Source organism: Pelecanus crispus, chromosome 13 (assembly GCF_030463565.1).
Source record: "Pelecanus crispus isolate bPelCri1 chromosome 13, bPelCri1.pri, whole genome shotgun sequence".
Lineage (NCBI taxonomy): Eukaryota > Metazoa > Chordata > Aves > Pelecaniformes > Pelecanidae > Pelecanus > Pelecanus crispus.
In genome coordinates, this window is record NC_134655.1 from 4,475,068 (window position 1) to 4,545,118 (window position 70,051).

A 70,051-nucleotide genomic window follows, 5' to 3' on the forward strand; every position below is an offset into this window, starting at 1 on the left:
TCAGAAGAGCTCACAAATTTTGCATTCCAAGCAAGCAGCCTGCACTGAGTGAGACACCTGAGTTTATTTAAATGCCTCTGCAGTCTTAATTGACCAGAGGCAGTCACTGGTGGCAAATAGCAGCTGGTTTATACTTGTTTAGAATGCCCTGAAGCACATGACTATAGATAGGAAATGTGGTAGTTCAAAAACAACAAAAAAAGCTGCTACTTTCACATAACTGAGACATTTTTCCAGTAGCTACAATATTCTAAAGCAATAAAAAAAAAGAAACAGGAAGGATTCTTTAAAAAAAAGTAAAGCAAAGCAGATAATGCTAAATAACATTTGCAAAATTTGGCTAAAATCATTCTATTGTAATACTAAACATTCCTTCTAAACAGGACTGAATCCAGCCTACGGCATTTTGCCAAATTCTGAAGTAAATAAATACACCATGATACAGGTGCCAGTAACTATGGGGAGGAAGAGCCACTATGTAGCACTCTTCATTCAGCTATTGATAGGGGATGAAGTATATTGATAAGGCCATGCTTTAACATCCAGCACTGCATCTTAGCACCTCCCCGCACCATCCTCTATTTCATCACGGAATGCTCAATCTGCTGAAATAAATAGCAAGAACTCCTGAACTCCCTTCAGCAGCGAACTAGGTGGTCTTCCACAGACAGATTCAGCCCTTCACCACCAACACATTCTTTCTTTAGTCCCCACTCCACAAATACTGAAGCGACGTATGCCCAGCTTTACTGAGGCCGCAGCGAGACTACTCAGTGAAATTCATTATGGACTTAGACATTTGCAGGCTCAACCACTGACAGTTAATTCTGTATGCTGGCAGTTCTTCTTATCAGGTGCTTAGCCTTCTCAAGTTGAATTCTGATTAAAAACACAAGTAGCTGTTATAGTCTGTATAACTAAGACTAGCTATACATGTTTGATGGATAGTTTAGGTATATGTCATGACAGTATAGTATATTTATTATGTATATATATACACGCAGCAAGGCATGGAAGAAAGCCAGAAACCAGTTTGTAAATTAGGATGTGGGACAATATATTTCTGCTTGAAGTGTGTTTTTTTTTTTTAATCATACAGAGTAAAAATATTTGAAGTAGCCAGTTGTTCCCTCTCCAATGAAAATTTTTCTTTTTTAAGGAAGAAAAAAAAAAAAGTCAACCACTTCTCATTCTTACTTTTCCTTCTTGAGGTATAAATGACTGTACCTTAACTTCAGAATATACCTTCACGTGATCCAGCTGGAGGAGGTATGATGGTTTTGTTTTATCTTACAAGTCACAGCTTTGACAACACAATGAATCTATAAATTGCAAAAAACTTTGTACAACAAAATTCCTGCAGCCCTGAAACACAACAGTCTGCGTAACAGACTCACAATTAACTATCTGGAGGAACACACGCAAGATTTCCTGTCTTTCTGCCCAACAGTTTCTCCTCTAGCCTTGGAAAATTCGAACAGGTACACAGAGTTTACTATTGATCGTTCTGCATATCTACATCCTGTTCTCCACAAGCCATGTTGACAGGAAGATTTAGCCATACTAGTAAACTGAACACTTTCTTTTTCAGTAGAGGCCTGCACTGATTTGACGTTCCTTTTTCTATTTGTATTTTAAAATCAGTATACAGAATGTATTAGAGCTGTAGAGAGAGAACAGTTTCATTTTGTTTCTTCACTAACCAATCTACTGGGTGAGGATCAGTGTAGAACACAGAGGAGGAATGTTTCAAAAGCTAGTAAGTAAAAAAAGAAAACTGATGTTTACATTGAACTTTGTATCTCCACTCCCTCGCCAGTCTAAGTTAAGTGAAAAAAACATTTTGTTCAAAGTCGGGTCAGAACAGTGAATGAAATACCTTATCATAGCTTACACATAACGTGGTCTTTTGAAATTATTTCAACGTGGTATTTTTCCACTCACTCAAATAAAAGCATCTCCAAAGCATCAAGATCTGATGGGACTCAGCCATATAGATATTCATCCACAGCAGCTCAAAAATTAAGTAGTCAATTTGAAAGAAAAAAAAAAAAAAGAAAAGATTTTTGAATGAGTTATTGTTCCCCAACATTTTCAACCAGCTAAAAGAAAATACAGTAGAACCTGTTTCGCACTTACGACTGGGAGATTAGGTGTACATCGTTTCGCTGTGACCATTTTGCAACATTCAAGTGCTAAGAGTTAAGCCAGGATGACGCACTTCAACGTGTGTTCTGTTCACATCAGTGGAGTGTTGTAATTCAGCTTTATTTCCTATCCTACGATATAAGTGTATTTATATTTAATGAAAAATAAGTCAAAACGAGGTAGCGCTGCCACTCTCTTCGCTGGAATGTGGACAGATCCTGGCCTAATTTTAGCAGTGGCTTAGCAAGATTCTACTGTAATCTACACAAAATGTATAAAACACAAACCTTTCCCAGAATAAGGCCACTAATTTTGCCATTGGCAATAGGCAGTGAGAAACAGCAGTTAAAAAAAACCTCACTTGATTATAGAGGTGTTTCTGAGGCAAAAAACTGTGGGGAGAAGTATAAACACATTGTCCTCTCATCCTTCCTCTTTGTTTTCCAGTATAGGGATCTCTGCTTCCCGTACGTACTACTCCATGGGGAGAAATTTCAGTCTATTTTCTTAGCTGGGAGTCTAAGCAAGTCCACGCTACATTTAAAGATGGGGACAGCACTGTAAAACAGGAGGATTACAAGCTTCCCGTGAGTCATGGTCATAACAGTCTGGTGTCCAGATGCCCAGATTCGATACCAGGGCCCATAAAAAGGATCTGAGACGGCTGGGCACAACATGTTGTTCAAATTCACTTCTGTAACCTGAGAAAGTGACAACAAATTTATAAATTAACAATATTTTTGTGTTGCACTGATTCAGACACCTAAAATGGTAATTTTGAAATTACCATAGTAATCAAAAATGTTTAGGTGACAATCCTTTGTTCGACACAAGCATTCCTTTCCGAAGGAAAGCAGATCCATATTCAGTTGTGCATTTAATAGATGGATTTATGCAGGTACGTAACCAATGCATGAAATATTTTACCGATACTGGTGAGATACGAGATACAAATGCCCATCAGAACATGCAATTAGAAATTTGCATGCAAGTAGTCTTAGCCGTATATATCTGGATGCTTTGAAAAACTAGTCAGTGTTTTTACTTTGACTGTACTTGCAAACTATCCATTTATTAACCTGTATTTACTTACCAATCCCAGAATCTGCAAGATGCTAAAATGATACACAAACATAAACCCCGTGGATAAAAGAGCCCACCAGAAATTGCGGAGTGGTTCTGGAGTGTAGATACCTTGAAAAGAAAGGAATACATTAGTGTTCAGCTGAATTGCTGTGTCCATCAAACACTTGTGAATAATCCTCTCTCTTCTCCTCTGTGGGTGTTGGGGCATCTGGCTTTAGCTGATAACCTACTCAATACCACTGTAGTAATTAATATTTGAGAGCCTTATTTCTTACCTGGAGCACCCCAATCAGTCTCTTCCCTCCTTCTGGTCCAGCAGTAATATGTACAATATGGCACCTCATTCAGCTTGCCTACTTCTCACTAACACCGGCGATTTTTACCTCATTCTTCCTTCTACCACAGAAGTACTAAATGATTTTAAAATATAGGAACGGTATACAACAAATCTTCAAAAATCAGGTTATTTATACTAAAACACCTGCTTCTTACGGGGGCTCCGACTTCAGCATGCACAGAACTAACCTAGGTAGTGGCAGTTCCTGCACAGCACTGTATCAGAGCACAGCCTAATTGCCGTTTCCTAATTTTATGGTTGTTTAACAACTATTAAAAAGTAACTTGCACCAATAATGCCTAGGAACAGTAAAGCTGTATAAAGTAGTCAATCCACGAATGACAGGCTGTGCTTTGAAATGCAAACTGCTGCGGAGATATTGTCAGATATACACTACAAACAATTTCATAATATCACAGATACTGCAAAATATTTTTTTCCTTCAAATGAAGTAACAAGTATCACATTATTCCTGGGTTCACCTCTCTCTCTCCTCCTGAAACTAGGTTTTGTCAGTTTACTGACAAAATACAATGTCACATGATCTGGAATGTACCAAGGAAATCAGATCTAATAAAAGTACCCTTAGATGCAAGACTATTTTTGGAATTAAATATTCAAACATCATATGGTGAGAACAAAAAAAGTTTACAGAGTTCTCAAGACTCTTACTAGCAGACATGAAAATTTCAATGTAAGGTATGGGGGAAAAAAATACTATTTTCCTTATGACTTTAACAACTTAACCTAGGGACGCAAAAGAAAAAGATGCACAATGTCATGTTGCTCAGCTGCTGTAAGAAGTTGTAGAGTTTCAGGTGATTATAAAAATACACTGGCATTTTTTAATCTGCCTTTGTCTGCTCTCTGATCCATTAGATATTATTAAATATTGGAATGTGTATCCAGTTCTCAAAGGATAGCTTACAGCACAGAGTGCAATATTCACATCAGCCTTTGCTAGCTAGCACATTCAGTAATTACCAGGAAGGTTCAACAGACTTCAGCAAATACTGTACGAGGCTACTGGGAACTCCAATAACTCCACATGCGTAGCTAGCTATGACAGAACTCACCAGGCTAAAGCTGGTACGAGTATGGTATCGTATGCAGATAAAGGCAAATAACTGCTGTGACTTGCTTTACCACACCACCACATGATGGTGCATCCTGTCTCAGGTTTAAAATCCCTAGAGGTCTGCTTTCTCAATCCCTGTTGCCCTTTTACAATTCTTTCCTGCATAATTTTCTTCCGTAGTTTGTACCCATCATGCCAGTTCAGCTTGATTTTGCAGTAGCTACCTGAAATAATCTAAATTAAATATCATTTTGTGAGTGTTACAAGTTCAAAATCACCTACGCTTTATTGACTGAAGCTGTACATCTATTCCTTGTCCACTCGAAACAGCATAGCTTCTCTGCTGCCAGTCAGAGAGTAAGGAGGCGACTGTATGCCTGAATGACAGCAGCGCGTACGCACCCCGTATATCGCTCTCTGACTTCAGTAAGCAACAATATTAGTGTAATTACCCAAGACACAACTGCACACCAGCTTTTAGTAAGCGAGCTGTGACTCGGTGCTACCATGGTAAATATGAGCAGAGGAGCTACTTTGAAAGCATAAGGCAGCTTATAAATTTCCTATCCAGCGGGCAGGTGAAGGTCAGAAGAAGTGTCTGAACTATAAGCAAAATCCAAAGGTAAAAGTGAACTCTACATGAATAGCTTTAAGTGGAGTGCTCCATAGCTCAAAGGAAAAAAAAAAAAAAAAAAAAAAAAAAATCACAACAGCCTAATTCTTCAAACGTACTTAGCAAGCATGATCTAAGAGCTGGTATCCTATTTAGAAAACCTTGAATATGATTTTCCATTACAGAGAGCAAGAGAAGAAGCAACTAGCCTTGGTGTCAGAGTTCAGGAGACCGTGGCTCTGGTTTTGGCTGCACCACCTTTAAGTGACCTGGTCAAGCTATACAGAAACCCTTTGTGCTCCCTCCTCAGACGTAGGGTAAAGAAAACATCATTTGACTTGCAAAGTTTTTTTTGTATTGTCTTTGCAGTTTTAGGTGCATGTTTAACCTAGATGCAAAACACAAAATAAAATTTAAATAAGGTATCTAAAACAGCTCCCAGGAACTGGCAGAGCAGTGCTATACCAAATTTGGTTTCACGTGAAATCGCGTGGTTGGCAGTTGCCTGTGTTACTTCAGAAGTATTCTACAAAGCCTGAGAACAGATGGTAGTAGTCTAAAGAGGTAAATACTCAGAAAAAGCTACAATCCAGAGACCTTGAGATTTGGGGGAGTTACAGTGCAGGTAGCGTATAAACACTAAAATAGACACGTGAACCCAGCTATGAAACAGGACTGGAGGGAGAAAGCAGTCATTTAAAGACTAAAGAAATTGCACAAGATGACAAAACAGATCAGTGGCATAATTTGGCTTTGAACCCAAGCTGCTCATGCCCAGCTTCAATCTAGTCAGGGAATCATGTTTCAGAAGTCACTTAGGAGAGCTGTTCAGGTTCCTCCAGCAAAGAATTTCACACTGCTACATCCTCTCTCTGTTGCAAAACTTCAAAAAATACCTTAGCAACTCAAAAGATACATTAGCAACTCTCACCCTCCACAGACTTTTGATCTCACTCTGTAATAGAAAAATTCCTCCTTGCTAGACTTCGGAATCCTGAAAATAATAGTGTGATTTTCAGCGGTATCATTATTTGGACATCAAGGGACAAAAAGGAAACAATGACCTCCACACGGAAACATTTCAGAGGGCTCTGGATTCCCAAGTGTGCTTTGGGACACTAATTTTAAATTCATACCTGGGATATTTTCTGTACATTTCTCATTAGATAAATAATCACTATAGATTTTATTACTCTATGGTCCTGCTATTCAACAGATGACTGTTTAACGGAGCAGTGTGGTCTATTTTCTGTAGCACACAGCCTGTTAACAGAAACACACAAACAGGAAAATTGAGACCCAGCTGAGTGGTTGGTTGAATGGCCTGTGCTGGCTTTGGCAAAAGCTATTTCTTGTTACGTAGGAAATCGGTTTCAATAGGTAGCAGTGAGTTTCACTCTCTATTCACTACAGATCGCAGGCGATTCTTGTACATTAAGCACTTTCAAAAATTCAATCCAACTACCAGTCTGGCACTAATCTCATTCTCAAAAATGCTCACACCCCAGACAGTTGAGACCATCCCCAATCAGGGTCATCCAAGTAGGCTGTATATTTGCTCTTGTGTTGAAATAGCACGGCAGTGGATATTTCAGTTTAAATTAAACTTCATTATTTCAATAGCATTGATAGTAAGGATTTCATATAGATTGAAGGGTTTGGGGTTCATCATCTGCTTCTGCAACACAAATTTGTTGACCTTGAACATGCCAAGTGGTTAATTTTGCCATCTAGGAGATGGAAGCATGGCTTTAAAAAATCTGAAGATCAACAAAGAGACTCAATTTCTTTTATACTGCTTCCCCCCAATGTCTTGTGCTAGTTCTAGTATTATTACGAACTCTTATCTTTATTTAAAGTTCTCAAAACATAGGCTTGTAAAAATGTGAATGCAACTTAACAGAAAGTAATATTCCCTTTGTATTTCTGTGAAAACATAATGCAGGAGAAAATTACTCCTCTGTTTGAATTGGAGAATTAGAACCTAAATATAGTACGTTTTTTTAATTTAGTAGGGTGTTAAAATAATCTCTTTTCCCTAATTAATGTCTTGCTTTCATTCCCACTACATTTGATAGAGCCTTAACTAGTTTTCCAGCCCAGCACACTCTCCTTCAATAGTCTCACAATTACAGGTAGACCTGCTTAATCCAAAGCTCAGAGCAACTATTACAATTCCTTCATTTTCAAGCTTATAAAGTGTGAAGGCAAATTTATTTCCATTTTATTTCCCTTGATCAAAGGGTTAGTTCTAGTAGTGCAGCCTATTGAGCTAGCCTAGAGACCAAACTTCCTTTCCAGGGGAAAACAGGAAAACTGTTCTCAAGAGGATGAGCCTAAGACCCACTGTTTCCCCTACAGCTGCTCTGAATCTATGTGTAGATTTCAAAACAGTACCTTATGCCAGGAGATTTCTGTTTCCCTGAATGCCAGCTACTGTCATCGGAATCAGCTCAGACAGGGCTCTTTTATTACCTGCTCCTCTCAGGAACCATTTTTTACATTCCATAAAGAAGCAGCAGCAGTTCTTCCTCTTCCTTCATGTAGCAGTAGTTCTTCCATATACTGGTACATACCCTTCTAAACTTCTCTATCTCCTACAGAGAGGGAGAAGTCTAACAGACCTTGGGCCCACTCAGAGAACGCCACATTAACTTCCTTACTTAGTGGTTCATAACAGAATCATAGAATTGTTTAGGCTGGAAAAGACCTTTAAGATCATCCAGTCCAACCATTAACCTAACACTGCCAAGTCCACCACTAAACCAATTAAGGGTAGAGTAGTAATTTCATGTTTCCTGGCTTGGTGGCTGGATTATTTTTTAATGAAAGTAAAAACTAGGAATCATTGAGGTTGGAAAGGATCTCTAAGATCATCAGTCCAACCATCAACCCAACACCACCATGCCCACTGAACCATGTCCCAAAGTGCCACGTCTACCCGTTTTTTGAACACTTCCAGGAACGGCGACTCCATAGTTTCAAAGGAACTGTAACTGCCCAGTGCATAAAGCTCAGAGGGTCACACCAGAGCCATGTCCCCTCCTCTTCCTCTCCAGCTCTCTTAAATCATCAAACAAGATTATCCTGAAACTATCAAGCTACAAGAGAGACTGCAGCATGAGCCTGCAAGCCAGAACAACAGCACACGCCTCCAGCTACCCAACACTGCCACAGTACCAGCACAGCTGGCATTTATGTCCAATACATGGGGTTCGGGAGGTAGAGAACAGCGGGAATAGGAACATGGAAGCTGCCAGCAGGAGAGTAGGAGAATAATACACAAGAGTTGACAGCTCTCCAAGTAATTAGGAGTTTCAGTGAAAGAGCTGTGCCGCATGTTAGCAAGTTATTTCAATGAGGATGGAGATAAACTAGATTTATGACTACCTAACTATATTCAAATATATAGTGATTTTTTTCCTGGATTACTACTAAGGTATGTAATAAAGCCTGCTTTACAACTACAGTTAAAAGATAAGGAAAGATATTGCTAAATACAGGTAAGCGTCAAAGTGGGGAAGTGGCTGAGAAAGGGTACAACAGCTAGAAGTGTCTTTAAATATGGTAATTCCCCACTCTTGCCGCAACTCGTAAGAGCCAATGGAAAGCACACGTTTAGATCCCCAATTGCTTTAATTGCGCTTTCCTAGTTTACAGCCACAGGAAAACTGATCCTTTCATCTGTACTTGGTATCTGTGTTCTACATCTTACAACTTAGCCCAGCTTCTCATTAGGTAAGAAACACTGCACTGCCCTTAAGCACGCTGGCTATACAGAGCTGCTTCTGTCCATCTTCCAAAGTGCGACAGAGACATGCTGCATGAAAGGGGAAAAAAAGGAAAAAAAAAAAAAAAACCAAACCACCAAAAACCCACACACCAAACCCCAAACAAACCATCAACTTCTGCTGACTTTCTGACAATGCCCCAGAACTTCATCACTTCTGATGCCACTTTTGAAGACGCTTAGATCAAAAAAGGGCTTTATGACTTGAGTCAGAGAGAGAGTTTCTTTATTGCTTATAAAAATAGAGCGTGTGCCTTATAAGCTGAAAATTCTGACTCTACTCCCAGCAAACAGCTCACCTACTTAATTATTTAGGGTGTCTATGTCTATCCACTTGTGCACAGCTGTACAACAGTGAATCAGCTCTAAAAATACATGGGGCCAGACCACAGGACTGTCCAGAATTTGCAAGGCCATTACTGTCAGTTCTGGCTCCAAAAGATTCCACCACCACCACCCCCCAAAAAAAATACAACCAAATCAATTTACTCTCTCCACAGTGTGGACAACCTGCATTTGAATTGTGAATTTTGAGAATGTGCATTTGCAGAGTGGTTGCTGGAGACTACCTCCCCCTGCAGACTAAAGCGTCAGAACCACACAACCATTCAGTGACACCAACATAGAGGCGTCTCATTAAACATACATGATATCCTGGAACTTCGGGTACAGCTGTCCATACATCAGATTGCTCCTTAAAGTGACAAATCCTAAAAACAAAACCCTCAACACCAACATCATTTTCTACTTCATTAAGTTATTAAGTCAACTAAATAATGCTGGGGATCTCAAAACACAAGAAAGATTATCTCCTGAACTCCACTGTTAGGGAGCTGCTATAAATTAACCTGTATTTCAAACTGTTGTGGAATGATATCATTTGCTCACAGAGCTCGGGAAATAACAATTCCACTTTGATTAAATTTCAATATGATTTGAAGCTCTGAAATAAGGTGCGCATCTAATCTTGTCAAATCCATCCAAAAATCTGACCAAACTAGCTTAAGGACCGAGACAGTCAAGAACTGTGAGTCTCTAAGGCTGATGCAGCGCAAACTAGATTTTTTTTTTCCATTATGTTGAGAGTATATAATTAGAAAAAACTAAGTTGTCCTGAACACCACTGAAGGCTCTAATACCTTGATCTTAGAAGGTCAGGTTAACGCACTGTTGAAAGAGTTGTGGCAGTTTGAGACATTACACTTCCTCAGCTGCCATCTCCCTAAGCCTTCTATCAGCAATCTGTATCCCAGTAGCATAAAGTATAATCATCTGAGCATACTCATACGCTTCAGAAGACCAGCTTAGCTGTAGACGAAAATGGTTTGAGTTTTTCAATGAAGGGGTTGGTTCCATGGTCTAAATCTGCACTGCTGTGGTTCCCGTCTTCTTCATTCCACCTTGACAATTTATTCTTTGCACCTCCCTTTTGCCCATCCTAGCACTCAGGTGATGCAACACTAAATCCATCCAGAAGCTACAAAAGCATTCATACTTTTTGAGACAGGGAAGCAAGGGTCTCACCTCCTAAGGACAAGAGAAAACAGTGACCTACAGGTCTGGTTCATATATCCAGCTATTTCAGGAATGCTGCATCCTGCCCAGATGCATACTGTAATTTCTGGAAGGGTTCACAGGTGATACAAGGTGAGATTCATTCAGCAAAAAAGTTGCCCACAGCAGACACACTTAATTAAGAACTGCCTTGAGTTCGGAATCTTCTGTGCTGGCCTGTTACATCTGCACTACATCTATTTTGCATGAGAACTTACTGCAGCCAAGAAAGATCTGAGCCACACTGCAGAAGCATTTATTTTGTCTAGCCTGACATGCATGTGTATGTATACATGCATATGTGCACTTGGAAAGAAAATATGTTAGAAAGGGAAGTATGGAAATTTATATTCACTCAGTAGAGAGGAGGGAGAGGGAAGAGAGAGAGAGGTCTTAATCCCCAAGAGGGAATGCATCCTTGAGCTTCAGTGAGTTCACTGCGCAGTGCCTGAGTTCTGAACACCCCTCTCATCAGTTTGATCCTAAGCATAGTAAAGCCCCCACACTTACATGGAGGGAGGCATGAAGGTGGTGCTGCCAGTGCAACATGACCTGTCTTCACCACTGTAGTGAATAGCAAGGAGGGAAAGAAAATAAATTATCACAGCCCTTGCTTACTGTCACCCAGTTTCCTTTCAAAAAGGAACCACTTCAACAGGTAATTGAATGTGTGTGCGTGACTGGTACGATACTTGATTAGCATGTCAACAAACTTGGACGTGCAGCTCTGTATAGAATGAGCCTCAAATCAACTCTGCTTCAGGTGTTCTGCTCAACCTTCCTTTGAGAAGTGTTAATATTACGATTGAAATCCTATTAAGGCCATCAGTAATACTGGAAAATTCCCAATAAAACTGAAGTTGCACATTTTTCCATATACAATCTATTCCTTTTAATTTTCCCAATTTTACTACCCTTCAATTACTTCTCCCAATCATAATCCATAGATTCACTGATGGAAATTTCTATTTAAAATACAAAAATAAAGCTGCATGCTGATCAACACCAGCGATGAAAAAGCAATTTTCACAAGATATAGTTAGGATAAAGGGTTTGATCTACTCAGAAAGTACTTTAAACAAAGGTGCTAGTGAAAGGACAAAATATTAACAAATGTTGTCGGGCTGAATAATTTTTCCATCAAAAATCATGCATTAGGTCTGCTGTGGCACTAGCCATAACTACTACAAAGGTCCATGGGAGTTTTGCTAACGAGGTATTACAGGCAGTCAGGTGGATCAGGAGCCAACCGCACAGGAAAATGAACAGTTCTTGGTTACACAGCTCAGGGCAAGCTCAATTGACATATTCAGCCAACAAAGTTCTTTCAGAAATTTCACTGCTATCATGTCAACATTAGATGGCAGCAAATACCTGTAAATTAATAACGAGCAAAAATTTAGAAAACTGCATGAGGGTGACAACTGTGCAACACAAAGCCCTTCAAGCAGCAGATACAGTCCTACCAGCCCCAGAAAACAGGCACTGAAGAACCCAGAGAACCTTTACTTCAAAACAACCAAAAAAACCCAAACCAATGAACCAGACAAAAGTCAAAGGAGCACATCAAGTGACATCCAAGGCCAAACTTGAAAGCAAAAGGAATACATGTCTTAAAATGATGTTATATGTGACCTTCAAGGCCATCAAAAGAAGTGATTTAGCGACACAAGAGCTTGGTTTGCCCTTGCCTACAGTGCACTACACGGCTGTTTACACTTTCTCCCCCCCTTCTGCAATGATTAGCAGTTTGGGTAACTCCTACAACTATACTGCACTTCAGCATTATTTGCCAGAATTTTAAGATATCAAAGGTGGATTAAAATTAAATGTGGCTGGCATGTTTCCCTGGTGAGGGAAAGAAACAGAATGATCTTTTGAAGTATGATACTTCACTTCTTCCCTTCGGATCATTTTTATTTAGTTTCACTCAGCAGCGAAAAACAAAAAGGTTACAAACATAAGGTTACAAACATATAGTGAAATAAGTGTGAAGGATTCGAAGTGACTCCTGGTATAAAATACAAAAGAGTCACCAGAATGGAATAGGCTGACTATGCTTGTTCCGAGCATTTGCTAAGTGGTATCCCACTGCTTGACATCACATCCTCGGGGGTTTCATTAAAGGCTACTGAACATCCGGACCATAAATTAACTTCTTTTGTTTCATCCGGGAAATAATTTAGCCCTGCTAGAAAATGCAGCTGGAGGCATGTCAACGCTAGAGGGGGGCAGAACATCACACCAGATGAACACGTACTGCATTCCCTTCTAAGGAGCAACAATTAGGAAAATCACTGGCAAGTGGAAGAATTTGGGATTCCCAGGCTTACTGAACTATTATGGTATAACTGAATGCAGGACAGCAATCTTATTAGATGAGCTAACAAGCAAGTTAGGTCATTTCACTAATATGTGTCACTACATTTTGTTAGAGCTTCAGCATTTTAGGAATTTATCTAACTAGCCAACTAATATTTACATGGGGATACAATAGGGTTTTTTCCAGTTCATTTTAAGTTGCAGTACTTCTCAAGAGACATCCAAGGAGGCAAAAGTCTTCAAAATACATCCCACGAACAATTTAGAATGTTGCAAGATGGCAGAGATGCTACTCAAGAGACAGCGCGCATTATGCCAATACATTCTTGATAGCCCTTTAGGCAAAAGAACATTCTTTTATTCCCATTTCAGTGCCTGACACAAGTCTTTATTAGCCAGGTTACAACTCCAACATACCATCAGAAACTACTAAGCAACAACATAGAGAAAACTGGTAAAAAAGAGTAAGAGCGAAGCCTGTGGTAACCATTAAGCACAGCTTTTTTTTTATTGCACGGGACCAACTCAATACATATAGAGTAAATTGCCAACCTACCTCCTTTCCGCAGCAGATAGATGGGCACAACATAAAGCATCACATGCTGGATGTAATAAATTTCCATTTCAAATGGAAGCTGTGGAGTAAGGAAAATATTTGTAAATGTTTTTCATCACTAACAACTGAGCTACAAGGAACCATTCTCCTTATGACCCATGACAATCCCTTCAGTTCAGTTATTTTATCACCTATGTATATCAAGAAATAGACGACATGAATTGTCAGTGCTTTGCAAGTGCAGCTAACTGTACCCATTCCATTCCCCTTGCCACAAACGCAATGCAGCACTTCAAGTAGACAATTCTCAAAATTAGCCAGAAGCACAACAAAGAAGGAATAACAGAAGATTGCTCTTTTCCCCTTCTTAATTAGTATAAATTACCAGTAACAATGCAAAACCCTAAAATAATCAAACTAGAAACTACACACACCCCATATGACCGTAGCCTATTTAGAAAGAAAAGATAATTGCTACCTTGTGAGTGACGGAACTCTATAAATGAGGTCTTTTTTATAGGAAAGTATATAAATAAATATATATAAGCAATTACTGAGGAGGCCTGTGCAAAAATCGAAGACCTGATTTATAGCAGTCCACATGCATGTGTGAAACTGCTAAGCTTCACCAAATATAACATAAAATATAAAATAACCAACATTTTATTGGTTTTAAAGAGAAGCTGCAGAAGGATGTATGTAAACAAGTTAGTAGTAGTAAATCAGGTATTTCTCACCTGCTGACAACTTTTGGGAAATTACAGTTAGTCATCTGTGTATTTAGTTGAATTCATGTTACTTCCTAAAGGAGAAGTCAGACAGACTGTGCTAAAATAATACTGTGCTAAAAATAACTTGAACCACAACTCTGAGTTTAATTTGAGCCCCCTAATCCAGACCCAACTAATTCTAGCTCTGTGTGAGTTAGAAAAGGTGATACACTGTATTTTAAAGTTATTCCCATCTGTAAATGCCTTTGCCTATCTCCATTTCCTAAACTAAAGCAACACACTTAAAACTGAACAGTAGTAGGAAAGATTCAAATTCAAAATTCAGAATTCAACCTCTTGCTGCAGCTCACTTACAAAGCTGAAAAGCCGTACTTTTCCATTATTTTTCAGAAGTGAGAACTGGACAATACCACCACACAAGTATGAAATCTCGCAGGAATAACGCAAAGCCATTAGCTTTGGTTCAAATGTGGACTCATTCTATCATTCTACAGGCTAAAGTGAATCCAGCTGCAAGTCCTACCATCGTGGCTTGTCTGTCAGGAAGAAAGAGGGGGAGAAAAAAAAAAAAAAGAAAAGCCTTTCTTTTCTTATTGTTCTGAGACACTGAAGTCATAGCACTGAAACAAACATTACAAAAATTTCTGCATCAACAGAAGTAAAGAGAGGTTGAAACAGAGTTTGGTTTTCTTTATAAACAGCAGTCAATAAACAGCTGGTAATTAATATAGTGATCTTTTAAATTCAACAATTCTTGTATGCTATTTTGAATGTAAAAGATGCTAAAACCAACAGCTGGATTCTGCTAGTCCTGGCATCCCCCAGCTGAACATTACCAGTGTCCTGATTTCAACCTCCAAGATGTTCAGCCAACTCTTGGGAGGCTAGGCTAAAAAAATCTTCCATACAATCTGTTGGGTTATTTTATTCCAAGTATTCTGCATCAAAACGTAAAACCAAGCAAGATAATAGTATGCAAAAGCAAGAACTTCACGGAAGTTGCGAGGTTTCCTGAATCCGAACCTTTTCTGCTGTCCCTTGTTGAAAGACAGAGGGCAAAGGGAGGGAATCAAAATTATTTGCAAAGAGGCTAAAGCAGTTTTCCTCTCCCAGTTGGAAGAGGCACACTTCAGAAACAATAGCTCCTGATATAAACAACACAACGTGAGGCACTCACTCCTGCCAAGGAGCATTCTCTATTTAGTATCTCTGGTTTCATAAGAGCTTCTACACTCATGTTGTGAGTTGTGAGGGTCAGTTACACAAACACTACGCTCAGGACACTTATGAGAACACAGTAACAGTTGTTTTGCTGCAGTAGTGTTGGCAATATTTTTTTTGTGTAAAACAAAACATCTTTTTTTCCACTATAAAAGATTGCTTGTTCTGAAGCCTGGCTAACTATGCAAGTGCATTTCCTGGTATAGAGCTGCGAAAGTATAATTTCTGTACAACCAAGCACTCAAGGTGTACAACCAGGCTACAACAAACAGAAAAAGAACAAACACAAAAGATGAACTATAAAGTTGTGCTGAGCAACTGACTCACCTAGCTCTAAAGGTCTTGTCTATAAATTGTTTTATCGAGGAAAGACTCACTCACAGATAGCAGGTAGGTACCTTTTATATGCAAAGAGAAACTGCAAGTGAAGACAAGGTAGAAGGGCTCACCCATCAATCTAGGATTTAAAGAACCTCTTTGTGAAAACAAGTAAACACTTTAGCAAGCAGTAAAGTTTGAGAAATTAAAAAAAAAAAAAAATCAAAGCAACACTTACTCACAGAACAAACTAAGTCAAAATATTGAGTTGGTCCCTCTAATAATAATTGACCATAGGCACCCGTGAAGGCCACATGTATTTAAACCCAGACTCCAACAATCTCCAAAGTGGACCCTCTTTCATAGGCCCCAAGAGACTTGTCCTCTCCTGTCGGATGCCACCGTGGAAACCTAGCAGCCACTCCAAAGAGCAGCATTTCCCTAGTAACAAACCAATGATGTTCATGGTCCATTTTTTCAACCACGCCTGTCCCCAGAGTGATTCAGAATCACTGGAGATTTGTTACCAAGATAGACTCATCTGAACTCTGTATATTAATTTCAATTTATTTGCTGGGTTTTTGTACTAAACTCCTGTCTCCCTTACCAGCTGCCAGCATCACTCTTCCTGCATGTCTTCTCCCTTACCCAGAAACTTAAAACAACTAATGGTACAAGACAAAAGGACAAATTACCTATTTCTTCTACTAACTTATATTCAAGGCTCCCTTAACTGTAAATTAATACAGAGGACAGGCTACTCTGTTACTCAAGGCAATAAGTAAGTTTTTCTCCTTTAAAGATTCCTACTTGTGGCAAAGCTGATCTGCTTCATCCATTCATAGGTTTTAACACTGGTATAAGAACATACACATTTCAAAACACACCAAACTAACACTGACATACACAATTCCTCTAACATACAAGATCAAAACATGCTAACAAAGTACGCTGGAAATAAATATTCAGACTATTCACTTTTTACATTTTGTAATGAAGTTTCTGTTAGAAAACAAATGGTGTTTTGTTCCTCCAGGAAGAGTTTGGCTCCAAGCAGCCACATGTGCTTCTAGCCCCCACATCAGCCTGGTACGGTGCAGATTCAGAAGGGCCACATTCCCTGGACACACGCTAAGGCCCTCCGGGAAGCACCAAGAACAGTGAGCAGGCAGCAGACCTCCACCCCAGGAACAGGTAAGTTATGTACAGTTCCACTACTCTAGCTACACTCCTAGCAGCTGCTCACAGTGCTTGCAAGACCGTGGAAAGGAGAAACTGTATCACAAAGCATTAGAGCTCACCCTTGCATCTCCGAGCATGAGGAGTCACAGCCATCAACAGCAGTCCTCCGAGCACGTACCTGATGTCCTAACTTAAACCAGCTACTGCCCTAAGGAAGCAACTAGGTCCTTCCATTGACTGCACTAAGCTTTAGAAAAACCTCTTCAGCACAGCAGTCGAGTTGAGCCCAAAAGTCAGATACTCAGATGAGAGTTTCCCCCAAAGGAGCATGGCACGCAATAGTAGTTTAAACCCACTCAGACACAGCAGTTGGTTTTCAGTGGGCTAGGAGGTTACCACTTCGCTCTGTTTTCTGAACACAGTACTCCTCCCTCTGTTAATTATTTATACATTGGCCTTGTATTTATAACAACAGCTCAAGCACTATACTGTGCAAGAGCTCTCCCTCCATCATCCTTTACAAAGACTGCAGAGTATGGCAGAAAAAGGAACGGAAGGAATTCAGCTCCCAGATTCTGGTCTTTTCTGTAGCACACCTAGCATGAATCTAGTGAACATCAAATGTCATTCTGTACCAGTCACCTTCTTAGACATAGTCAGTAACTCAGATGCATAACCCATAACCAGTAACTAGTTTCCTAAACATAATCAGTAATCAAAGAACTAAACCAGAAACATAGGCTTTTCTTTTTACGTGCAAAGCAGCCCACAGAACAAATTAACAGAGAGAAGGAACCTACATAAAGCTATGTAGGTTATATATACAATATATATATGGTTATACAATACAAAAATCAAGGGGGAAACATACTGGTTACTTCTCAGCATCAGATTGTGATAGCAAATTACTTATTTGGCAGAGAAGAAACAGCTGCCAGAGAAGCTTAGAAGAACAGTCTAAAAAGGGACATGAACACTTAAAACAACGCAAAACAAAACCCAGACACAAGGGGCATTTGGAAAACAGACTATTTCCAGTCCTACCAGGACTCACTTCTCCAGCATACATCCAAACTAGCAGAGAGCAAGAAGTTGACCCATGCTGAAGTTATTGTTACACTATTCAGGCAGTTCTACAGCTCAGGCACCAGCTTACATATCTGGCATAGATCAGAAAAGACATTGCAATATATTTGAATATCGGGAAAGAGTAGATTGAGAAGAAATTTTATGTTAATATTGTCATTAATGTCAACAGCAAAGCCCCATAAAATAAAGGGGTAGCAGGGCTGTCACCCATCTGCATGACGGTCTAAAGCAGCATCCCAGATTTCATTTGCAACAATTCCTTTTCATTATATTTTAGGAGCAGAGTGTTTCATTCAGATTTCCTGCCACATATCTGCTTGTCTGTAATGGATATGAATGCATATTGAGTCCCAAAAAACAATCTCTGTTTCAAGGAGGTGTCTCAACCAGTACCCACCCTCCCAGCTGTTCTACACAATCCAGTCAGTGCAGGGAATTATAACTCCCTTAAAGTAGCATTAATTGCTCCATTTTATTGATGAATTTTATCTAGTTCTCATTTGCAATTAATCCTGTTAGGGTGGGGCATAGATACAGAGGGAAAGAATCAGAATCTGCACCTGCTACCAAAGGCTATATAACTCATGAGAGTTTGGAATAGAGCATCTCCTGTGCTGACAGTCTGGAGCACGAAGACCCTGTGGAAACACTGTCCTGCTGCAACGGTGGAGGGAACCATAACAAAGCAAAAAACACAGCTGTATATGAATTCCAGAAAATCCAGCTAGGGCAAGGCCCCAGGATTCCATCTCATGACATGCCTAATTTCTGACAACTTTAAGAGAATTTTTTTCTTGGTGTGCTGGTTTTGGCTAGGATAGAGTTAGTTTTCTTCATGCTAGCTGGCATGGGGCTATGGTTTGGCTGTGTGCTGGAAGCAGTGCTGGTAACCCAGGGATGTTTGGTTCCTGCTGAGCAGCGCTGACACCCAGCCAAGGCCGTGGCTGCCTCTCACCCCACCCCAGCAGCGAGCAGCCCGGGGGGCACAGGGAGCTGGGAGGGGACCCGGCCGGGACAGCTGAGCCCAGCTGCCCAAGGCAGAGCCCACACCCTATGGGCCATGCTCAGCACACGGAGCTGGGGGAAGGAGGAGGAAGGGGGGGACGTTGGGAGCGATGGCGTTTGGCTGCCCAAGGCACCGTGACGCGGGATGGAGCCCTGCTCTCCTGGGGATGGCTGAGCACCTGCCTGCCCGTGGGAAGGAGGGAATGAATCCTTGGTTTGCTTTGCTTGCGTGCGTGGCTTTTGCTTTACCTGTTAAACTGTCTTTATCTCAACCCACGAGTTTTCCCACTTCAACCCTTCGGATTCTCTCCCCCATCCCAGCGGGGGGGAGTGAGCGAGCGGCGGTGTGGGGCTGAGCTGCCGGCTGGGGTTGAACCACGACCCTTGGCCTGTCACTGCAGAGGATGATGCTCACTGAGAAAGTCAGGAAAAGGCATTGTTCGGTGCACTGCTGATCTCAACTGAATGCATTAGTTTTGATTTTTATCAGTGTTTTGAGTCTTTGACCAGCACTATATTTGATGTTTATGGTGTCTCATAAAAAGGCACCACTGTCTTCCGGTCACTCCATTTGATTGCACAAACCAGCTCACATGGATGACGCAATGGACACAATCAGGCATTTGTAGAGTCAAGTCTAAAAACAGGAATTATATGAGGTAAATAATACCAATTTCAGAAATAGTGTTTTTGCAGTTCCTCTAGAGATAACATTAGGACTACTTATCACCCCCTGCAGAAGGTAGATTTACACTACCAAATCAAAGTGTGAAAGTAGACTCCACTTACACACCCATACCACTTTAATGCACGTAGCACAGGTAACTGCCGAAAGATGCCGAAACCTTGGCTTTAGCATCTACCAGTAACCAAAGCACAACCTCTCCACAGCTCCCAATGTGCAACTGTTCCCTTATTTTCCCTTGTGCCAGTTAGATTAAGCCAATTTAGATATGACATAATGTGCTACCATAACCTATTCCATTTTGCTGTGTAGGCCCAGGCATTTCAGGCAAACCATTTACTACATTTGAATTATTACATTAACAGTCAACAGAAACGAGCAGAGGCGCTACACAGAGTGTGCTGTAAGTACCGTTCGGAGTATGATTCTGTTCCTAAAACAGATTTAGAATGCGTACCTCTGAAGCCAAATAGTTCTAATAATAGAATGTAGCAGCTTCTGGAAACATTAAAACTGCACCATCTCAGCTGCGTGAGCAGAGACAGCAAGTCCAACACCTCTGGGACATGTCCTGGTTTTTTTAACTTTATCTATATCAACATTTTTAGGACATCAGCTTGAAAAAAAAAAACCCACTTTTAAACTAGTGGAGAGAGTTTCCTCTAAAATTTGATTAATGCAATATGAGAGTTCAAACAAAACCAGTTACCCTCCACACACCTGGAATTTTTGTGGCAGTTAAATGAATTTACTCGCACAGCTAAGTTATCAGGACCTACACTCTATTCCATATAATATAAATACAAAGTTAAAAGAAATCCTTCTACTCGTGTATATTTTCTTACACCTTTCTAGGCTCCCACTTGGGAACGTAACAATCTGGTTCCCTTTGCATCTTCTTCTCTATTTACTTAAAGGTCATAAAAGATTAGCCTATTTTCCACGTGAATTATTAATGCTGACCAAGAATGATTTGCATCATGAGAAAGGAAAGAAATTATGAGAGAAAATTAAAATACCCTTTATTTCTGAAAGGGTAATAACAACTCACAAACATTAACTGAATAAGAAACAAAACCTGTTTTGTCTTTATCCAAAGACTATTCCAATGCACAAAAATTAAATCCATCAGCACACTGTAAATAATTTTGCAAAACTCGAATGTTTAGTTGCCAAATAAATACAAGTGGGTGCATCTGATGCTCGAGACTGTTAATTGTTGGCACCTCAACATCATGCCAAGGCAGGAAAATATTTTCTTGTAAAGAACAGAATAGACTGACCTCATCTTTCAGACTACTTTTTTTGGGGGAACACCATCCCAGGTGCCCATTACAGTCCAACAAGTTTTTTAACAAGTATAGTGTCACTGAAAGGTTAAAACAACAGAAGGTAGAAACTTTCTACTGTAGTTTCAATGAATATCTCAACTCTCCATTTCCACTGGCAACAGCCAAATATTTAAGAACAGTTTTGAAATGACTGAGGCTCTAAAAAAATTTAATAGACACATTACAAGAAAATGGAAAATGTCAAATTATGCTAGAAGCTTCCAAATATTTCTTTTTCAGGATAATTTAGCATTGAATCATATATACAAAAAGAATCCTTACAATGCATTAAGTAACATAATTGGTAGCAAAAAAACATGACCCGAACAGACTGCGCCACAAGATGTTGTAAGAGGTGTTCTGGAAATTACTTTGAACAGGTTTAGCAGAACCAAAAGCCTGACACCCACTACTTCCTAAACAAACATCCATCAGCTGGTGAAGTAATTACCTTTCATTCTGTATCTTCTGCCTCGCCCCTTTCAGATTATTGACATGTACAAATAAAACTGTACATCTAATATTTTCTCCTGCATCTCACTGCTTTCATCTCCATAATGATACATGATTTGCTAGCTAGCATGTACATGCCTACTGCTGAACTCATAAGGATAAAACGAAATTTACACTATGAAAGGTAACAGCAAGACATTTTGGTGCTTACGGCAATACATCCAGTGGGTACCATCTCTCAAAGCGATGGGAGGCAAGAGTCTCCTGCTCTCCAGTTCCCACTGACCTCAGAACCCTCTCTGCCCCAGACGTCTCCCTCCTCACTTCTCAATTAATAGTTGGGTTAGGTGCCCAATTTTTCATGCTCTTTGTGCCACACACTATATATTACAACTGTTTACAGACGTAACTAAGTGTACAAAATTTTTGTATGAAACGTACACACTAAAATATGTCTTAAAATATCATGAAACGGAAATTTAAAAGTTGCGGCACAGACACAACAATTTTTGACTGAATCAAAAGTTTTTTGCTTAGCTAGTACAAACCAGAGCAGACAGCACTGACAAAAGTATTGCAATTTTTCTGAACTTCCAACTAAGTTTTAAGAGACATTTATTGCTTTCAGGACAATGTCAGTGTAAACAACTCCAATGACAGTTGCAGAGCAGAATGTGTGTCTACCACGAGAGAATCTGGGTCAGAGCAGCAGTGCTGTAAAACATCACCCACATTATCTTGTGCCAGAAGAAACTCTTTTTAGAGAACAGCCTAGCAAGCCGCTGTTAGACCAAAAATATCCTAAGTCGTATTTATTCCAAAAATATTTGCTCTTGGACATTACCCTTTGGCTCCTCTATTCCTAATTAAGGAGAGAATTTTATAAGTAGTCTGTATTTTTCCTGTTTAATCACCACTGCCCTAATATGAATGAGATCTATGATAATGGCAGAGAAAATACAAGCTAATGATTTATTAAATATCTCAACATTTTATCCTGAAAAGGTTACCCAGAAAAAAACATTTTGTTATGCTAAAGTTTATATTTACTTAAAAACTAGATAGTTTGAAATACAAAATAAAGAGAGTTCTCCTTATCAGGAAAAAACCCTTGTTCTATTCATGCGATGCCCCTTCAGCAGTATCAAGTTTTAATAAAATATAATTGCAAACTGCACATAAGCTGTTATAGTATAGAAAAAAATATATGCAGTTACTAGATTAGGAAGGGCAACGTAAATCTTGAAAGAACTCTAGGGTTATTATACTACTAAATCCACTGAAATCTGAAAAATACGATCCAACCTCCTGTGCATGTGTGTCACGCTTTATGGAAGATTGTTTTTAAAATGGAAAAGCCTACAGATATATTATCTTCCCTCTAGTAACTAAACTGTGTCTCAGGGCAAAATTTTATAGTCTTAAAGAGGAGAAAAAAAGAAATAATTTACAAGCCGACAATAAAACCATCAGTTTTTAGGTCTCCTAGCTACCAGTGTGGCCAATCAACATAGCATATCATCCCTAAAGTTCAATACAGATGCAGATTTTTATACTTAATCTTATTAAGACAGTCAGATTTGCAAACAGACAGCCACTAATGGGATTTGTAATGGAGTCTGAAGTCCACAACAATTTCATTAATAGTATCACGTGCTATATGGATATAGATACAAGTACTTTATCCAGACACCATAAACACATAAGCAGAAAAATTTAAGTGAACTCTGTCTTAAAATAGGCACTTAAATAACTGCAACAACAGATTTTTACAAATAAGTCAAATGACAAAAAAATGAACAAGCATGTAGGTATATATGCATATACACATACACACATCCCCACATATGCATGCATAACAGCTCTCAAAAATAATCCTTAGAAATATTTCATATGGCTCAGACTCAAGATAACATTTTTAACATTAATTCTCGATAGGTTTAATAATCTTACTAGGGATACAAACAGGCTAGTTTTTCATGCAGGAGACAGGAGTTCTACAGTAGATTTGAAAACTCAGATGGAAAAAAGAAACCTGCTGTGCCTAATCTTGGGAAAGAGGAGGTGACAGCCACCAACACCATTTGGCATTTTCCATGCCTGAGGAATTTTACATTTACATATAGTCTGAAAAGCCTGAAACTGAATTTTGACCAGAGGCCACAACACTAACCTATGAAAGCCTCTTTCAAAGCCATTAAGTTTTCCCTCCATTTAAAGGTTAGGCTGGAATTGACAAAGTAGTTTTTTCTACACTTAGAATACATCAGTGTTAGCTTTTCACATTGATTTATAAACACACACACAAAAAAAAAAATCTAAGATCGGTATTTTGGCTCCATTGTAGTGACCTGTACCAGGAATCTACAGCCTGGTAAAATGAACTTTAAAAGGCCAAACAAAGCAGAGGACTAACATCTTTCCAAAGAAAATATTTTAGTGATAAATAAAAAAGGAGGCGGAAAAGTACAGTACACTCACCAGGCGTGTATTAACAACAGGAAACAGCAATGCCAAGAGGGCCCCATTCAGCATATGCATCTGCAACCTTAGAAAAGAGACGTGATGCTATTTTCACAGATGGAAATGAAATGCAATGTTTTCACATATTTTCTTAGTATCTCTTTTATTAAAGGCAGCAAGAGATTAAAGAAAATTCTTTTGGCTTGAATTTTAATAAAGCCACTGTTAAATGCAATAACCAGATACTGTTAACTGCAATAGCCAGGACAAAAACCTCTTTTTAAACACACACTTAAATAATTTCGTAAAGCAGGATTGCTTTCTATAATGAGCTTTGGATTCCTAGAAAGACTGGACTGCCCGTTTGTGTTAATCCTGTTCATGATGCAAGCTGCTAAATAATTGAAATTTTGCTGTTCATTTGTCTTTCAGAGCTTAAAATAGCCTATTTGATAAAGGTTTTTACTCCTGTCTAACTCTATCAACGTACAACTTCAAAGTAAAGCTTCAGGAATTTGGAAGAAGTTCCTTAAATAAAAGAATTACATTTGTCAAAATGCAACAGCAAGTCCTAAGTAAAGAATAAGGCAGAAAAGTAGTATTATAATACTGTATTTTATGTAGCTTTCAGCCATCTTTTTCTGAACCACTGTTGCATCACAAGAACACAAAAATAGTATCAGTACTGTTTCAGTCTACATAAGACACAAAGTAAAGAATAAACTGTTTACAACCACTGCCTGTCATAAATTGTTAGGAATTTAAAAGTCACTTGCCGGGGGGAGGCATTACAATTTCAAAACAGTTTTTCAAACGTCATTTATATGCTGTCAGGGTGCTAGAAAACAGAAAGGCTCATTCTGAGAGAAAACAAATATTGTGGCCTCCGCTCTGCAACCAGTCTTTTGCAAATGCATAGTAAATCCAGGTTCCCGGACAGCGGATGGACTTTTCACACTCTCTGACATGGAGACGCTAACACCATATCAATGCATCCTGCCTACTCCCTGCCCAAATAAGCAACAGCAGGAAAAAGGTGTAGGCAGGCAGTAGGAGTCCCAAAGTAATTCATGAGGCATGCCCCCAGCATCGTTTTTCCAGTCACTGAGACAAGAAAGAGCCGAGTTAAGTGGCGCGGTGGCACCTACAGCCATTCCTGACCACCACCGTGCCGGGAAGCCCGGTGACCCTCCCCACAGCACCACTGGTTCCACCCCGAGCTGCGCACTGGGCTCTGCTGCAGCGTCCATTAGAGCTTCCCGCACATTAGAAACTCTTGGGGTTCCTCAGGTTAGTAACAATACGCAATATTTTTGAAAAGATTGCATAGGTTTGAGAAATACCCAAGTCGGCAAGAATTTGTTTTCACTATTTAACTTATATCCACAATTTTAAAACTAGACCCACACTGTACGTATGGCCTTCAGTGAAGCCCAGCTACTAATTTTTAGTGAGGATAACAAAAAGGTAGAAGGCATGACATAAATTACACAAGCCCACACATTAATCTGTAGAAAGGTGCCTGCATTCTCATCTGTTACTGAGCTAATTCACGTTGCCAAGCGCGGCCAAAACCACCAGTACAAAAGAACCAAGGCTCAACACCCACGATTTAAGCCCTGACCCTTTTTTCAAGGTGTCATTTTTCAATCCGACCAATACGCCTTTCCAACTGGATATATATCTTAATATTTTATGACTTAAGCTGTGATTAAATTCTAAAACACATTATGCAAGTAGACGGAAATATAGTAAGGAAGATGCATTACCTGAAGAGAATCATCGCAATCCGACATGGAGGACAGGCAAGAAGAAAAATCTGAAATGTTAGGAACAAATTTAAATTAATGATATGATCTCTTTTAGACTCCATTTTCTATGTCTTTCTTTCTCAGTTCTGTATGCCACAAATCATTTCTAACCAGAAGAACTGTTTTAAAGCAGAACTAGAAAAGACTAAAAATCTTGAACAAATTGAAAGGTCTCACGTTACCTATATACAAAAGGATTTAAGTGGTATGAGCAGCATCCAGGGTTCGGCTTCCGCCAGTGCCTAAGAAACAAGTCAAACTCTAGCCTATTTGATATTGTCATTATAAAAGGTCTCTCATAAAGCAGATTACTGTATTACCAATCATTTTACTACAGCAGCTGCTTTAGTCCTCAATAAGGTCCTTGCTGCGCCGAAGACCATGCATTTACAGTGACAGAACTTCCCTTCGCTTTAGCAGGGCAGGACCCAGCTCTTGAAGATCTCATGCGAGATGGCTGTCTATAAAAGCCTCTTAATACTTCCCAAAATAAGGCTACCATGCTACCTGCTCTATGCATAAGCTTAGTAGTCATCTTTAAATCTGTCCATTGCCACCCTCAGAAGTATTTTTAAAGTATTTTCATCAATTATTAGCTAGCTGTTTCAGAAGACCAAAAGTAACTGAATACAACTGGAGCAGCATGTTTGTTTTTCTTTACAGGCCATACTCTGATCATAAATAGGACCTGCCTTAAATTTTTATCTAATAAAGTATTGTTGATTTGCAACAACGTCCCATCTAAATTTAGAGGATAACCATCATCTTTTGATACTGCTGTCCAAAACCTCTCACAGCAACTTAAAATACTTCATGTCAGCAAGTCTTACTCTAGATACAAAGAGGCTACTACATAAGTGTTCAGTGATAAAAATCCTAGTTTTTAGATTGTCCACTACTGCAAAGAAGAGACTTTGGCCTACTGTCTGATAAAACGTATTTCAGGAAAAAAATGGATCATGCTTTTTACTGCTGTTGCTAAAATACATTCACAATAGATTATTTCACTGCCAACCTACGAAACAAATTATCATTAAATCCCTTCAAGTGAGAACATTTGGAGAATGTGTCTGCTTTATGGACAAGTCAGATTAGACGATTCACCAAACATGTTTCTTTGAAGCGTTGCAGGGCTGGGAAGAGGCCTCTGATGTATATTCAAATTAATTACTACCAGATCGTGTACTTGCTGCAGCGACAGTAGAAACGCTGAAGCCTGGATCATACTACTGAGGCCTTGTGTATAAACGGGGCTTGCTGTCCTTACCATACAAATGAATGTACAAATTCCAAATATTTTATTTCCAGTGCAAGTTCTTAATGTACAGCCATTTATTTCTCTGATCTGCTTACCTGTACGTTTAATTCCAGTCAGTCTCAATAACAGTTTAGAACATGCACACGCAAACACAATTTTTTTTCCCCCAAGTCATACAGAACTCTAAGGCACAGCAAGAAGGAGGCAGTAATAAGTTTAACTGAACGTACCCCGAGACATTTTCTTAGTGAATACTGTTAAAATCCAATCAGTTTCTCTTAAGTCTTGTATTTAAAAAGCAAGTAATTTTCAACTCATCAAGGCAGGTTAAAGAGGAAGAGAATGTAACAGATGCGTGACGGCAATCCACTAAGGGATGCTTTTTTGTGCTAAGGGGGCGGAAAAAAAAAAGTATATGCCAGAAACATCTTATGAGAGGTTTATATATCACCTTGCGTGTAAGATCCACATGGCTTCTGGGTGTGTCTAACACTTACTATGCTTCACTATTTCATCATTGTATATTTTTGCAATAAACTTTGTTTACTAACTAAACTAAAGATCCTTGAATTGTGGACTATATCTTCCCTTCTTTGGAGACCATAAATACCTTCTATAGTCTCTTATAATAACTATTTTTTCCCATGCTGCTTGCATGCATTAGTCAAACTTTTTAAACATTCCACGTTGTATGTTAGCAAAAGGAGATATACTTCGAGTCTCACTAAGTTCATCCAGAGTTTTGAACTTAGATTATTTTATGATTTCCTTAAATTCAGAAATATGACAGAAAATATATGTTACTTTTAAAACACAGTTCATACCTTCATGGAAGAAACTCTGCTCTTCCAAGATAGAATTTTTTTTTCCTATTTCCAAAAAATAGGAAAAAAACCAAAAACCAGCACAGATCGACCTTTTTCTCTATATGCACAAAATAATCAAACCAGAAATATGTCTTGATCACACCAGTCATTTCTTTCTCTGACACACTGCAGTGTGCTCCAGCTACCACCTGGTAGAGCAAAAGCTACAAGTCAAGCCTGTATACTGTCTGAACCTCACCACAAAGGATAAAAAATAGCTAGTATTAAAAAAGGATCGCATTGTTACAAAGACCGAGATGGACGTACCAATCTAAAAGACTTTACTACCATGGAGATAGGCAAAGAAGAGAACAAGATTCACAGCTGCTTATTTTTACGTCAACTCTAATGCAAGAAACACAGTTTCAGGAACCGATGAGGGAAAAATAAATATTTAATATTTTTAAGCATCCAAGTCCTTCTGTTATGAGGGATCTTCCAGAAAATAAGCCTGACTTCCATTTTTTATGACAGTAGAGAAATCATAAGTAGAATGTTTATGTTAAAACTTTAGGATAATGGAAGAGATCTTCAAATGTTTCAGCTTTAGCAGTTTAATATCAAGCACTTTGTCTCTAAACATGTATCCACTTTCAGTGATAAATAAACCTGAACTTCTTAAAAGGGATGTTGCACAAGACACTCTTGTATCCGATTTTCAAAGAACTGTATCACTGAGTAGATGCAAACATTATAAAGAGTGTCATCATTTAGCTCGGAGTAATTAGCACTCTTAAAATATCTAGTTCACAGCAGCCAAGCTCACAAGCTCGACCACAAGTGTTCACATACTTATCCCATAATCATATTACATTTCACTGTCATACTGGAAATAAAATCCTTTGCCTTGCAGGAAGAAACAGCTATGTTTTATAAACCAAACAATGTCATGTTCAATTAGCGGCATGGCTGCGCAGAGTTCCCAGGCTCTGTTTTCCTGCTGGAACGCTCCGGGTTTTATGCACTCAGGCTAGCACAGATCTTAGCCCCCCTTCGCTGGCACACTGCAGAGTTCTCGTGCAAACAGGGCGGCTATATTTTAAAGCACCCTGAAGTAGGCTTCTCCTTCTTCAAGGCAGAATAACTAAACTTGCAATTTAGAAAAAAACAACAACCAACTTCAATGTCCCTCCTTACTCTGTCAGATCTGTTACCTGTTACATTTTCACGTTATAAATGAAAAGGACAAAAGAATTAACCGGAAATCCAAAATGTACAAAAGTAACTATGTCAGGAGGGAAAAAATAAGCTGTAAAATACACATTGTCTGACAGACTGAATTCTGAGCACAGTTCTGACCATTCCCTTCCCCCTTAACCTCTCTCAAAAAAAAAGCAGCAGATTTAGAAAAGGGTTACAGAGGCCAACAAGAATGGTCAAAAAGTATAGAACATCTTCCATACATGGATTGATTTAACACATTAAGACTCTTCAATCAAAAGACTACAGGCTAGTAAGAGCAAGAGAAAGACAGGGTACAAAACCACGAGTGGCCTTGAGGAAACGTGTAGATAACAAGTCCTAGGTGGGGACAATATTGTGAGTCAGGATGTCTGAGTCTTTTTCACCAGCACAGGACCAGAAGATTCTACAGCTGTTCTCAGGCAATGAACTGCAAAGAAACTCGTTACACTGGTCAATCCGCAAATCAAAGTTCACTTCAACCTTAAGGACCCAGGTGAAAACAAAAGTCAGAAATTCTGATTGCTCTGCAAGACCATAAATATCATTGTCCATCCCCATGGGAAATATTTCTGGCATGAAGAACTGCGTGGCCAGCACTCCCCTGCATAAGCCCAAATACAAAGGTCACACCACAACACATGACGGATCAGCAGGGCTGTTACAATTTGGAGACTGTACTGTACAGGATTGCACTGCTTAACTATTCCTTCACAGACAAGATCTTAAAGAGACTGAGCTCGTGGCTGCTCTGAACTAACCCAGGACGGGGCTGCCAATTCGTCTCTTCTACATTCCCCCCCAACCATGCATTAAGAAGAAAAGAAAGCTCCCAATGATATCCACAGGCCTGGGACAGGCTGGAAGGCAGAAGGAAAAGGATGCTATTTTTCCATCTGTAGTAATAAGTTTTTAAAAATTTTCTAAAAGAAACATGTGCAACCCTGTCATTCACTGTTTGATGGAGTTCCCAAGAAATACCTTTTGAGTTCAGTAAACTTTAGAGATCATTATTCCCTTAAATCTGACTGTATTACTCATTTGTGTCAGTGTAGCAGATAGAAGGGCCTGTATGTAAAGGGACTATTCTGAAGACAGTAAGAAGGTAACATTCCATTAGTTTATTCCGAAAACTTCTTTTATCACAAACAGGATCGTGTGGAAGACCACAAACCTGCACAGTGTTACTTTTATTTTTAATCTTTTGATCTAGGAAGACGTGACCTAGGGAAAAATGTTTCTTCATTTGGTTACAGGTGAACTGTTCTCTTTAAGAAGTGAACAGAGCAAAGTCTGTTAGGATCCCCACCACTGTTCAGGGAGGTCAGCAGGTTTCTTTCCTTGCTACATCAACCGTCACTGCCCGTATAAAAAGCAGAGAGAGATAAAAGGCAGTCTTTACTATTCCCATGGCACTGAGTGAGAGGTGGCATTCTGTAGGGCTTCAACAGGACTTGCAACTCTTCATTTGCCAACTAATCAAAAAAATAACACTTTCAGACTATGCATTCCCCACCTTTAGGTTTCCTGGCAGGATGAACAAGATAGCAATAGGCAGATATCACGAAGTATTACACTGGCCCTCCACAAATCCCTGTTAAATTCTCTCCCTTTATAATCACTAAAAGAAAACATAGACATTTCCCTTGTTTGGCACTGTTGGAAAAGGAACTGGGTAGCTGGGAAGAAAGATAATTTTTCATAAATTCATTTTTAGGAGTCAGAGTTTAGAAAACAAATTACTCCTTGACATTGCAATATTGTCTCTACGTACAAGTCAAACTCACGCATGTGGAAAAATGCTAAGTATCAACCAAAAGAAGCTTGTATTTTGCAGCAAATTAGGGGTTTTTTATTGATTGTATCTGTTTTCCTAGTGCCAAATTATGACAAGAGTAGGTACCCAAATTTCAGAAGTATGGAAAAAAATCCAATACCAAAACAAACACCCCAAAATCCAGAAAGACTGCAACATCATGAAACCAAAAAGAACTATGTTAACTTTAATGTGACCTCCCTTTACTACAATCCAATTTCCTAATCTCTATCTATTAAACTCTAACAGGATTTTCACTTCTTGCACTTCATGCATTACATGTGCTGCAAGTATCACATTAATGTGGAGATATTAGAGGTTTCCATTATTTGATTTTTTTTAAGTTCATACAGAAAGAATTTTATTCAAACAACCTCTTTTACAGTTTGCACATCTAGACTTCAGCAACAGGCACATGCCTCTATAAAAAGCTGGAAAAAAGTAAAGAACACAAACCATCAAACGTATCTGGTTTCCTATTTTCTATTTAACTGTATTGCTAGATTGAAAACGGTAAGAAAGGAAAAGGTTTTTGTTGTTGTACAATTGTTTTTTTAATCCAGCAGTGCCTCTACAGTATATTTGTTATGGATTACTTTTTTTTTTTTTGGGGGGGGGGGGGGGGGGAAGAGGTCATGAGGTGAGCAGATTTGCCTGTATCTGCCTTATTATAACCCCAACATACTCAGACATTGAGAAACTCAAACTTCAACATACAGTCCCAAACACATTAGTGAGCTACTACCTAGAGTAGCTACACTCTATTACACTAGAATGCCTGCATGCATTTTACCCAGCCTGTCATCATGAGCCATGACTTGCCTAAAATAGAGATCGTAAAACCAGTTGATTAAATACCTAAAATGAGAGGCTGTGGTACATGCTAGAGTTATGTCTAGGAAAATTCTCAGATACTGGCAAGGATGTATGTATTTATGTTATGTTACAGGTTCCAAAAGCTTTGAGATCATTGCCATGAAATAATTTGTCACCTGCCAATTTTCTCATTTGTCTAATAGTGCCTAGTTTCTCTGACATGTAAGCATGCCACATTCCACCACTAGTTTTAGTTATCAACATTTCAAAAAATCAAGACTAGTAAAAAGCTCAAGAGCTATTCTCAAAAGATATGCACAATCTTGTTTGAAAAGGATGTGAATGAAGGGTGTAACAGCAATACTGTCTCTGAACTGAAGTATTTTTTAGTTAGTACACTGAGGCAGAGAGTGCAGTCAAAACGTGTCATGAGAGGCTTTTCTCCTACCAGTCTTAGTCCTGCTGAGACAGAAATATGCATAACACAAAGATCATCTTGTTTGATCAGAAACAAACTAAAAAAACAAAAGACGACAATTCAAAAGGTAGCAAGGGAAAGAAAAGAACAAGTCACAGACCTCCAACCATTCCAGATTAAACATCACACAAACTAGCACTCATAGCATCACTGGGAATGCTTACAGATGTCCGAGTGGAGTTGTTTCTGGCAGAAGACAGCTAAGCATGCCACACGTAAAAACCACTGCCTCTCACATATGCAGCACAGATTTCATTTACCTTTCAAAACAGCAGCTTGTCTGTCCCTGAGCCGCCTCTTTGATTTAGTACCGCCTCGCAGCAGACTGGAAACATCTCTTTCTTTTCAAACATTCCAGTCATGATCGCTTAACCAGGTCATAAATTGATCATTTTAGTATACTATTTCAAAATGAAAAAACTTCAAGAGGTTAGATTTTAATTTCTACTTGCAATATTCAGAGCAATGTGAAAAATTCACAGAAACTGGACTCATCCAAAACTGGAATGGGTTTCAAAAAAAGAAAAGGAAAGAAGAAAGGAGGGTAAAAGGGGGGAGGGAAGGAGAGACACACAGGCTTTGGTCAATCTGCACTGAAATAAAAATTTTCACCCTTTCTTAGGTGTATCAAAGTACCCTCCAGAGCAGAAGAGATTAAAAGGTATGTTTAAAAGGCTAAGATACAGTGGTAAGGTTAAGTGTATTTTACTGTACATGTGAATACCATCCATTTTCCCCCACAATGGTAAAACGTAAGGCAAGGAACATTCAAGCAGCTGGATAATTTAAAAGATGTAGAAGACTTTGTTAATTATCTCTAAAATTATTAAGTACGTTCAAACCAGTCACCCTATCATTTATCAGAAAGTAATGGTTTAACAACTCCATCACACAGCATCCAGGCATATGTTAGATGTCGACTGGTTTTGCATAAACTATCAGTTCAGCACAGAAGAGCCGTATCACTTAAAAGCCATCTGTTTGCCTTCTAAAAGGTAACTTTAAAAAAAAAAATCGTTAACTGTGGTTTGACAAGTTCAGACTGCCAAATCTGAAAAGACAACAGAGATCAAAAGACATTACATTCTTATTGCTAAATAGCAGCAATTTGAATGTATTTAATATTTTAGCATAAAAATCACAGCTGCCTTACTGCAGCTGTAAGACAGGTTCAGGGATTAATTAATGTGTCCTGTGGAACCGTTAATCTAGTGTTAAGAATACTCATGATTCAAAGCAACATCGCTGGCAGACCATTAAGTAGTACTACAGTAGAAGTTTCTGTGTTACATAAACCAGACTCTAGGAACATAAGAAGCCGCCTGTCCCTCCTTCCAACCTCCCAGTTGCCCAGTTCTACCCAGGGATGAAAGCAGTGCAGCAAGCTGAACAATTTCCATCCTCTACAATCTAATGTCTTGTAAATTAGATGTGTTCACTGGGACATTCCAGGTTAGTGTCCCCCTCCACAGGCTTAGTTTGTTTACTTGACAAACCTGTACTCACCTTCTTCTCTTTTATGGTCTTAGGTGAAAGATTTCTAGGCTTCTCATATTTTAGGATTAAATATTAACATAAGACTCAGGATTTTCTATGTGTGCAGTAGCATTAGTTATCACATCTTAGGAATTAGTATTTCAGAGAAAAAGTGTCACTGAGGTTATTTTTCTTCCTTTTTCTCTAATCACTATCAGCACCAGCCCTTCACTAGTAGTAGGTTACTTCCTATCCCATTCCTAGCTCAACGCTTTAGCAAAACCTGACAATCAAAAACTTATCTGGGGGTAAAAGAACAAAAAAGGCTGAATTTAAAAAAAAAAAAAAATCAAAAGCCCAATTTCTTAAGAAAATTTAATTTGCACTGAATTTATATTAACTCGCATTTACACCTGCCAGTGACAGTGTGGAAGCTTGCAGGAGTTCACAATAAGATTCACATCTGCATATTCAAATACGTTCCTTTTTGTTACTTTTTCCCCAAGCATGGGGTTGGGCTCGATGATCTCTCAAGGTCCCTTCCAACCCAAAGCATTCTATGATTCTATGATGTTTCACAGCAGTTTCCTACGGAGGCAAAACCATCGCAGAAAAGTCCCGCTCTACTCTACCCCAAGTCACCAATACCTTTTTCTTGTCGCAGTTCACAATTCCTCAATTTGTAGGATTTTACAACAGATTTGTAATCTTGAAAAACAGCAGGATAATAAATATCTAATAGGTGTATTATTACAGATCATTTTTGCGAAAGAAACAGAAGCAGTAACACAACCCATAAAAAGCTAAGGCATATAACATGATATTCCTGATAACTGAAGTTGGCATTTCACTAACTGCCAAAGTATTAAAATATAAACAAGCAAATTCACTTGACACTAAGCACTTGGCAATCTGAATAAACGTAAACCCTTACCACATCTATCTAAAGCCCTGAGAAAGTGTCACGAGAAACCTAAGTCTCATCACACGCTTCGCAGGTTTCAAGTTCACGGTGCAGAACTTGTTCTCAATGAACATCACCACAGTTCAAATTGCTGCAGCGAACGTGGTTGACGTACAACCACTGCAGTAGAACTTATCGCCCAGGACTAGGAGCGGGGACATTTACAGCGGTGCAAGGGAGACAACAAAGAAGGGGGTTTTAGAATGGAAATCATTAGATGAAAGTCATCCCAATCCCTGGAATTTGTTAGGTGTCCAGTATGGTTACTGCTGCTATTTGCTTTAGTCCACCACTCCGCTGAAGGTCCTAAAGGCCTCGGGCAGCTATTCCCGAGACATCAGTTTAAGCTGCCAGCAAACAACCTACATGGAATGGGGTGTGAAACTGCTCAATAGGTTAAAAATCCATCCTAAAAATATATTACAGCCAACAGTGATACTTTACAACACTGGACAGTACACTGAAACAATTATTCATAGCTCCATTCTCAAAAAAAAAAAAAAAAAAAAGAAAAAAGGAGGAGGGAAAAAAAAAGAAACTAAACAGGAGGAAAAAGACACCAAAAAAAGGCCTCTCTCTCCACGACATCTTGCTCAAACTACATATGTTACACTTTGATTGATATTTGCTTTAAATCTATGATGATCTCATCAAAACAAACCAATATCTGATTATCTAATTACTCATTGAATGGCCTTTAGATAATAACCCTCAGTGTAAGTATTTGCGGTAAGAGAAAGGTAAGCTTTTCATCCGGAATTTCCAATCATGCGAGTCCTACTCCTTCTTAGAGAGTAAGATTACTTCTTGTCACTTCCCCACTTTTTATATTCTTTTAAGAATATACAGAATAAAGGAGAAAATTGCCAAAGCATGCATTCTATCCTCAAGCACAGTAGGCATTTTCAAATTCTAGCAACTTCAAAACAAAGGCTTAACTTAACCTAGAGCTTTGAACTCCAATTCCTCAACGAGAACATTCATTGGTAGCATGACATTACCATGATCCCTTTCACCTTGACTAAAGCACACACATTTTCAGCTCCAGATAAAAAATGAAAAGTAGCCAAATCTTGTCTAAGTTGAAGTGGCTGAACTGTAATCTCTTCAAAGATTCACAGCCTTAAGACACACTTGCTATTCTTTTAATTTAAAATGACTATTACTTCTGACTAAGAATCCTTGCCTTGCCTCATATGAATATTTCTCAATTTCTCTACGCTGGGATTTACTAAAAATAAGCACAATGGTAGAACTATATACAGTGTTAAAATTATCACAAAAAAGCTTTTCCTCAGCTCAATAAATAATTATTACATTAATTACAGTATCAGTTTAAGCCTCTAAACTTCAGCTGACTGTTTTTTAAACACAATAAAATCATTGCTTAAAAATAAATTGTAACAATTAAGAAAAAATTGACAGTTCTTGGAACCAAGGGCAGATTAAGCTATACAAGCAAGCCATGGCTTTTTTTTGAAAGCCAAACTAATAGTCTGGAGCATCTCAGCCCCAGTATAAAGGAACTGATGATCTGTCTCATGACCTGTCACTTCGTATCTATGCCCCTTGAGCTGCTGTTACCTTTCTAGCAATCAAATGCACTCTTTTGCAAGAGCCACCAAGAAATACCGGTGCTTTCAGTGCTTTAATTGTTCTTCATCAGCAGTTTTTCACCACACACTATGACGAATTTCCTCTCTAGCAATTAGCTTGAAGAGGAAGTATCGCAAGTTAATTTGCGGTTGTAAAAAGAAAGGCTGGTGTATTATGCAGATCTAAAAATCGAGCTGCATACTTTATAATCTGATATTGTTTGTGAGCTGTGATTATGCGCATCTTCCACTTAAGTGATGAATTTTACATCTACCTGATAGCATTTCAGAGCACTGAAAGGATTGTCGACCTTGCTACAACAGTCTCATGCACCTCCTAAATGCACTGATCTGGGAATAAATCATACTATACTCTAAATATATAGCCTTGCTTTTCTTAAATATTTTTTTACAATCCGTAATATATCAAATTCTACTAAACTGCAGTCTTATCATATCTCCTGAAACTGAGTCGTGTCTTCTGAGATGCTTTAAAAATTTCAAGTACTGCAGGTAGCAGTACCAGGCTTTGGAACGTGGGAGATATACACAAAAATTATGTAGATAAGGGAAATATGCACACATACAAAAAGGGAGATTTAGAAGCTTACATTTAGAAACTTACATTTTGAAAAATGTATATATATTCATAGGAAGTTTTGCCTTCGCTGCTCTACATCTTGCCCAAAAATCTTAATATACTAAGCAGTGAACAAAACTATTGACAAACATCTTCGGTTTAGAATACTGCTACCCTTCAAAATTTGAATAACTTGCTAAACTTTTACTTACAGGCTGTTGCTCATGTAACCCAATACCATTACTCAGTGTCATTTCTATAAAAATTTACTGAATTTCTGTAATCAAAGGTTCTTCATACTCCCAAATAATAGGATACGAATGTCCCTTTAATTTTAATTCAAGGTTTTGAAGAGACAGAATAGAGAAAACCATACATAATTTAACTGTATTCTTCCAAATATTACAAAGCATTGAGGAGCAGTGTACACAAATTAAATCTTGGGGGGGGGGGGGGGGAATCACATTTGATCACATAATCAGATTTTTTCCAAGATTTAAAAAAACAAAACAAAACAAAAAAAAACACAAGGAGAAGGGGGTAGAGAGGGAGATAATTAATTAGTTATATGTTGGGACATATTCCCAAACGATGCAGAATTCAGTCAAGCTATGTTTATTATGTAAGTTCTGAAAACAGCCCATTGTTTCCAAAAACACAGTAGCCTCATTGCAGAGGACAGAAAGGATCCAGGTCTCTAAAGAAGCTAAAACTGGAAATAATGAACACAGAATTTAGTATTTACTGAACTGCAGATGCACTTAGCACTGGTTTTAGTTATGCAAACATCAGATTGAGATCACTGGATGAAACTGGACTCCCCTGTACTTCTTTCCCTTGCCTTTTTTCCACCTACCATTTCCCCTGTAGTTTACTTCTCTCTGCCTAAAAAGATCGCTGTTTGAAGGAATCTTCCAGCAATACAGGTGTTTCCTACAAAAAACATTTCCTTTATGCCAGACAAATGTCAGTGCTTAACTGTCTTAAGTGCAATAATTCGGTGTAGAATTGGAAGAGAATTATGACAACTTACCAGCTGAGGATTTACCACTGAGAAATTATTCTGTAGGAAGAGCACTTGCAAACCTCTTCCCAAAACAAACAAACAAACAAAATCTCAAAACTCATTTTACAGACTGGTATTAAGTTATCATTCTGGAAGAAGGCACTGGCATAGTAAAATCAAGGAAGCTGACGATTTGTAACAGTTTAAGAGAACGCCTAGCTCTACCTATCATTTTAGGATTTGATTACAGTCACATGTCTGCCACTTCCTGAACAAGGTTTCAAGAAACTTAACACTTAATTTCTACAGACTGGTTGGTCATAACCTTCAGTGTTCAGAACTGAGTAGTCTTAGCAAAGCTTCAAGAAACCAAATTAAAACTATCAGCTTCAAGGTCCAACTCACAAACCTAAAATTCAAATTTAAAGAAGAAAAAAAAACCTAATAATCACACAATCGTTAAGGTTGGACAGGGCCTTTCGAGATCACTCACCCTACCGTTGCTAGCCACAAACTCTGAGACAGCTTCACATAATAGTTTTTCCTTACATTTTGTTTTCCAAATTTCTGTTTTGCAACACAGACTAATTTTATCTCTGGGTCCTGGTTTATAGTTGTGTACATTTAATCTTAGTTGCCTGTTAACTCTAGCTTGATGTCTTACAGGACATCAAGAGATGCCTGTGTTTATGCATCTTCATTAGGTTCCATTTATTGTGCACAACAGCTTGCAAAATATGTCTGTCGGAAACTACAAACTGGGGGTACAGAAACAAATCATGAAGAACACTGAGTTTTTGATGGAAATTCTAAGTGCTCCTTCACTGAACCTGAAATGAAGAACTGCTACATGAACACAGATGTTTTGATTGAAAGTTTAAAAATGTATACTTTAAAGAATATAGAAGAGAGAAATTGGGTTTGATCTAATTGGTTTTGACATTGCAAGGCATGAATTTTTCCTTTCACCTCACTAAAGCAATGCTGTAAGTATTTTGATGCTCGTACACAGGCAGACAACACTTAGTATACACTTCTCAACAACCATGCTCTGGATGCTGCTAAAAGTCTCCTTTGCAAGACTTTTAAAGAAATCAATAGTGCTGTAATCGGGTATTGGGTGAATCCTCCCTCTTACAGTGCTGAATCAGAAACTTCAAAGGTTTCCTTCACATGTTCACTTTCAATACCATAACTATGGGTCCTAAAATACTCAAAAGGATTAATGTCTTGAAAATACAACACTTGGTCCCCTAAACATATGCTGAATTTTTTCCTGCTCTGCAAAGGAAAAAAGGTTTGCAACAGCCCAGTAGACTTAATGTTTCCCTTTTAGGATACCCTTTTATGCCAGGTTTACAGCAGCATCATTGGTCCAATCATATCCTAAGCCCTAAAAAAAGCCTGCTTTTCTTTAATAGAGATATTCAAATAATTTTCAATAAGACCACTCTTTATGTAAAGAAAGAGCTTAGTATGAATTCCTCCACAGACTTCCCCCACCCTGCACCACACACTAACCAACTACTGTACTGCACAAAAACATCCCCATACCCGTCAGAGAGCTGTCGAAGAAACCACGGAAGTTTCCATCCACCTTTGGTTTAAAATATATATATAAATTTTAAACAATTGAAGTATTTATCTCTCATTGATGCTGCATGTACGTCACTGGTGAAGAAACAATACTGCCTTTCTTCCTCCAAAAGCTGTGCAAGAAGCCGAAACCAAGACTAGGGCTGGAAATGAGTAGCACTGTTTCTAGTTAATTCAACTAGGTGGCAGGACAGCAACAAATTCTCTGAATCTGATTAACCATGAGAACTGTTTAGGTAGTTAAATAAGTTCATTTGATAGACAATTCATCCTTGCAATGACACACCTAAAGTAGTTCTTCCCACTTATGAAAAAGATTTGATCTGAACACAGGTTGGCAGAAATTAAGACACCTGATCAAAACACACTCACTTGTAGAACTCAGTATCCATTATATTACATAGTTTTGTCTGCCCAAATGCACCAAAGATGCAATTCCCATTTTATTTTGTGACTTCATTTCAGTCTTAGGTCCTTTAAAAGCAGGATTTTTGCTTTTATGCAGAAAAAATCTGAAGGAAGATTTCCTGTTCCAAATATTTCTGGCTCAGAGCCTTTGTGCCTCTGAGGTGAAACAGTCTCAGCTGAAAAGGGAAACAGAAATTGAGCAGAAGAAGAGACCTTTACCAACAGCTACTGTTGGCTTCCCTTTGAAGTGATCTTGATTGGTGTAGCATTTTCATCTCTTCACCTCCTACTTTGTTCATCCTAATGTTTAGGTGCAGCAGCAGGATTATGTACAAACTACTGTAAGAACAGAAGCGAAGGATAAATTATATTTTCATATATTTCATCTTGCCAACCTGTTGCCCTCAGCAAATTCAGGCCGGAAAAACAATGCTACTTTGTACTGCTTTTCTGCTGATGGAGGTCATCAACTATCTTTGGATCTAACCTGTTTCCTCTGCTGAAAGCTGTTGGTTTTGCAGCTATTTTCATTCTCTACATTAAGCCGAGGCCTATTTCTAATACATCTGTTTGAGGATGAAGAGCTGTGACTTCCAAATTTTGCTGACATACCCATCTTCTCAATTTCACAAATGCCGGAACACCATTTCTAATGAGTAATTAGCATAGGATTATTTTAAAAAAAACTTCACAGTTGGTCAAAAAGAGAGTAAGAACTGCCCATGCCTGACTACAGAGGTTAAGTCTCCGTCTTCCTGGGGGAGAGTAGTAATGAATGAAGTAAACAATACTAGCTCCCCCATTTATGTATAAGCATTAGCTTTTGCTGAATACTTATCATAACATCATATTATAATACCACATCAAGACAACTAAACTTTCAGATCATAATAGTTACATATCCTCCCGTTCTTCCCAGAGAATTAATAGGAAAATTTTCCAGTAAACATTGAGTATTGCCAAGAAATGGAATGTGGCTATTTTATTTTATTTTAATTATTTCTACAGCTCTCGCATACCTTCTACTTACCCCTTCATTACCAATACTGACTAACTGATTGCACAGCAATTGCTACCAGGCTTCATGGGAAGCAAGTGTCCTGTGGTGTAAACTACTGAGCTAACATTGCATCACTGCTTAGGAATTTACATAACCTACTAATTAAGTTGTGGAACTCTAAGTTAATTGCTATAAAGGTCTTTAATATTGCTGTAAGAGCTTGTTTTCCCCCTCTTGAAATAATACCCATCTCCCTCAAACCTCTGCTACAACCAGAAAAGACGTTTCCATTCCCGTTAGGAAATGCTCTCCAAGAGCGAGACTAACAACTGGCTTGATCCGATACAGCCCAGATCACCGAGCATTCTGCAAAGGGAGACCAAGAATGGCATTGGTCCGATTTTCATCTGTTACCAAACTTAGACAGACGTTGTTATCACGGCAGCTTTTGTGAAGGCCTTTTTGACATTCCTCTATGAATTCTTGAGCTTAAATTTTGTAAGTTGTCCACTGTTGACGCCACAATATTAGCAAAATTAAACAAAATAATAACAATTTTTGACATCTCCCACACTCCTTACCAAGCTCAGTGAAACTAACAGTTAAGTACATGCACAGGACTATTGACAAATTCCATGATTTTAGAAGCTACACAAATTGCACATTATCACGCATCAAGCCACAAGTCATTAAAGCAGAGAGTTTATCCACAGGTATTAAGCCAGATCGGTTTGTTCACCCCATGTATGAAACACAGGTAACACTTGTTTCCTTACTGTTCAGCTTCTAAAATTAGAAAGGTAAACTACCATTGTCTGCATAAAATAGAGAGTAATTTGTTTCTTCAACGCCTTCACAAAATACATTCACACCCCTAAAAGTCACTTGCTTGAAAAAGTTGCACGTAAATTACATAGCCGCTAAAGCGGCAATCTTGGCTGCATTAAATTTGGTGCAAATTTTACCACTGCTGTCAGTGAAAACAGCATTTTCTATCCTTGAAACAAGGATTAAGCAAAAGCAAGTGGTGAGACAGCCTGAATATTCTGCGTTTTCAACCAGAGATTTGGACATTAGTCATAGCTACAAGTTCACCCTTTCATTTGACTTGTTTTTTCATAGATTTCAATTCAGCTGACTGCAAACTAAGTCAGTTTTAAAACGTTTACACCGATTCTCGGCACTTGCACTTTGGCTCTGCGCTTTTGGTCCACAAACCGGCTACGGGAAAGCAACTGCTTTGCAAGTATAAAACCGAAGCGAACTTCCCGGTGAGCGTACCCAAGCCTTACCTGCATCATGGTGACCACATGACAGGGGTTCAGGAGGTAAATGACAGTCCTGGTGGCAAACTTGAAGCCCACCTCCAGCCCAAAGATGAGGCAGAGCACCACCAGCAGCACATTCTTGCCCAAGCTCTCCTGCTTAGCCTGGGGCTGCTGCAGCAGCTGACCCTCCAGCTCCCTGAAATGCAGCTGCCTCAGCTTCCACAGGGACAGAAGGATCTCCGCGACGCCCACACTGAGGAAGACCAAACTCTCCAGAAAGCGCTGCTGCCCAGACAGAAAGGCCGCGCATTCTGGCCCTCCGTTGCCAGCAAAGCTGGGGTCCACACCCCCGTACATCCAGTCCAGGAGATTATGGAGGCTGTAACGAGACATGGTGGGACGCTGCCTCTTCTCCTCCCCGTCACCGTCCAGGAACAGGTAGGAGCACGACGGAATGAAAGCCAAAATGCCGTCGGGCTGGCGAAACATCAAATGCAAGGACGGCCCCTCTCTGCTCCCCTTCCTTCCCCAGCCTTCAGGAGAAGCAGGCAGCTCAGCGCGGGGCAATTTTCGGCTCTTCCTTTCGATGCCGGGACGAGCCCCGCAAGCGGCAGCCTGCAAGGGAGGAGCCACAGATGAACGGAGCCTGCGAGCAGCGGCCGGAGCCCCTCGCCTCAGCCGCTCCCCGTCCCCCCCCCGCCCCCCGTTACCGCGCTGCCCTCCCCCGCCGGCCAGCGCTGCCGCCCGCCTCGCCCCGCTCCGCTCCGCTCCGCCGGCCCCGACACCGCCCTCCGCCGGGCCGCTGCCTCCGCCCCCGCGGCCTGCCCCGCCGCCCCGCTCCCGGCCCTTCCCGCCGCCGCCATGGGCCCGGCACCTCCGCCGGCGGGGGCGGGTGCCGGCCCCGTCAGGGAGCGCGGCGCGGCTGGGCGCAGGCAGGCCCGGCGCCCCCGGCCATGGGGCCGGCCCGGGCGCGGGAGGGGAAGGAGGAAGCAGCGCTCCCCTCAGCGGCAGCGCCGGCCCGGCCCAGAGTGCGGGCCCGAGCGGGCGGGCCGCTCCCCGCCGCTCTGCCGGCCCCTTCCCAGCGCCGCAGCATCACCCCACCGACGTGCCTGCCTCACACCGAAAAATGGTCGGGTCCCCGGCATTGGCTGCGCCCGGCGCCCGCTCCTCCCTCCGCCGGGCTCCTCCCGCCTCCCGCCGCCGCCCCCGCGGCTTCCTCGGCGGGCTGCGCTCGCCGCTGCGCTCCTCGCTTCCTCCCGCCCGCTGCCTCCGCTGTCCCGCGGCTGCTCCCGCTCCCCTTCCCCTTCCTCCTCCTCCTCCTCCGCCGCTGGCGTGCCCGCAACGCCGCGCTGTTTGCCGACCCGATTCCTCAGGCGGCGCTAACTTGATGAGCTCGTTCCTCAAGCGCCATGGCAGCGGGTCGTCGTCGGCCAAGCAGCTGCGGTGGGCCAAACACAAGGCCGAACTTTTAGAGGGGCTTCAGCTCACGCCCTGAACGCGGGGCGAGCGCCTGCGGAGGGCCGCGCTCGTGTGCCGCACGCAGAGTGCGGGCCCAGGCCCCGTTGGCGTGTGCGCGTAACGCGGTTTGCTCACGGGTGTGCAAAACCCAGCCTGGCGCGCTGCAGGCCGCGTTTGGTTCCCGGAGGCGACTGGTTTGTGGCTCCGCGAAGCACTTGTCCTGCAGATAGGTACCTGCCACTACCGCAAAGGCCTAGGCGGGTGGAGATCTAGGTAGAGTGGTGGCTTACGGGGTGTTGTCAAGGTGGTTGGAACCGCAAATGAACATCCCCGCAGAGCTGTCTCGTACTACAGACTTTATTTCACACGCCCTGCCCGTAGCACGTCGCTCTCCCCTTCCTGGCCGCTACAGGGCTGCCCTTCTCCGCAGGGCAGTGCAACGACAGCGCTGTCACCGGCCGAACCGTTGAGCCCGCTTAATTGAAAATAAAAGCTTAATTCCACAAATAAGTTTGAAAAGACCAGGCAGCTATCTGCTGGCCGGGTCAAAGGGATTTCCATGCAGACAGAGAGGCAGCGACACCTGGTCTGTAAAGCTGGAGGCAGTACGTGCACGCCATTCTGCTGTGAAAGAAATTATTCCTTTTTTTGGGGAAAGAAGGGGGACCCACCGGGCTTTTCCAAGATCTTCAAGGGCTCCTTTCCACCGTTAGAGCTTGATAAGAGTTCCACCAAAGGCTGTTTCCTCAGTCATTGCTGATTCATTAAAACACCTGTTGTTGATCTAATTATGTACAAACCTGCCGCACAAACCTGCTGCAGAAAGCGAACATGCAGAAACCAGATGCGCAACCCGATTAGGCGGAAACCTCCTGCGAACGCCTCCCCCGGTAACCAGACATGCACACGCCTGCAACGCAAACCTGCTGCATTAACCTGCTTCGCAGCCTGAATACCCAAAACAAGTAGCTCAGCACTAGCACCAGTATTCTGGCAGTTCTTTTCTTCCCCTCTTTCTAAAATACAGGAGTACTGCTCACAAAGAGAAGCGCAGAGTATTTTCTCTCAAGGGGGCTACCAACTGGATCATCTGCTGCCGTGAATAACCTGGAACAGATCCGTCCCCTTCCACTCCCTCAGTCGCACTGAAGAGGACAGCTCCTCCTGCTAAAAGCCATCCCAGGCAGCTTTATACCTCGCTTCTGCGTTTCATTCTCTCACCTTTTGCAGTGTTTGTGGTCTGTTTCTCAGACTTCTCCTTTCCTGAGCTTTTCTTTGGTGAAGTAGAAAAGACCTATAATTAGACTGGCAATACATTGTCAGGTATCAGTATCACAGGCATAGTGATTTCTTTAGAATATAGGCTAGCCACAAGAATATGAGGGCTTGCTTGGGTGGTTTGTTGGTTTTTTTAGAGAATGCCAGTGAAGAATAACTGGCTGAGAACATGAAAATGGGCAGTGTTTTCCCCACAAAAAAGAGCATTTGCAAAATGACAGTTTGTTGTCCATAGAAGAGGAAGGGAAAAGAACAGCTGAATAAAAACAGACGTCGTGAAAGCTAAAGACTTAAGCAATTAATAGTTAAGACCTTATAGGAAGGAAGTCTAAAGAAAGGAGTTAAGAAAAGGAATGATGCTTCAGAAGAATAATTCCAAGGGCGCATTTATCCCAATTATGAGTACAATAGAAATAATAGTAAGGTACGCTTGACCACATCATGAAGTCTCTAGTGACCTTAAGCACATGAAGAAAATATGAAGGAAGACAGGTCAGATTACTAAGAATAAGAAAGAAAGAGTAAAAAAGGTATGCTGCACAACAGTTGAACTATCAAAAGCTATCAGATAAAAACTGCTCTATAAGTATATTCGTACTAAGAGGAAGACAGAGAAAAAGATTAATCCCCTACTCAACAGAGAAGAAAATCTGTTAACAAATTATAAAGTAAGCTGAAGTGTTTGGTGCCTTTGTGGTATCAGACTTCCAAAAAAGATCACCTGCAAGCAGCAGGTAGGACTGATGATGCTGAGAACAAAATTATCTCAGCCCAGAGCAGGTGAAGAACAGATTAGGAGCACTCAGATAAACCAAATGTTTTCACCTTGTTTTAGTCTAGTGAACATGATCAAAAGACCGTTAAAGAACTGACTGAATTAAGAAGGAATGAGATGCTGAAAAAACAGAAGAGGAGGCTGTAAATTGCTGTTATCAAAGGGGGGACGGAGCCAGAGAAATACAGCTCGATCAGTGTAATTAACTTAAATCCCTGGAAAAATACTGGGACAAATAATCTCACAAACTATTATTAGCACCTAGATGATAACCAGGGAATGATAGCAGTCAACATAGATCTGTCAAAGATAAATCACACCAGATAACTTGATTTTCTCCTCCAGTGAGGAACAGGCCTTCTGGATAGGACAGAGCCTGTTGTCAGCTTGATTAGGGTTTTGACACTTAAATGACATTTTCATTAAAAAGTTAGAGAAATAGGGTCTGGATAAATGTATTATAGGGCCTATACAAAACTGACCAGATAGAAAGCAGTAGTTCACTGTCAAAAGGAAAGAATATATTGCTGGGTTCCTAGAGCCTGTCTTCAGCCTGGCTCTTATTGTTATTAACAATGTAAATAATGGAACAGAAAACATACTTATTAACTTTGCAGGTGATGCAAAGCTGAGGGGAACAGAATTAAATTTTAAAATAGTCTTGACCATTCAGAAACATGCTTTTTTTAAAAAAATAAAGAAGATATTCAGTAAGATCAAGTTGCATCCAGCACGTTATACTGGTATAAGCCACGTGGTATAAATCATCACTGCCTTTCCTCTTCCCTTTAGAATCAGAGAATCATTTAGGTTGGAAGAGCTTTAAGATCATCAAGTCCAACCGTTAACCTAACACTACCACATCCACCACTAAACCATGTCCCTAAAAGATGTGTAGATGTGGCGCTTAAATACCTCCAGGGATGGGGACTCAGCCGCTTCCCTGGGCAGCCTGTTCCAGTGCTTGACAACCCTTTCCATGAAGAAATTTTTCCTAATATCCAATCTATTCTACCACTAGAAAACATTTTGGGAAAGCGTGCAATGAAGGAGTATGGCTAATAACTTCAGAGCATTGGTTGACTTGCATGCTGAAGTTGCACACTTAATTCCTATGACATGACCACTGACTAATTCCAGAATAACAGGAGCTTGATGGGGTGGAGACCAGAGAACCTGTGAGCTCGTTAGAGTAACTCCCAAAAAGCACACACCTACCGCTGGGAGGGCCAAACCTGTGAGTATGAGGACAGCTCAATGACAGGTAAAACAGAAGAGATGTTAGGAAGTTAAATTAAGTACTGGGAGGAGTCTGTAATGACACAGTACCAGACCAGGATGTTCAAGAGTGTCCTCGCACTAACAGAGTTGGGAAAAAGAAAAAAAAAGCAGCAATATGCGTATGTAAGCTGCCTTTCACAGGATGAGTGGATAACTACTCTTAGTTTATGTTCAGTCATACTCTGTCCAGACTTGTTAGGCAGCTGCTCCACAACTGAGTGTTCACTGTGCTAAACAGTACAAATCCCTTCAGTGTCCGGAAGTATTTAGTCTGAATATTTGCCACTCCTAAAATAAGGCTCTTCCTGTGAAGCTGAGCTACTAAGAAGGGAAGTTTCAATTATCAGCTCATCAATTAACTTGTGCAACAGAAAGAATTGGCCTACTAAGACCAAGCAAGCGCTACTTCAGCAAAGCGTACAAGTTTTACTATGTTACCTTAACATAATCCTGAAAACAGCTATGATGAAGCAGGGAAGCAGAATGGCAGAAAAAGCCAGACAGCTGGAAGACTGCTACTACCTATTACAATAAGCTTTCAGGTTACTAGGGGAAATTAAGGTTAGATTTGCCAGCCAGATTCTCACTTGTAACTATGACCAGAAAGACTCAAACGGAGAGTTCCTTCCCCCCACCAAAAGCAAATTTACTATTTTGTTATGTATTCAGCTGTTGTTATTTTTCTGCTCCACTGTTTTAAAGCAAAATATGGTTATAACCAGAGGCAACTTGTGCTTCAGGTTATTTGAAGGTTAGTGCAATAAACCCAGACGCATGCAAGTGAACATCCATTCAGTATTCTCCACCAGCCTAGCCATTACTTACACATTTCACAGGGCTGTATGTTTGCTTTCAAGTAAGATTTGCTTTGCAATTAGTTAAGCATTAGTCTAGAGAAACTGCGACTATTCACTATTCCTTGCTACTCATTTTCTCTCATGTTCTCTGTCATGGTTTAACCCCAGCCGGCAGCTCAGCCCCACACCGCCGCTCGCTCACTCCCCCCCGGTGGGATGGGGGAGAGAATCGGAAGGGTTAAAGTGAGAAAACTCGTGGGTTGAGATAAAGACAATTTAAGAGGTAAAGCAAAAACCACGCACTCAAGCAAAGCAAACCAAGGATTCATTCCGTCCTTCCCACGGGCAGGCAGGTGCTCGGCCATCCCAGGAGAGCAGGGCTCCATCCCGCGTCACGGTGCCTTGGGCAGCCAAACGCCATCGCTCCCAACGTCCCCCCCTTCCTCCTCCTTCCCCCAGCTCCGTGTGCTGAGCATGGCCCATAGGGTGTGGGCTCTCCCTTGGGCAGCTGGGCTCAGCTGTCCCGGCCGGGTCCCCTCCCAGCTCCTTGTGCCCCCCGGGCTGCTCGGGGCTGGGGTGGGGTGAGAGGCAGCCACGGCCTTGGCTGGGTGTCAGCGCTGCTCAGCAGGAACCAAACATCCCTGGGTTACCAGCACTGCTTCCAGCACACAGCCAAGCCATGGCCCCGTACCACCTACTGTGAAGAAAATTATCTCTAGCCCAGCCAAAACTGTCACATTCTCCACCCTTTTTTTCTTTTTTTTTTTTTTTTTGAGACGTTTAGCTGCCTGCCAGGTTAAACCACAACACTGCCTTATGCCAGCATAAGCTTTTCTGGGGCTATGTGGTTAACTGCCTGAGGAAGATTATTAACATTACAATTATAATTCCAGAGGTAGTTGTAACCTGGAGCACTTTGCTGATCGATTTGATCCTAATTTGGGTCATGGCAATGGATGTGACGACCTGCTGATTTCTTGTTTTTCTGTGATTTTCCACTCAGAAAGAAGGAACATAGTTGATATAAAACTGGACATCCTGGTATGATTGATATTTCTTTGCAACAGCACAATATCGTTAATTCTTGTTCAGATTGTGATCCACTATAAATCCAAAAGATCTGGTTCTCTGATCTTGATCTGCTGGGTGGCTTAAGCACAGTTCCTTCATTGTCTCTGTTGCAGTTTCTTCAGCTTCTTTGAAAAGCACTCTGAAATCTGTGAATAAGAATTTAGTGTTAATGACTGAATACTAAGCTTTGCTCTTTTCTGTTTGTTAACCATTTCTTCTCATCCTTTCACTAGGTAATTTAGGCTCTTACTAAGATCCATTGTAAACATATATATCTCCTACTTCAATAGAAATGGTTCTCTAAAAGCAATAAATTCCTGTAACTAAAACGTTTGCACAAGAGCCTGAGGCATGTTCTTGTATCTGACATGAGATTTATTTTTCTGTCTGTGGCTTCTTGAAATATAAAAATGGTGAAATCTAATGTTAATCCATGAAGCAATGCCAGGGCCCCGAGTGTACCAGTAGTCCTTAACCACCCGGACCAGCCTTGTGTGGGGCTCCTACTCGCAGATGACCTGCCTGGGAGCTCCATGTTAGCTCTGGCCTGGACCCCAGTCCTCATCCAAGCTGTGTGGTAGGCAGACCTCTGTCCTCAGCTCTGTCCTTGGCTGTTCCTGACTTGGTTGACTGCGCTTCCCGAACTGGCCTTGGACCCAACTTGTCACCCCTCATTTCTCTAATGGTCACTGGACTCTCGACAGAACCTGTCCCCATCCCCAACCCTGTTCTTCTTGCCTGGCTTGGTGCTGTGGGATTGTGCCGTTGTCGGCAAGGTCGCTGCCCCTACGCGTGCATGGTCGCCCTTGGCTGCTGGGTTGCCTGCCTTGGTGGAGCAGCTCCACTCTCGCTGCTCCCTGACGATGTATGAAGTTCAAAGTCAGCTTGTGTAACATTGCTCCCTCTGTAAAACAACACTCTGCATCTTGTCTCTCCCTAATGTATCATTCACAAATTCTATCTTAAGTAAGCCTGGAAGTAAAGGCAAGGCCTGAAGTCTTGTATGTAGTAGATATCATCAACAAGCATCGGAAGTTGATCTTCAAAGCAGAGGGACTAAAAGACCTTAATTCCTATTCAAAAAAGCATTTAAGTACATGCTTAGCTTAAGACTGTCCTCAAATCCTTTGAATTTAAGTATATAAATCGGGACCTTTTCTCAATATCAAGCTATATAGCTGTCCTTTAGAAATGTGATTCTACACGTCAGCATGTAGTTACACCTGCAGATTTACTAGAAACTGTGTCCTTGTTGTTTAGGAGTTGTTTAAAAAAAAAAAAGAAAAAAAAACCCACAAACAAAATGAGCAACAAAGTAGAATAATACTTTAAGTCTTGAAATGTTTAATATCTTCATCAATGACATCGACAGTGGGATTGAGTGCACCCTCAGCAAGTTTGCAGGACACCAAGCTGAGTGGTGTGGTTGACACGCCAGAAGGACGAGTTGTCATCCAGAGGGACCTGGACAAGCTGGAGAGGTGGGCCTGCGTGAACCTCATGAGGTTCAACAAGGCCAAGTGCAAGGTCCTGCACCTGGGATGGGGCAACCCCTGGTATCAGTACAGGCTGGGGGATGAAGGGATGGAGAGCAGCCCTATGGAGAAGGACTTGGGGGTACTGGGGGATGCAAAGCTGGACATAGGCCGACAATGTGCGCTTGCAGCCCAGAAAGCCAACCATATCCTGGGCTGCATCCCCAGCAGCGTGGCCGGTGGGGCGAGGGAGGGGATTCTGCCTCTCTGCTCCACTCCCGTGAGACCTCACCTGCAGCCCTGCCTCCAGCTCTGGGGCCCTCAGCACAAGGACATGGAGCTGTGGGAGCGGGTCCGGAGGAGGCCACAGAAATGACCCAAGGGCTGGAGCCCCTCTGCTGCGAGGCCAGGCTGGGGGAGCTGGGGGTGTTCAGCCTGGAGAGGAGAAGGCTGCGGGGAGACCTTAGTGCGGCCTTGCAGCGCTGAAAGGGGGCCTATAGGAAGGATGGGGACAATCTTGGCCTGTTGTGACAGGACAAGGAGCAGAAGGAGCCTATTTCCAGCCCTACCAGCAAACTGTGACTCAAATCCAAATCTGTTGAGCAAAGCAGAAGCAGGACCATTAAGCACATCGTTAGGGGAGGTCCCTGCGCTAGCACTAGGTGCCAACATCAGCTGACAGGTGGCCTGTACGCTAGCAAAAACTCTGAATGCCACCTCCACTTTGATCCTGTTACTGCAAGAGGAATAACATTTGAATAGGAAAGCAATCTTAGAAAATGGAGCAGCTACAGATTGCTTGTCGCTTAGGGCGAACCATGGGTATGAAGATTTTGAAGGACACTGCTGTTTCAACCTCACAGATAACAATAAACCAATAGAAGCCCAACTGAAAAACTTAAAAACTTTAGTAGAAAATGTAAGACAGGATCTGAAAGGAATAGAATGGTGGAACTGGTTGTCACATCTATTTCCTTCTATTACCCCAATACTGAAACAATTTATCAGTTTGGTATTAACAATATTAGGAATTTTGCTTGTTTTAGGGATCACATTCTGCTGTTTTGCTCAAGTACGCCCAAGCTGTCTTGCTCAAATTTACAAATACTGTTCTGCTCCAATCTAAAGCGTGCAAGTATGCACAAAACAAACGGAGGGAATGTTACGTAAGAAAAAGATACCATGTAAAGATGGCTTTGAAGCCATGCGCAAGAGAACTTGACTGACAGTGACCTCGCCTGCACAAGAGGGTCTGCTGTTAGAAGAGACCAGACCAAACCAGCTGAAAGCGGCAAGTTGCAACAAAATGGTGCATAAATATGCACTAAGAGTGCTTGAATGGGAGGTTTGCGTGAACAAATACTCAAAAGTGAATGGTAACAAGTGATGTCATGGCCAAAGCCAATAGCTTATGTAAATTGTAAAAACAAATATGTGAGTAGGCTTTAAATTGTATATAAAGAATCAAAGCATGGTGTCCTTCTTGGGCTCCCAGCCGAGAGGCACCTTACTGCCGGCAACAAAAGGGGTTTTAGCTAGTGTGTACTTCTGCTGCCTTCTTTCCAGTACCCACGCACAAACCAGAAGAAAAGAAGAAATTGTGAGCAAGTTCCTTCTGCTAACAACAGACTACGGTAAGTGCTGATTACTGGTTTTGTTCTACTGAGCATGAACATGGGAAATAGACTGATCAGTTTTGATTTCCATTTTTAAACAATTTTACTGTACTTCAGTGACAGGGCAAGAGAATATTAAATGTAGTCTTCCAAACTGTTTCGTTTAGGAAAAACGTCCAACCATGAATATTTCCTTCACTGTTAGTTTTGATAAATGTAGCATGCTCAAATTGAGCATGAGTGAGGAGAAATACCAGTTCAGAAGTAGGTTTCTTTTCTCTTCCAGTTTTTGTATGTAAGTTATAAAAGGTCATGTTCAGAATAACTGTTGGTGGTTCATTCTCAAGTTTTGGCAAAAAAATCAGCACTCTCCTTCCTAGGGCACCAGAAGATGCCTCCCAGCAACTCAGTAAGGTCGTATCCTTCTTCTGGCATGCTGGTATCAGCAAGTGAAATAATCAAGAGCTAGTGGTTAGATTGTCATTAATCCCTAGAATAAATATTCCCTCCCCCCCCCAAAAAAAAGGAGATGCTTATAGATATACTTTTTCATGTTGAATTATCTACGGTCCACATTTTGAAAACTGTACCTGCAACCAGAAGTGCCTACAGTGCAACCACCTGGAAAAATTCAATGTGGTAAACCACTCAGTACCGGGTGGCTTTTTTCGTTCTTATTTTGCTGTTTGGTTTTTTTTTTTCTTGCTACAAATCTAAGTTCGTAGAGATTCTTCCATCAGTTATTCTGACTTCCTTCTGTTTAGCTAGTTGCTCATATGTATTTTTTATGAATTTAAAGGAAAGCTTGTGGTAGTGTAATTGCTGATTTCCTCTCAAGGAATTTTCTTGAGAGAAAGATGAAAGGCTGTTGCATTTATCATACCTCTCCCTGTCAGCTAATTTAGCTAGAACACATGCTAGACAATACTGAAAAAAAAGTAAATGTCAACTTGAAACATTCAAAATAGAAGCTTAAAAAGCATATCACATTTTCATGTTTTTTAATCTGATGGACTGAAAATAATTATATAAAGCACCAACAGAAACTTGTTAGATGACAACTGTGTGAACCAGCTTTTCATTGAATCACATTTCTGTCATGTTTGCAGTTTTGGACTTATTTTTTCCCTTACATAAAAAGTTGCAACATTAATAGACGCAGTTGGATGTAAAAGCAGGGAGAAATCAAGAAATATCATGAATGTGCAAGGTTTGCTTTGAGACAATCATAGTTAACAGTTCATCTGCATATTAATTACCCATGTTGAAGTTAAAAGGTCAAACTGTACTGTTAGTAACTGTAATACAGGCTGAGGATGCATCTGAGAAATGGTGATACGTTTCTTTGTAGGCTTATATGTTAAATGAGTAAAGGCTTTCTCTGAAGTTGTTTGGAGCTTGGGGAAAAATATTTTTGTTAAGACGAGTGTGAAAAAAAATGGATCTGCTATAAAACATACAAAATGTATTCTTAAGAAAATTAAAGTTTCTATCCAGATGTTATTTATGTGTTCTTCTTAAATCTGAAGTCTCTTGAGAGCTAACAGAAAGATGATGACTGCTCTTTTCACACATCAGTAACTAAACATTTTATGCCTTAAAGTGCTCAATGACATTCACTCCCTTTTGTGTTTGTCTCCTGTATTGTTTAGCCATTTTTCAGTTTTCAAGGCATTGGCTTCGTTTCATGTCCAGTGCTAGCACCATAATATTGCTAAGTATAATAAAAAGCAGTTTACAAAGAACCACCCAAACTCTTTTTCTTGGAAGCTCAGCCTTAACAGCACTTTTCTCACTGTTGCCTTCCAAGTAAAAATATTATATTAATCTAGTGCACATTTATAGATGCTTATATCCACAACAATTTGATAAATTTCCTAACAACGTTTAGCTAGTCTTTCAGTGAACCAGATCCAAATGGCAGGTGCTCTCTGAAATATCTGAAAATAGGTAGACTACAAGATACTTTTCATGCTGATGTCTCAGAAAAATAAGTGAAGTCAATGAATGAAATCACTGATTAATTTGATTGCCATATCAGTTTTACAGGAATTGTTAGCCTGGGTCATGTTTGTTAGAGTTGATTTTAGCTATGACTGGTACACGTAGGAGGTATGTCATTCTAGAAATCTACATAGACAGGCAGGGAGAAGAATCTGTGCTTTCTATTTTTGTTCTATTTTGCTACAGTTTATTGGGCACATTGACGTCCATGAAGACTTACTGAAAACCCCTTTAGTTAAGACTGAGTTCAGTCTTAAAAACTGAAATCTAACTTCTGATTATGAGACACTCTGTCACTACTTATGAATCTCAGCCTGAGAGCTTCTGAACACTTGTGTCTTCCTTAAACTTCCATGTGGAATTTGCCTTTATTATTAATCCCACAGTGACATTTGGTATTCAAAATCAGGGAACCGCTATATTTAACATGATATAAACCAAATGCAATTCCAGTCTCAGAAACAAAAGAAAAGGTAGGAAGGAGAACTCTTACATGATGTAATCTCTGGTTAATTAAGTCATATGGTATTTGTACTATTCCATTCTATTGTGGAGTAGTATGTGATCAGGTCTATTATGTCACATTGTGTTATCGCTGTGTATTTTATGTCTTGTGGTATTTAGGGAACAAGGTGTTCAATACCTCAGCTTTTACAGTGATATATCAGGCGGTGTACATTTTTTGCAAAGATTTCTGGGCCAGACATGTGTTCTGTTAGATCCTCCTATCATTTATTAGCATACACAGGTATCACTCACACATTTTAACATTTCTGTTGAATATAATCCATGAAAATAGATGCTGTAAAGTACCAAAAGGCTGCTCTTTAACCTTGTATTGGGTTTGCGTGGCAAGGTTTTGGTAGCAGGGGGCTACACGGTGGCTTCTGTAAGAAGCTGCCAGAAGTTTCCCCCGTGTCCGACAGAGCCAACGCCAGCCAGCTCCAAGACGGACCCACCGCTGACCAAGGCTGAGCCCATCAGCAGTGGTGGTAGCGCCTCTGGGATAACATATTTAAGAAGGGAGGAAAAACCTGCTGCACAACAGCAGCCAGGAGAGAGGAGTGAGAACATGTGAGAGGAATGACTCTGCAGCCCCCAAGGTCAGTGCAGGAGGAGGGCAGGAGGTGCTCCAGGCGTGGAGCAGAGATTCCCCTGCAGCCCATGGCGAAGCCCATGGTGAGGCATGTCTTTAGAGTTTGGTTTAGTAAGTTATTGAGGAAAAATGGGTATACTCACATGTTTTCTGTGCAAGTTCATGCAGTTTGTAAAGTGTAGGAGCCTCACACAAGACAGAGGTCACGTTTAAGTTCTTTGTTATTGAAAGGTTCATTTAACCAATTCGCTAAAAAGACTACATGGAATAATGGGCCCTCTAGTGGTTGTTCACCCTTTTAAAAGCTCATCCTAATGCTCTATTAACAAAGGCAATCGAAAAACCCCACCTTTCTTTTTCAGTGGCAGCACAATTTTTGTTGTTTTATCTCTTGAGGATGTTGCTATCACTACTTTTCTACACATAGGAAACTAAATAGTAAGAACTGGGCTAGTTCCGTTCTAATGATACGTGACCCACCTGCATGATCCATGATACTCTTCTGTAAGGGAGTTTTACTTTAAAATACCAAGAATACGTCCCTGTTTCTGCAAAAGGCGTGATGACAGGGCATTTGGTCACTGAGGGCTTGGCAGGGGCCTAGGCCCATCAAGCACTTTTTAATACTTCATACATTGATAGAACAAATGTTGGAAAAAGGCATCCATGTTTGCAGAAAGGCAGGCAGGAATTGTGTTCTCTCCTGCTAGAGCTGAAAGAGGGAAAGAGGTGCCACAGCTCTCTAATGAGATGGGGTAGGAAGGAACCAGCTCTAAACTGCAGCAGTCACTGGACTGAAATTTAGTGATAAATAACTTGAATTAAGTTGTCTTGAAATGTGTAAGGATTGCATTTTTTTTAGAAAGGAGTTGACATGTAAATATAAGAGGTTCTTTTGCTTAGGCCAACGTAATGCACAGCGTTTGAAGGAAACAAGAAAATACGTATTGCATGCAGATTTAATATCTCTGCTTATGTTCTCATCTCAGTATTGAGATGAACCCTGTAGTCGATGGCTCCTTTACGCATACTGCATCAGCGGATGCTTGCTAACAGTTTTCAGTAATAGAGCAGGGGAGGCAAAAGAGTTTTTCTTCTTCAGGTCTGTGATTTCCAGATAGCTCAGCCCTTTTTAGTCTCTTTCTTAGAAATATTAGTGTCTCAGTCTTAGAAACATTTACCACAGAGCTCTCTAAATTTATCAGGACTCATGGCTTATGTACATGTGAGCGTTTTAACAGCTTGGCTGATGATATGCATCATGCTTCAGAGCTAGTTGCTTTTTCTTTTCTCCTCTGGCTGATTGCTGGGAAGACTTTTTCCACAATCTCAACCTTGACACAGTCTTTTCCTGCCCGGACAGGGGCCCAGCTATGTGCAACTTTCTCAGCTGAGGCACCAACCTGTCTGATTTTGCATGAAAACACTATGAGTGCACAGCAGTAAACACCCCTATGCTTCACGACATGCTTTTCTCCATTCCCATATGTGTCTAAGTCCTCCCCGCTAGAGGATTTGTTGTGAGAGAAATTAGGCTAGACATCTGCATTCTGCAATATAATCTTTTGTCGCAAAATTGCTTGCATTTTTAATTGAGAATAAAAAATAAAATTGCACAGCAGGTGGCAGCACAGGTCCTGCTTGATTTTAGCCTGGTTTGCATGCACCTCTGAGGAAAAAAGTCCGGCTTCCAGTCTTGTAGGGGTTACTGCTATGAAAGAGATGTCCTTTCCTTTCTTCAAAGCAGGTGATTTTTAGCAAAGAAATGGATATTACCTGTGCCACTGGTCACTGACATACTACAAAGGCAGAGCGGTTTTGGGGAAGATCATTAAAAAAAGTCAGTAAAGCGTGCAAGTAGCACAACTCCCTAGCAATTTAGAATAGAGCTTGCCGCATAGATACAAGTTGTGTCAATAGAATGTCAAAATAAACAATAAATCTAGCTCTTGATAATCCTGCTTGAGTACTGCTACACAGACACCTAGATACGTCTGCCTATTAGCAGAAGCCAAGAGGCTTCCACGGTGTAATTTTGGATGTTGCATGGCCTGAATAACCTGAAATATTTTGGCTAAACTGTAAGGAGTAGAGCGTAGTAGTCTAAAGCTTGTAGAACCAAGGATTTTAAAAGTCTCAATCAGATTCTGAAATTTAATTCTCAGGTGCTTCTTCCCTCTTGTCTCTTCTGTGATACTTAAAAGGGGGAGGGTTCGTATTCTCTTTGCAGATGGGATAGTTTGTATTGAAATATCTTGCACCAGAATTCTCAGAAAGTCCACTCATCAGCTCCAGCATTTGCACCCATTCTGTCTCCAGACAGGCCTAAAAAATTTGATGTTATCACTGAATATTACACATCCAATTTCCTCACCTAGCCTGTGGGGAAAAAAAGCAGGAATCCTTCTGGGAATACATGGATCATTAGATAAAAACTTGACAGCATTGTTTTATTATTATTTTGGGTTAATGGCAGGCATTTTAATTGTGCTCTGCTAAAACAATTTATTTGTTCATTTGCCTGAATTGCACATTTAATTATTTGGCTAAAGTATCACCTAACACCCGGGGGAATGTCTTGGAGTTACAGACTTATGAGATTATTAGGCTTAATTGGTATTATTACTTTAGACCTCCTGTGGTATTGAATATGGCTTGCTTATTTTAAACTTTTTAATCCAGTATTAAGAGGAATTGCCGATAAGTTACACCATAGAAAAATAATTAGTCTAAAGTTAAATCTTGGTTGGTTGGTTTAAAACTGTTTAAGCCGCCTGTTCATCACAAATCCTCTACCATTTTTCCTGAACTCCCTGACGTTTGTGCCAACACTTTCTATAGCATGTGGGCCAGACTTGTGCCCAGCGTAGCACCAGAGAAGTCAGTGGGGTCATACTGGAGATTAATTTGATAATATTTGATAATATTTCAGTCAGCTAAGTTGCTGGCCTATTAGTGAGGACAGAGCCCTATGCTGCTGAAGTCAACAGAAGCTCATTAAGTGCCTAATCCAGTTCTCACGGAGTCTTGTTTTTGTGGAAATATCTGTCCTTGTTCCTTTGCTTTGTGTGATAGCTTCCCCAGGTTTAATTATGTCTCTTTGCAAGACGAATTCTGAAAGGTCCTAAGTTTGTGCATGGGGTGTAAAGTAATAGGAATTGCATTGAGGCAGCATTTGCTGGTTTTGCTACATAAAAAAGAGAAAATTGGATAGAAGTCTCATAAATTAAGTGATAGGTTTACCAATAAATGAGTAGTGCTTCCCCTATACTGCAAGTACTATATGCATTTCAAGTGCTGTGGTAGCATATTGGAGAAGCATATAAAAGTATTTAACATTTGAAATTATTAATAGGGGGGAAAGGAAGAAACAATAGCATTGGTTATAAATCTAGTTTTGTGAGTGCATTTGAACAAGGAGACTGGTGCTTTAGTTTTTTCTCATCTGAAATTCCTACCTGAGGCGTTGGACAAAGCTTCTTTCACAAAGTAACTAGGACTGACCCAAGACTTCACTATAAAAGCTCTATGAGGAAAAGGTATCCCACCTTATAAGCTTTTTAGTGGTTTTAACCCTGTCTGTGGGCCAGAGTTCATCAGATAACTTCTGTACAACAGTGTAAACAGCTACATATGACTTAGCTAGCTAAAGGCCTGAGAGTGTTTTTAAACTTGAGATCAATTTGGTTTTTTTGAAAAGAATTTGATATTGGGTCAAAATTTCAGTTATACAGGATTTGCATGTGCAGAGTCACATGGCAACCTGGTTTATCATGGAAATGTTGAATAATGTTGAATGATCTTTCATATTAACAGTACAAATTGTGCAATGAGAGGTTGGCCCTTATTAAACAAGGAATCCATGGAAGAAGAAAAGCTAGGAATTCAAATCTATTTTAAAAACACAGGTCAGCTTCATTAGATCGGCTGTTTGTAGGAATAATTGTTTATTCTGCACAGCAGTATCTCAGTCTATAGGCTTTCTCTCCTGTGGTGAGCTATTTCTGGGAAAGGAAGTGAATGTCAGTGCAACATTGAATAAGGATGTAGCTTGTAATTCTCTACTCTTCAGCAGCATGGTGTCAAATGCTCAAGTTGAAGTTTCAGACTTCCTAATTGTGGTAGATAAGCCAGATGTGCTTCAATATTTCTACATTCTCTGTACTTCATGGGCTAATACTAAGAAGCATGTCAATAAAAGATGGTAACTGGAATTACAAGGTATTGCAGGCACTGTTGTGAAAACATAAATGTTTGGCTGCCATCAGTACTATTTTGGGTAGACTGAATGAAGACATTAAGAGAAGAGGAAAACTCAGTAGCACAGTTGATGGTAGTATCATTCGGACTGGTACTGGAATGGCACATTTTCAGAGCTTGCCGAACAACCTCTGCAGGCAGAACTAACTGATACTTAAACTGTGAAGAGAAAAGGTGCTACCACTGTTGTGCTCCATTGTCTTAAACTAAGAGTTATGCTACTCTTGACTTTTCTCCTGAAGGGTGTTACTGTAAGTACTGATCAATAATGCTTAAAGAAAAAATAGCCATAGTGCTGTTTGTAGCCTTGATAATCAGGAGATAAGCAAGGCACAGTTTGTGAAGAGTAACACCTCTTATTAGGCCCAGTGATAAAGTTGGAAGAAGCCATGAAAATAATATTCAAAAACTTGGTAAGAGATGGAATTGCTCAGGCTGTTTGTCTAGTGAATATAATGTACCTTTTTGTTACCCTGCCTATTTTTGCACTATCTTCTAATTTGCTCAAACTGCTACAAGTCTTTTATTTGAAGATGCTTCTATTGCACATTAATGAAGAAGTTAAATTATCTAGGCAACACGAGCTAAAGCTGGAACTCCCCCAGCATCATGTTTCTTAACTATCATTGTCCAGTAAGAAAATAGGTCTGTAAGTGATACCATTCATCTGAACAAAGTGAAACTGTTATCATGGTATTTGTCAGCTGTGTGGAATACTGATATCTGAGCTGGCCTTTGGAGCCAGATATCGTTACAGATAACGTGATGGTGTCTACTTTCAGGCAGTTTTGAATTCTTATTACAAGACCAGCAGGAGCAGGGAACACCTCAGAACGCAGCCATTCCCCACCCCAACTCCAGTGTCTGTGAATATTTGGAACGAGGTTTCATCCACAGGCATTTACTTCTTCTATAACTACTACAACAATAACAATTCCTTTTGCAAACAATTTGCATATATAGTGTCATGTGAATGAATTAAATAATTGATTCCAGGAATCAATTTGTAATAGAACTACTGACAGAAACAGAAGCATAGTCATTGGAAGAATAGTGTAAAGGAAGCATATTCTATTAATATTTCCTGCGTATATGACGTTACTTGTAAACCCAAGAACAACATGTACAAGTGGGTAGCAGCTACTGATATGATAAACTGATTGTGTAAGCAGAATTCTCTCTGTTTTAACAGCAAAAGGGAAGTCAATGTCACAAGTGCAAGCATTTAAAACAGTCACAGTGTTGTTAACTTCACCACAGTGTTATTAATTTCACCACAGTGTTAAAGACTGAAGTTCACCTGGGCTCTTCCTTAAAATTTACCTTACACATCTGAGTGCTGAGTCAAATCCTTGATCACATGGGAAGGACTTTTTAGGGTAAGAACTCAAATATATTTTTGAAAGACACCGTGTTAAGCCGTACTTCTCTTTGTATATCATTTCTGTTCTTTTCATGGATACATACTTTGTGTACCACAACTGTTTATGAATGGAAACAGATCAATTTAGACCCAAAGATTCTGACAATGAGGCTACTACGCAAAGGAAATGTTCACTTGTTGACTGAAAAATGCTACTAAGAATGTAGGAACTTGTTACTCTGGCATCTTTGTCCATGTAAGCAAGAGCCTGCATAGACATATGTGGGTGGGAGCGATAAAAGTGTATGTGGGGAGTGTTTTGTACTCACACTTCTAAAAGGTCTGAAAAAGGTAACCAAGGAAAAAAAATCATACACATTTATTACATTGTTCAGTATAATATGCGAAATTGCTGAGAGGGATCTGTACCACTGCTGCAAACCGTCCATAAATAATATTTTAAAAGGCTGTTCTCCTGGAATTTGTGTTCTTTTTTCAATGGTCCACAGTGCTATGGAGGCGATTCTGCTGGACTGATGGGAAACAATGCAGTGATCAATCAGCCTCTGAAGAAAGAGGTTGTGCTAGCAAAAACAAGATACGACTGAAAGTTTTGCTGCAAAGATAGAATGACAATAATATAATTTGAATTCCAGCAAAATCCTGACATTTTGACAAGCTGGGTAAATGCAATTCTTATAGGTACTCCATCTTGTAAATCATGACAGAAAGGATGGAAGCTGCAAGACTGTCTTGTAAGGACTCCCTTACAAGTTCAGGAACAAGCTGAAGCAGAACTGCTGGAGCATGTCAGGGCAGACTGGCAGCTCGCTGTAATTTAGACAGGATGTGTAGAATATTTTAAGACTGGAAGGCCACCTGGATGCTTTAAAGCATATATAATTCTTCTAGCCCTGGGCTGGAGTTTTGTGCTGTGACTCCATAATTTTACCTTCTGGGCACAGCGGTCTCTGAAAGAAAGTATATCTGATAAAAGCAGGATCAGTGGTTGTGCTGATTCTCATAGGGATATATAATCATAGAAACAGATGTTCCAGGAGTTAGTTACAGTTTGTTTAAAAGAAATCACACAAGGGAGTTCACAATAACAAGAAGATCTTATAAGACCTGCATAAACAGATTGCCAATCTATCACCAAATAATTTTCAGAAATTACACTTAGATGTGATTTTACATGAGTAAGTATAGAAAAGAGCTCATAGTCTGTCAATGTTAAGGACTATGAGTTGTTTCATGGTTTTTGCTTTAAGAAATGAAACATCAATAAACAAAGACAACATTTAATCTTCATGTAATAGTTAAATCGTTACATAGGAAGCCAGTTATTCTAAAATATTAATAATAAATACATATAAAAAAGTAAGTATTCCTTCAAGCACCAAAACATGTTTTGGACATACAGTTATGTCTGTCCTTCATGCAAATCTACTGATATATATTTGCCTCCAAAACTTACAGGAATGACTACAAACAGATAAGCAATAGGTTGAGTCATTCTAATCTTACCAACATTACTTCTCTCATTACAAATTTGGAGGAATACGTGCACATGCGACTGCTCCCTGTGAGAACGATTTGTATGCAAGTACAACAGCAGGTATTGTTTGTACTTGCCTGTTACATATTCTTCAGAAATGTACTTGAAGTGGCAGCCAGCCCACAGACATATATGATTAGGACTTGTGTTATTTTTTTTAAATCGAGTATCATCTTTTTATAAAAATTGAGCTCAGATGACAAATTGAAACAAAGTTAAGGTGAAAGAGTAAATTTCTTTTGCTACCCAGGTTCTAAATAAAAAAATTGAGTTGTGGAATAAAGTATTGATTAGGAGGTTGGCCTTGCTATTTCTGTCAAGACAAACTTCTGCCGTGGTATATGTAAATAGAAAAACTATTGAGGTCAAGGCCCTCACTGAATTTTAGTCCTTCCTTTAATGAGAGCAGATGGTTTCATACTAAATTAGGGCACCATAGCTTTTAAAATGTTATGATACCCTTAAAGGAAATTGTAAGACTCAAGAAATCCTGATGAGAAGAGTGTGGAATAGACCAGAAGATGACAATTATTTAGCCATATTTTTAGCCATAATCTATCCTGATCTAATGGGCTCTTTATCGGAAGCCTGGCCTGTTGTGGCTATTGCTAACTGTGGTTGTGCACTTTAGACTGGAGCTTGTGAAAAATTAAGAAAATGTTTCCTTTTTAGAGCATTTTATTTTCTTTCTTTTGAACACTAGGCAGCACTAGAACATATTTCATTATGTGAGAACTACTCGAAGTCCTCCTTGTAATGACCATTCAAAGTTCCCTCTAAAGTCCAGAAAATCGTTTTTGGGTACTTTGTTTTGCACAGCAATCTAACGATTGTACAGTTACATATATTCTACTAATAAGCTATGTAACTGTTTGCACCAACAAAATTAAGAGTGCCAAATCTTCCCCTAGATTTATTGTGGTATAGATCAGAAATATCTCTGTCACTACTGCTTTCCTTTCTTAAAATGTATATTCTTCAGTCAGGAATTCTATGTCCATATAGCATCCTATTTAGGCTCTAATACTCTAAAGCCCTGCTCCTGATGGGGCTTTTCAGTTTTGTCGTAAACTGTACAGTAAGACAACATTGAAACTGCATTCTCCTTTGACTTTACGTAGTGTGCAAACCTACCCATCTCAATGGTACTGTCTATGAAGTGCTGATTTGACCCAAGATCATTAAATAACTAGGTGCCCACTTGGATGAAAGAATCACAATCTAAGCACAAAACCATGAATATGTGTGCTATCATAGCTATGGTGGAATCATAGAATGCTTTGGGTTGGAAGGGACCTTTAGAGGTCATCCAGCCCAACCCCGCTGCCATGAGCAGGGACAGCTTCAACCAGACCAGGTTGCTCAGAGCCCCGTCCAACCTGACCTGGGATGTTTCCAGGCATGGAGCAGCTACCACCCTTCTGGGCAACCTGTGCCAGTGCTTCACCACCCTCATTGTAAAAAATTTCTTTCTTATGTCTAGTCTAAATCTATTCTTCTTTAGTTTAAATCCATTACTCCTTGTCCTGTCATGACAGGCCTTGCTAAAAAGATTGTCCCCATCCTTCCTATAGGCCCCCTTTCAGCACTGAAAGGCCACACTAAGGTCTCCCCTCAGCCTTCTCCTCTCCAGGCTGAACACCCCCAGCTCCCTCAGCCTGGCCTCGTAGGACAGGTACCTTGAAGCCTACTGGGCTGTACCTATTGATACGCAGTGCAGCCCCCTATGTCTGATGAATTAATTGAGTATATCCCAGTCTCTGAAATGCTGCAGATATTTAGGTGTTGCGGGGCGTAATAGGTAGCTGGGTAATACTGCAATAAGTTGTCTCTGTTGCTGCCTAGGCAGGCAGAAAGTTACTGTCAGGCATTACCTCTGGAAAAGAAAATAGCTCTAAACTCTGCACAGATCTGAGCAGGTAATGAATGTGATGTTTTTACAGAATACAGATGTTATGTCTGCAAGCAGGTACACGTTTCTGTTTCATGCATGGAATATGGCTTAAAACAAAGATTTAATTACGTAATGCAAGTATATGTTCAACACTTGCAAGCTGCTGTACATTCTTCTACATAACGACTCTGAATGAGAAGTCGTATCCGTGTAGATCAGGATCCCAAAACTGATTAAAGGTTTTTAGCTCAGAAGACCTATCAAACTTTGTCTCTACCTTCCCCCTGCTCCTTCCCCAAAAGAACCCATGTTGGCTGTAGATATTAGCTGTGATACAGGTTTTTTTATTCTTTGTGTAAAAATATAGAAATTGTTTACTTTACGGCAACTGTTACAAACAGATTTGCAGATAATTTTCCAATCTGGTTTCATGCCTAAGAGTAAGAAGGGAATGGCACTAGCTTGAACAAAAAGCATCAAAGAACAAAACAATTCATACAAGTGAAAGTAGGCCCCTTCTCTTAAAACGCTGCCCTTCGTTCAATAGGCCATCCCTCAATTCGCCCCTACTTGAAATTCCTCCTTGAAATGCACTACTTTGGAGAGATCAATAATCCTTTGTGTCACCAAATGTGTATGACTGGCCACTATGTTGGTTTTGTTGTGTTTTCTTTTAAAACCCGAGAGTCAGTTTAAAAAGACCTAGAGTGAACAAAAGTGTGTTACTCCTGATGAGCAGAGTTAATGTGGAGGTCTAACATGCTTCAGATTTTTTTTATGTTGTGCTCTAAGTTTATTGAGAAGTAGCAGAAATACAATTAAAAAAAAAAAAAAGAAAAAAGAACAAGGAACAAGGAACACATTAAAACTTTACCAGCCTGAGACAAAACTGAGGCAACTGATTTTGGAGAGTGCTTGCTACAAAATGGCAAAGTTTGTGTTCAAAATTTGGTTTCTGTTGTTTTGATTCTAACCATATACCCTGTGAAGAAACACAATTGCATCAAAGAAATGGTTCATTTCAGTAGTCACTGCTCCTAGTATAAATAAACAACCCACAAGGCTCCAAATACTCACTTCCTACTTAGATTAAAAGTGCTAACATTGTGCAATCCCTTCGCTGATATCAGGAATGAGGTAAGAAGCTGTTGACTATTCCCAAGCTTGCCCTGAATCGTGGGTGAAAAACAGAGACCTTCTAGATGGGCTTTAGTCTCTCCTCAACATACTTTTCTCTTGCTTCTTTCTGACCTCTATGATAAGGACGAAAATTAGCGTTGGTACAGAAAAATTGCACTGTCTGGGAAGTTCTGTTACACTGATCGCATTCCACTGAGATCATTGCTGGGTTTTACTTACTGGAAAGATACAAAGCAGCTGCAACATGAGAGAAAATAAGAATCCTTTCAGGCAGATTTGGTTTTCACCAGGGTGACATACTGTTATATAAAGGCAGTTTTAATTTTTGTTTGTGGACTCCTAAAATGTTTGCAAAGGCGTTTCTGAGCTCTTGTAGTGACTGTAAGCTTCCTGGCAACAGGCTTGCTTTTCTTAGCTACCTGTTTTGAAGCCTTTGGAAGTATTCCACTTATCCTCGGGGTATTCCTAGTTGACCATAGCTTTATTAAGCAAATAAATAGCAACATAAATCCTAGCAAACAAATCTGTTTCTGCTTTGCTTTCAAAAAAGAATGTTTGAAAGCTTTCAAAGAAAGCTTGTCCAGGTCCAAGAAGAGGTTGATGAGGAGGTTTCCAATAGGGAGGGCATAAAGGAAGAGGTGAGGGAAGAGTTGCACTCAGTAGGAGTGCACAACCTGGAGCACTTGAAATCCATGTGGGAGCAAGAACATGCAGTCTGAGGTAGAGAGATGGAAGCTCCAATTTAAATTTGTTTGAGGTACTATGAAACCGCACCTGGAAAACATTAGACTTGTCAGCCTAGAAGGGAGATGAATGAGGTAGTAGCGCAAGGAATCTGTGATACAAATCTGTAAAACAAGGAGTGGCACGGAGACAGTTAAGAGAGAATGATAATTCATGGTTAATTACGCAAAAGTCAAGGGACATCAAATGGAAATACCAGACAGAAGGCTCAAAACATTCAGAAGTGATTTTCACACAGCTGTGAAGTTAAAGTCTGGGACTACACCAAGCTGTAGACGCCAGAAGCTTATCTGGATTAAGAAAACAATTGGATTTTTCTTCCATTAATTTGTCTATCAAGAGGAGAAATAGACTGCTTTTAGCTAAACGTCTCTGAGCTGCAGAATCCGTTCTCTTCCCAGGAGATGACCAGCCACCGCCGGGAACTGCGTACTCTGCTACCTCAGCCCCTCTTCCGACCCACTGTGGCCACTCCAGTGCTCTGCTTACGCACAAGACATGCTTCCTTCCCCACTAGCAGGGTACATCACGGTAAATCCAAGCTCAGTGAATTCAAAACTTAAGACTACAGCAAGTATAGAATAGTTGGAACAAATGACAAGTATGTTCTCTTACCCATTTACTCTTTATGAGAAAGATTTAGAAAACAGGCTAATATGTCAGCGTTTGCTGGAAAAAAAATTTGTAGCAAGTTTGTTTGCCTAACCTTTCCTAAATACAGGGAGGTTAGATAAAGAAAAAAAATAATCTGCATGAAATAGATGTGCCTTTGGGCATCTTGCACAGTCCAGGCCCTCTCATTAGTCATGATTTGACATTAGGCAAAACAATGGGGTTTGGAGCAAATTAGAACAAAGTGAGAGTTATAACAGACTGCCCTAAAATTCATATAGCCCAAGCAAAGCGAAAAACCACACAGTGATTCCGTTCAGCCTCCATCCAAGGAAGTGATGTGCTTTTTGCTCCTCTACGAATGAGAACTATTAAATATAACACCCATGTTGCACATTTAGTCGTTGCCAAAACATTTTAGCCTCCTGCAAGGGGTAATCTTTTATAGGAACAAACTCTCGTTACCAAATATAGCTATGACTTATTTTGTAATTTTGCTTTTTTCGCACTCTGTTCCCCTCCATATGGGATGGGGGAGGATTGGGCTGGACGGAGCACGAAAGGTTTCCTCTTCCTTTACGTGCTGTTAGGAAGCGGCTATGTGTCTTGTCAAAAGTTAGTTCTTTTGTGCTCGTTCTCTTCTGAAGAAGCCTCAGCCTCCAAAACATGTAAAACCATCTGGCAAATTCTTGCATGAATCACAGGGATATTTGTGGCCTCCGGCTTTTGGAACCGCACTGTGAGTAACCCCAGTCGCTCTCGTCAGTGCTACTGCTGAAACCCATTTCTTGTGTTCCGAGTAAGGACCGCGGGGGCCTCTGACTCGGCTCGGTGGTCTCCAGATTTGTCAGAGGGCAAAACTGGGTAACCCACCCCCGTCCAGCGCCGAAGCCTCGGCCAGCGCCATTTCGCCTTCCAGCCGGAGCCCGCTGACCGGAGCGGGGAGGCTGCCTTGCTTCGGGCGGCTGGGGCTGGAGCTTGAGCTGGGTTTTTTGCCAGGCGCCCGTAGGCCTGACCGTCCCTCAGCGTCTGCAAGCCTCACTGGAAAACCAAGAAAATAAACAGGAGAGCAGAGCGGCGCGGCCGCGGGCCGGAGCTCTGCCCCGGCCACCTTCCCGCCACGTCCCCCTGCTCCCTCAGGCCGCCACCCCCCGGGGAAGGGTCCCCCCCCCACGCGTGTGCCCGGCCCGGGGCACGGCCGCGGCCCCCGCCCGACGCCCGGCGACCCCCGGCCCGCGGCCGCCTCCGCCCGGGCCGCCCCCGCCCTTCCTCCGCGGCGGCGCGTCACGGGGGCGGCGGCGGCGGGAGGATTGGGCGGCGGGGCCGGCGGCGCGGGGGCTCGCTCCTCCCTCCGCTCCCCCGCTCCCTCAGCCATTTTAACAGCCGGTACAGCCGCCGACCCCATTCTCCGGCGGCAGCGCCGGGACGAGGCGGCCGGGCGAGGTGAGCGGGGGCTCTGCGGGGCGCGCCCGGCACGGCCCGGGCCGAGCGGCGCCGGGAGGGACGGGACGGGACCGGGCGGCGCGGGTGCGCTCGCCGCCCCGGGGCGAGGCGGGGGGCGGGCGGGTCGCCCTGCGCACGGCGGCGGCAGCGCGGAGCGGGACCGGGGCTGCCCCCGGCCCGTCCTCCGCCCCCGCCGGGGGTGGGACGGCGGCCGCTGCCCGCCTGGGCGGAGGCAGGCGGGTCAGCTGAGGCAAGGAGCGGCGGGTTACGTGGGGTCAGGTCCCTCCCAGCCTCCCGAGGGCCGCGGGCCCGGCTCCCGGCGGGCCTGGGCCGGGAGGATGCGCCCGGGGCCGGGGGGCGCGGTAGGCCCTGGGCCGGAGCTGGCGCCGGCCGCTGCCCGGGAGCAGGTGGCGGGCACCGGGCAGGCTCCCTGGCAGCGCGGAGCGGGGGGGGGCCCGGGCTGGCTGCCCGGAATCAACCCGCGCCGGAGCCGCCGCTGCGGGCGCTGAGGCCCCTCCCGGCCGCTCCCCCGAGCCGGAGCCCGCTCCCCGGAGCCGGCCGCACCGCCGCTCTGGGGCCGCCGCCGCCTCCTCCCGGCCCTTCCCGGCCTTTTCCCGGCCCTGCGGGGCTGAACGCCGGGCGCTGCTGCTGCTGCTGGCCGGCGGCAGGACCCTCCGCTCGCTTGCCCGTCCCTTGCCCGCCGACCGGTCGCAGAGGCCCCTTGCTGGGCCTTGCAGCATCCCCGCCGGCTCCCCGGGGCTCTCCCGCGGGTGCCGGGGCCCTGCCCGGTGCCTCAGCAGCGCGACCGCGTCCCGCGGAGCCCCCCCGCCTCCCCCTTGGAGATGCAGAAAAGGAGGCTGGGCTCAGGATATGGTCTGATGCTGATGTAGCACACGCAGGAGCCCAGGAAAGTGTGATTCATTGCTCAACACGCACAGGGCATTTTTTTTTTTTTTTTTCAATTTTGCGTCATAAGAGCACCTGTTAAAGTAAAGCAAGAAACCGGTTGAATATTTCTGTTGTCCTGTTCCCCCCCCCCCCCCCCCCCCGAGAGAAGTTTTGCTTTGTGGCATTCTCATAGAATCACAGGTGTTCTAAAGCATCTTTGTACGCTCTGTGGATTTCTGCAGCTTATTTGCAAAGCCCGCGTACGGCACGGCTCCCTCGCCCCGGGGGGAGCGGGGATGCTCAGTGGGCCAAGGACGGTGGGCTGGACAGGCTTACCGAGTGCTGCTCTGGTACCTAATGCTTTAATGAAATAATTACAGCAACTTTAGAACTATTTTGTACTCGAACCCCTTTTTTTCCTAACATAACTGGTTCATATTTGATTTTTTTTTTTTCAGTGAGGATGCTTGATAAATATAGATGGAGGTTACAGAGAAATTTGCTGTAAATTAAGGATTGCTTCATGTAAAGTAAATGGACAGCTGTAGTCCCTGATGGTCATAAAAGATGATTGTCAGGTTAAAGATAATATCTGTCCTTATTCGGTTGCTCTTTTCATCTTGGACTGTCGTAGCATAAAAATATGAATATGACATGCTTTGTCATTTACTATTATAGACAAACTTGCATTATAGCCTTGCCAATTTGAAGTGCGAAGATTAGCAAGTAAAGCTACAAATAGGAATTAGAAACGCAGCATCTATTTCTCCTTTTAAATCAAGTTCTACTTTTTGAATCTTTGAGATTTGTCATCTCGGACTTACTGCAATGATTAAAGACATGGATTTTTTTTTTTTTCCAACATGTGAAAATCTTACATAAATCCCCAAACCAATCTTTTCTCCCCCAAAAAAGACAGAATTAACAGTGTTCCACAGTTTCAGAAAGATTGTTTGGTTTCGCTTTTTTTTTTTCCTTCTGCTCTTCATGCATGGATACAAAGTTTGTGTTTTAATACAGTTCTACAGAAGCCTTAAATATTTGCACATAAAAGTTATTTGAGGAAATATTTAATGCATTTTTAACTTACCACTCATTTCTTTGTATTTACCAGTTCCCCTTCCTTGTTGTCCCAAACTACAGAACTGCAGAAACTTGAACCAGACAAGACCACTTCCTCCCCTAAGAACCCCACTGTTAAAAGGTTTTCATGATG

The 70,051-nt window shown here is 41.1% G+C and overlaps 1 protein-coding gene across 2 annotated transcripts; it reads right to left on the reverse strand.

Annotated features, from left to right (window-relative positions):
- Positions 1–2,642: 2,642 nt before the first annotated feature.
- On the reverse strand, positions 2,643–42,490 carry TMEM164 (transmembrane protein 164). Of its 2 annotated transcripts, XM_009482992.2 has the most exons (6): positions 42,107–42,490; positions 25,732–25,781; positions 23,981–24,047; positions 13,485–13,563; positions 3,242–3,342; positions 2,643–2,849 (listed from the first exon to the last, which is right to left on the reverse strand). In XM_009482992.2, exons 1-6 carry the CDS (start codon positions 42,473–42,475, stop codon positions 2,643–2,645), a joined length of 873 nt encoding a protein of 290 aa, XP_009481267.2. In that variant the 5' UTR covers positions 42,476–42,490. The 2 variants fall into 2 exon arrangements, with proteins under 2 accessions (XP_009481267.2, XP_075576829.1); XM_075720714.1 differs by lacking the exons at positions 23,981–24,047; positions 25,732–25,781 and having other exon boundaries at positions 42,107–42,475.
- Positions 42,491–70,051: the final 27,561 nt, after the last annotated feature.

Excerpts from the sequence above, each read along its gene's own strand:
- TMEM164 (XM_009482992.2), bottom strand. The coding sequence starts at position 42,475 with ATGTCTCGTTACAGCCTCCATAATCTCCTGGACTGGATGTACGGGGGT. Across the intron at positions 3,343-13,484 it reads CTATCTGCTGCGGAAAGGAG|GTATCTACACTCCAGAACCA; the intron begins GTAGGTTGGCAA and ends TTTCTTTTCAAG. Across the intron at positions 2,850-3,241 it reads TCTTGCAGATTCTGGGATTG|GTTACAGAAGTGAATTTGAA; the intron begins GTAAGTAAATAC and ends TCACTTTCTCAG.